At 43.7% G+C, this 67,411-nt stretch overlaps 1 protein-coding gene across 4 annotated transcripts; it reads right to left on the reverse strand.

Annotated features, from left to right (window-relative positions):
- Positions 1 to 9,753: 9,753 nt before the first annotated feature.
- SYPL1 (synaptophysin like 1) lies at positions 9,754 to 18,249 on the reverse strand. 4 transcript variants are annotated; one of them, XM_075072736.1, is made up of 5 exons: positions 18,193 to 18,249; positions 16,891 to 17,009; positions 15,142 to 15,346; positions 11,377 to 11,565; positions 9,754 to 9,885 (listed from the first exon to the last, which is right to left on the reverse strand). In XM_075072736.1, the coding sequence occupies exons 1-5, from the start codon at positions 18,247 to 18,249 to the stop codon at positions 9,754 to 9,756; spliced, it is 702 nt and encodes a 233-aa protein (XP_074928837.1). The 4 variants fall into 4 exon arrangements, with proteins under 4 accessions (XP_074928837.1, XP_032643206.1, XP_074928886.1 ...); XM_032787315.2 differs by having other exon boundaries at positions 18,181 to 18,249; XM_075072785.1 differs by lacking the exon at positions 11,377 to 11,565 and having other exon boundaries at positions 18,181 to 18,249.
- Between the last annotated feature and the right edge of the window lie 49,162 nt (positions 18,250 to 67,411).

The raw sequence follows: 67,411 nt of genomic DNA on the forward strand, positions 1-67,411 counted from the left end.
CGTCTGACGAAGTGGTATCACCCACGAAACTCATGCTCCAAACGTCTGTTATCTATAAGGTGCCACAGATTCTCTGCTGCTTTCAAAAACTGCAGCTCATGCGTGTCTGCTAGTTGGGTTTGAAATGGAATGCAACTAGCTAAATTTAGTGTACAACTCTTTGGTTCCATATCCTGTGGTTGAAATTAAGAACAAAGCCTTTTGTTGTCCCAGATGAGCACAAAGGTTTTAAAGCAGTGTTTCCTGGCTCTGGATGGGTTTCATAACGAAAACCTGTGACGTATAGCAAAAACTTCTGGGTAGATAGAGCCCTGATGAATTCTGGGCAACCCTCTGAACTGGCACCCATCCAACGAACTTGAATAGAAACTGCTACATGTCTACCCGATATAACAAAGAAAAACACACAACACCACACCTACAAAACCTCAAAAAAACACCAACGCCCAGCACAGTCCATAACATGAATCTCGAACACTAGAATCGCAAACAAAAAAAAACCTAAGCAATAACAACGAAAGTGTCTGGAAGAGGATCCGATGGAGGGATGCTGCGCCTCTTCGCTGGATCACATAAGCAGAAGTTATCAGTACACATATAACTGCAGAAAGAGAAATCTTCCTAACCCTTATAACACGGGCAAACAGATTTATACACTTGGACCTCTCAAAACTAAACACACAACCGAGTGACAAGCGTAACCCCCCAATCATATAAACCAAAAAACCGATGAGAGCTGTATTTCAGAATAGCAACCTTCAATGCTATCAGTCCGATCTCACTCGCAAGCCTTACCCTAATAACAATCCCGTAGAGACCACACTAACATTATCGCTGTGTATCACACCGCACAGACCCACCGCGACCTTGTGCGCCCTTCTACGCACACTCTCAACACCCCGCCCAACGATTTAGGCGCATGAGCTGATATCGTGGACGCTAGCACATCCCCTTCAGAACAGATCGCAGTAGTGGCAAGTCGGCGGCCAAGCGTCACCCTATCACTGCATTCGCAGCCACTAGATACATGAGCAGATATCGTCTCAGCCCATGCGAGGACGAGCATCAGACAACCCCTGTATCTAGCAGCTGAGATGTTTGAAAACCAAGAGACAGGAGAAACTGATTCCATATAAGATTCACAAAGCCCCATTTCCACGCTTTTCGTATCAAGGAGTCGCGAGCTCCGAACAAAGGTCAACAATTTCCGGCCCAGATGACGAAGCTCAGTGTATCTCTCATACATTTGAAAGTCTCCGATGGAAGTCTCTTTTGGAAGAACCTTCAAATGAAGAAACTGCTGAGCTTCAGTTTCATCTGCAAATTTGACACCATACAGCTCCGGATTTGAAACAAAAAGAAAACTACTAGTGAATGAGCCTAACTTGTCATACCTACCACGAACCAATTTCGTTCCTCCATGGTTTTCAACACCTCAGCTGCCTTAGAAAAACTACCAAGGAGACTCAATCATCAAAAACCTGCATTAGACCTAACCTCATTTATCTCTAGCTCGAAACTTCGCCTCCGAAACCTAATACTCAACGTTACCAAACTGCCCCTCGGTTCTCTCTACCTTCCTACATGCAGCTTCTGAACGAAGTGGAGTATTCACCACGCCGAGAACGTTCTCCAAACCCTGCTCACAAACAAACGTTTACATCGTGAGATCTTAATACACCAGCGATCCCTCGCAAACCAGACCGAACTACTCTGCTAGACACTTATCAGATCCAGACCTAACACTTGCGTACCCTCTGATAATTGACACGTGTGTTGTGTAAAACACTGCTGATAACAATATACAAATTATAAGCCAACTACATTGAAACATAATTGAATACCCAAGTAAATAACAAAAAAAGAACAGGTCGTCAAACTCATCATTATATACAGTGTTGGATATCGGAGAAAATTGAAAGAAGAAACCTAAGACACCACCGAACTCCAGCACAAACGCGAAAAACCGTAACTGTGAAGGACACACCAATAGCATACTGTGTAAAAACATTTACCCTGATATCATTGTCATTGATTTGTCATGTTCAAGTTAATTATTTACAATATTATTAGTAAGAGACTGTCCTTACATGTGAGCAATAAATCTAATACTCTGTTTTAGTTATACAGGGACCAAATGCTAAAACTGCTAAATGAACTCAGGCACATACACAAACCCAAATACCGTACACAAGAAAATGAAGTCATAAGTACGAGATAAAACTCAAAGATCGAGAATAAAGCGAACTGCCTAGACTAGACGGACAAAATAACCAGCTGTATGTGCTTAGACTCTACATTACAACTAGAAGATAAAAAGAAACGGACCAAGAACCCAAATAAAGTACGCAAGCTAGTGATAATTTCTCTTAAATAACCTCCCAAGGACCAACTAAAACCAAAGGAAATAATTCCAATCTTCCTTCAAGACTATTCTACTTCAGACAGATTCTGACAATGATGCAGTTCAGGCACACCATTACACACAATCACGCCACTACGAAGATCACCATAGGTGCACCCCTAAAAATCACCGCAGAAAAAGCGACTTAGATTGACAGCACACTAACTGTCAGTGCTGGTTCACACTGAACGAGAAAAGGACCTGATGAACGCAATCCTATAGCACACCAGGCCACCACGGATGAGAGAAGAAGGCCTAGACTAGAATCATAACACCCTCTCAGGAGCATCTATTCCACAACCCATGGCAATCTTAAGCATACACCCCTCATCCAAACATAGCCAAAGCCAAGACTGCGTAGCCATATGAGACAAATAGCTAAAACAGTGCTCCTCCACGCCTGTTATCTACACTGCCCAATTTTTCTTCAAGGAATCGTCAACTTCACCCACGAAATTGACTCCCAGTAGTACAGATTGGGGAAGTAGAGAGTGCAATGTTTGTAGTCCTATAAGCATCAACGCAGATGAATCAGAATTTACTACATATTATAATCTAAGGACCTACACCACTACAAAAAATACGGTCTAAAATAAAAATAACATTGCTATTAACACCAGCCTTTATGCTGCAGTGTTTGTCGTCCTGTCATATATATCTATAGAGCGACAAGGCGATCGAAACACTCAATATTGTGCGAGAGAGCCCAGTACACAAAGCTCCTATACCAATTACGGATTCCATTCAGGAACAATCTCCTTGACAATTAAGCATACTGGCATAACCTGACCTTGCCCACATCATCCCTGGCTTAAGCTGTTCGAAACAAACATAAGAAGTCGCAGCAATGTATTCACCCACGAAAGCTCATGCTCCAAAACGTCTGTTAGTCTATAAGGTGCCACAGGATTCTCTGCTGCTTTTACAGATCCAGACTAACACGGCTACCCCTCTGATACTTGACACGTGTGTGTGTGTATACATTACCAATGACATTGAAACATACTTGATACAGTAAAAAAGAAAGGTGTCACCTATTCTCTAGTGTTGGTTTTGAGACTTGAAGGAACCTGCACACCGCCTCCACAACGGAACACCTAACTGTGAGGACACAATGCTCCTGTGTAAACATTTTCCTGAATCATTGTCATGATTTGTCATGATTCAAGTTAATATTTAACAATGATTAATAGTAAGGACTGTCCTTACATGTGGCAATAACTAATCTGTTTTAGTTATACAGGGCCATGCAAAACTGCTAGAAATGAACTCAGACTAAATATTGACACAAGAAATGAAGTAGAGAATAAACTCAGTGGAATAGCAGAATGCCTAACTAGGAAATAACAGCTTTGCTTAGACTCACTCATTAGTGGGGGCAGCAGTGATTTCTCTTAATACCTCCCCAAGGGGTATATTCTCTTTTCAGTTTCTCAGGATTCTGCTGCTGCGTCAGGCACCAAATCCTAGGTCACTGTGCACCCACAGGAAGCGTAGTGCAGCACAGCAAGGCTGAGTTCCCTGACAGCAGAAGCCTGATTGAGTCTAGGGGCGGTGGGAAAGAGGTTGTACCCTCTCAGGCTTTCCCAACCAGGCAACTAGTCACAATCTCCAACATGAGCAAGGAATTGGGAGATGAGCATGTACAGTGCCTCCTCAGCTGTATCTACACTAGCCTTTCTTAGGAAATCTCTCACCACTGCAACTTCACTGGTAGTAGTAACAGTGGAAGTGCATGTGTAGTCCAAGCTCAGATGATTTTACCATTATATCAAGAAACACCACTCAGAATAGGTCTAAATAAATAACTGCTATTAACACAAGCCTTTTGCTGGGTGTTTTGGAGTTTCCTGCTATATATCTGGGACAAGGGGTCTGACTAATGCTGGGGGCCAGTACACAGTTATCCCATTGGATTCCATTCAGGAACTTCCTTGAAATAGCAACTGGCAACCTGACCTTGCCAAATCTCCCTGGCTAAGCTGTTGCAACACTGACTGCAGCATGGTGGCAAAAATCTTAGCCAGCAATTTACAGACATAGGATTTACTGGCCCCACAGGTGAAGCAGGCCCAGGGATCTTTTCTGGGAATCAAGTAGTGGCACAGGTGAATTTTTAATCATTTTGGGACAGACCCAGCTCTCAGATCAATAGTATGAACATTCTAAACAGGTGATACCATTCATAAGACTATCCATTGTTTCCCAGATCTTTAATGAATGACCACAGAGTTTCTTTTTTCCCTCTACAACTGTCATCCCAAAAGTGTTTTCATGCCTCAGATCTTCTGTTTCACTCTTTTAAAGGTACTTAATAAGCATTAGTTCCCTAATATGATGATTCACTACAGAAAGCTGGAACAAAGGTGATGAGCAAGAGGATTTTCACCCTCCTGACCAAAAAAAACCAAGGTAACTCCCTTCTCTTCATGTGTCATTATATAATGCCTGCATCTGCAATTTTAACTCCATGCATCTGGAAGAAGTGTTTTTTTACTCATGAAAGCTTATGCCCAAATAAATCTGTTAGTCTTTAAGGTGCCACCAGACTCCTTGTTGGGTTTTTTTTGTTTGTTTTTAAAGAAGCCTCCCTACCCTGACAGATGCTGGAGAAATTACTGCCAGCTGGAGATACCCTATGCTGAGAGAATCTCACCCAGAGAGATCTGGCAGCTTTCCAGCTCTTTTGTTCTGTCAGAATAATACAATCAGGCCCTCTATACATTTCCTATTAGTTCCAGTGCTTCTTGTGCAGTCAGAAAAAAAGCTAAAATATAAAATATAAATAAGGGTCCTTTTTACAAGTGCGTAAACAAGACATACAAACATTTCACAGCTGCCAGCACAAAGGTGATGTAACTTCAAAGGCAAAATGACAAGGACTGGCTTCCCACCACCTGTGAGCTTCCTGCGCCAATGAGGACAGTTCCTTTTCCATCCAGCAACCCTCCAGAGGCTCACTGCTACTGTGGCATGATGCTTTGAATTTTTCCTCCTCAATTTGCAGGACTCCACCAGAGAGGCCAGTGCAAGCAGTGTTGTGCATCAGCCACTCCCCTCTGCAAGGGGAACAGAAAGCCATGGAAAGCTAAGCAGCTAATGTTTATCCTAGGAAGGAGAGAGTGACTCAGATCCACTTACCCCTGTTATATAAAACCCTCTGTTAAAACTTATCTTATTTACCCTGGAATAAATGTCACACTGAGCACACTTCATTACAGCCGAGAGTCAAAGTCTGTGAGAGCTGTGACCTCTTGACATTTAGTTGTATAAAACTTCTTGTGTCCTGAAGTAATTAGTTTAAAAATGAACTGGTTTTCTTAAAAATAAAATAAGCAACTTAGGCAGTTGAATTACCTGATGCCTGGGATTCCTTGACAATGTGCATTTATATTTAGCAGTTAATGTCTGAGGCCAAAAGAACATTATTTCATTTTGTCATAACCCACTAATTAAGGCTAGGTTATGGGCACTTAGTGAAAATCTATTTATTTTACAAAAAAATAAATAATTTAAGCCTTTTCCTCTACCGTTTGCCTGTCCATTTTTCAGCATGCAAACTCTCTGGAACATGCCTTCTCTTATATTTGAAAAGTGCCCACCTAATGGTGGGTGCTACTGACAATAAACAACAGTAGTGACTCTTTAGGGAAGCATTTTAAAACAGAGTTACAGCAAGTTTCTTTCGTATATTTCCTTAGTGAAAGAATCAACACTGGACAACACTCAGCTTAATTCCACCTGCAGGTTATTTCCAAAATGCCAATGCTGCATGCACTAATTTAAGAAATCCTACTTCTTTGTGACCAGTCCTGTAATCGTGCTGATTAGCATTATCGTGAACATTGATTTCAACAGGACTATTCACTATAGTCAAGTTAATCACATGTGTAAGTGTTTGCAGGTTTGGGGCTTGCTGGGTAAATGTTAGAGATTAAATTTACAGGGACACAGTCAGGATAAAAACAATGAATTTAAAAATTTGACTTCACTTTTCATTGTTTATACTTTGTTTCCTTTGTGCATATCTACCAGTTTAAGCAAAAAATATGGAAGTAAATTCTCATTTACCAGCAGACTACTGCACTGCTTAAGGTGTAAAGATGTCAGCGGAATATTTGTTTTAAAAAAGCTCCCCTTGGAATCTTTTTAAGGTAAATTCATGACAACTTTTCCATTGGTGTTAGGCTTTGTTAAGAGAGATTTTAAAATATAAATATATAAAAATAGAGATCTTGGGTTAAAGTTGAAAAAGGATATTTAACCTGCAAACATTTAATGGGTGTATATATATAAAAAAGGTGGTGATAGAACTAAACTTTGGCAGTGAGCTTGAATGAATAACAATACCAACTGTTGAAAAGTCAAGCATCCGATGAAGTGGTATTCACCCACGAAAGCTCATGCTCTAATATGTCTGTTAGTCTATAAGGTGCCACAGGACTCTTTGCTTCTTTGGCTTAGATTACTTGACTGTAGGAGTGCTTGATTACTTCAAATGTGGCCCAGTTTGATTTAGAGAAGTGTCTGCCTAGGGTTTTCTGCAGCCAATAAATAGTTCTATTCAGGAAAATAACTATGGCCATTGAATAGCTTTCTTTTAGTGAATCAAAGAGCCACAACTGTGTTACTAAAGTGATTTCCTTTACACTCATTCATTCTCCTGTATATAAAATGGTTGAGATAGGACTATCATCTGTGAAATATCAAAGAGTGAATAATGAAGGGGAATGGAACCAGGCTTGGGGAGAATGGAGCTGGTGCTAGATTAAGTCTGGCAAATGGAAAATTAAGTTGTGGAAGGGGTGAGGTGAGGAAGGAGAAGCCCAACAGCACAGAAATCGTATCTCCAAGGAGCTCTTGGGGCCTGCTGAAGTTAGAGCACTGAAAATATTGTCCAATTATATTTATAATCAAAATATTTGGCTGTGAGCTTTTAATTCTAATAAAGATACTCGAAGCTGTACTTAACACCATATAAGCATCCAAGAGTATGCTGTAATATACACATTTTCACATAATTTGCCATGTATTTACATATCACCACACTGGCAATGGCCAGGCAACAGTGGTAGTGACCAAGGTGACCTTTTATTATCTATACCAAACAAGATGGATGTAACTTTTGGACCTGAACCTTAGCATAATGATCCATCACCTCTGCATGGGATTACTGCGCCATGCAGGACTGTTGTTCAAGCCCACTCAAACTCCAGCTGAAGCAGAAAGTAGCTTGTCCGCTTTATTCCCCACTATTTGTCCTGGCCTCCAGATGAAAGTTAAAGCATGGTTTTTAACCTGTGAAGTCTGAAATAGGTGGGTTCTGACTTCAAACTGTCTCTGTTTGTAATACTGCTGCACCTACAATCTGCTAGTGTGTGCAGCTAATGGACCTCTGCTCTCAGTGCTCACCAAGAAATAAATTCTACTCATGTAAACTTACCAGAGCCAGTAATAATAATAAGAGGAGATATATCTATTTCCCAGAACTGGAAGGGATCTTGAAAGGTCATTGAGTCCAGCCCCTTGCCTTCACTAGCAGGATCAAGTACTGATTTTTGCCCCAGATCCCCACTGCTCTGCAGGGCTCATGTAGGAGCCCAGGTTCCTCGGAGAGAGAGGATGAGGGCTGAATAGATTATACATGTGTGTGGGGGGCAGGGTATATAGGCTCATGAAGAGAGGGGAGGAGCATTTTAGGACACTTCCCCCCCCCCATACAATTTTCAGACTGCACAGGGTATTTTTATAGCATGAACTGAGTACTACTCATACTTTTAGTTTGACACTTGCTGACTTATGATTTAGGCAAGAAGCTTTCAATATATAAAATAGTATTAGCTTAAAAGAACATTAAGAATACAAAGTCTACCACTTAGCTCGCTCCATCCAACCACACTACCCTATCCTGCACTGGCCAACCTTCTGCTCTTACTGCTACATTCTTTCAGGCAGCTTCCTCCTTTACAGAGCCAGAGGTAGAATTGTGAGGGATGTCTGCTGACAGAAGCAAGTAAGAAAGAAAAATGAGTACACAGACTAAGAGTTACAGCAATCCATGTTTATTAGAGAGACCGTTCTTGCAACAGTAAACACTTTTTTGTTTTAAAGTCTTTATAGATGGCAAGAGACAATTAAGGCAAGACACTGAAAGATCAAGAGATGTACGTACTATTAAACCTGTCCTGGCTTTAAAAGGAAGAAAGCGTATAGAAATATTTGCTGTTTGGAGTGTATAGCCCCAGTAACTGTTTAAATATTTATTAAGTTTGCAAAAACCATGACAGATGTCTTTGTTGGACAATTCACATGGAGAAATAAATGAAGTAATAGTAAGTCAGATGTGTCTGAATACATACATCTCTTATGGGAAGATTGTCTATTTACCAGGATCAAGATTTGACTATTAAACAAGTGTTAACTAAGACCTGTACATATTAAGGCAGACATCTCCGGCTGTTGTGTCACTAGGTAGATAACAGTCCTATGGACCTCCCATTGTTCTGCTTGGACTCATTTCCATGAATCAAAAACAATACGTTTACTGATGGGGTCAGCTTTAGTGTCTATAGTATCTCAGAAACTTACAACAATGCTTTGTAGCTCAGATGCACTTAAACACCCCCACCCAATATCTTAACAATTCTCTTCTTAAATTATGCCACAGAAGTTTGACTTGCAGCTTTACTAAGTGTTTTTGGAGATTGTGCCAAATTATGAAGTAGTTACAGTGAATATGTAAACACCCAATGTGTCTCTAATGTTGTACTTGCAGATAGACTCTTAAGTGTCTATACTAGATTCCCCCTTCCCCAACAATATACAAGAAAATTAGAGAATGATGCCAGAATCATGCTACTAGATATGACTAAATTATTTTTAGAAAGCTTATCTGTGCAAAGTTATTAGTAGGTAACCTCTGAATGACAAATTTAATATTGGAATTCCAAAAATCCTAAGCTACGTAGTCTTTTCAGTTGAGAAATTAGTCAGTCACATTACAGAATTCAAATCAGTTTCTTCCCACAGATGTTAACTAGAACCACTTCCTGAAAAGGTGTGTATGTGTGAGGGAGTATTTGCCAAGATACTTAGGAGGGTCTGAACAATTTATTTTTAAATGAAGAAACTGCACTCATTTTAGAGTCATAATATATTTCAGTGTAAGACACTTGAAAATTTACATCCATATTTCTATGTGAGACATGCTTTAAGTACAAAGCAGAAGTTTACCCACTAATTTGTTTAAACTATTTGTTACTACTAAAATAAACTGCAGTGACTCCAAGTTGTTGGCAGCAGGATGCAAAATGGATGCTCTTTATGAAGTATCATCATCACCTTACTAATTATATTCCTGTTGGTGGTGGATAGATTCCTGAGCTTCGGGGAGTTGAGTTTGATGGGTTATGCAAGCTGGTCTCCTTGTATACAAACCAAACATTTCCTCCCCACAGAATCATGTTAAGTAATCCAAAAACCTAGCGGGAGGTTAAAAAAATTATATATAGTAATAGTATTAAACTCTTGTGGAGCACAAATTTGAAACTAGCAAGCCAAACTGTTTGCTTGCAACACTCCTTTAGAGATTTAAACCTGCAAATTGTTTTAAATATTAAGTTAATTGATCCTCTTTCTACAGGGATCTACTCATTGGTAGGCCAATTGCTCCATGAGTTAGCAGTGAGAGTTATGGCTAATGAGCAAGCATCCTCATTATAGAGATGTAGGACCACGTCACCAATATGCAAGGAATTATGCAGTTCCTCCATTTACTGAATGGAAACTGCATGTGCTTAATCCCTTAATGCATGCCAGATCTCTACTGGCCTAGTGAGCAAGTGCAAGATCACTTTTGAACCCAGATTCTTACTGTTTAATACAATGTACTCTTGGCCACACTCCTTATACTTTAATAAAGGGGGAGAAGCTTGTTCTCCATCACCACAAGAACACTGTGCAATTCCCAGGCCCTAAAGAGAGCTTTCCTTAAGTCTTTGTTCTGGAGTATGTGGAGAAGTTTAACAGTTTCTACAAAGGCAAGGTTCTACACCTAGATATAGAAGTCAGGCAATATCTAGTTTACTCCTATTGGAGACACCACACATGAACTTAAAAAAATAAATCCACTTGGGGGCTTCTTTGCACTCACTGAGAGGGGCTATGGAGAGAAGTGATGTGGAAGCTTAAGAGAAAGGTACCTGGAAGAGAGATTCCCAAATGACTTTTAAAGCCATCTTTCTGCAAGTTAAATTACACAGCTTTGCCAAGAACAGTTTAAGAGGAAACAAATGTTACTTTGGTTAGTGCTTTCAGCAGCAGATTAGTAACTGCGCCTCTGCCGCCTCTGCCCAGGAGCCTCCGCCGCCTGGGGGACACCAAAGCCCTGGGCAGGTGGGGGAAATCCCCACATTCCCAACCCTGCTCCCCCAACCCCATTCCCTGGTGGCCAGGCCAGGTGTGGGGCAGGGGAAGCGCCTAGTGCCCCCTATCCCCAGCAGATGCCGGGGGGGGGGAGGGGAGCAAGGGAAGCCCCAGAACAGTGACCCCAGCTGCAGCTCCAGGACTGGAAGAGCTCTCACTACCTGCTGTAGCCTGGGGCCACAGCGGGGTTGACAGAGCTTCTCTGGTCTTGGGACCGCAGTTTGGGGGTGGAATGGACACAAAGAGGTGGGGCCATGGGCAAGGTCATATGTGGAGGGGGTGGAATGAGTGCTGACTAGGGGCGGGACCACAGGTGGAAGGGGTGGGGTGGCCCCCCTTTCCCACTTGCTCTGGCCCAGGGCCCTAGGAAACCTTAATCTGCCTTGGAGTGCTTTGCCTTAGGATGAATAGCATACATGACTGGTAACCCATGATGGAATTTCAGTAAAACTAAAAACAGGCACTACAGAGAAGACCATCAAGTGTGTATTGCAAGTTCAAGTGCAATACAAGCAAGGTTAGGATGCTATAAGTCTTGACATACGTACCACAGACATATTCAGAGTTCCCATGCCGGTAACAGAAGCAAACAAACAAGTTGATCCTGGTAATTTGCAAGATGCAATTTCCTGAACAATGCTGGGACCGGTGGATATTTTTATATCAGTAAGTGCCTTCGCCCAGGCTGAAGTGCTAACCAGCCACAGAAAAGCAACCATGACAGTAATAACCAAGTCCTGTAACAAAAGACAACTGTCAGTCAATTACCACTTCCACAACAGAATTAAACACTTTCCAGTTAAGGGGAAAAAAAAAAAAGTGAAAAAATTTATCAGACTTACAGTCAAGATACAACATAGCTACATATGCAATTAGACAGTGAGTGAGGAAATATCTTTAGTGGACCAGCTTTGCTGGTGAAAGACACTTTTGAGCTCAACAACAGCTCTTCTTCAGGTCTGTACCTACTGACTTACCTGTGCAAACATATTAAGCCAGTTTAGTTAGGCAGTCTCAGATACTAGTTTTCTTTGTGAACATAATACAAGTTACAGAACCAGTACTGTAACTGACTACAGATCTGTCTACACCCCTCAATACTAAAAAGGTTATACGCCTCTAACTTAGCGGCTATTGACTAAAATATGCTGGCTAGCATATAAAGATATTATAATACAGTGTGTATTATCCACCCCATGAGTGTGCTTAATGCATAAATACTGGAACAGTAATATAGCCTAAACTTCCTATACCATAATCCTGTTCACTTATGCCAAGTCTCCAATAACACCTTGCATTTGTTGAAGCAAGCATTTGGAATAAGCAGACAGGAAACTTGTCAAAAAAATCAAGTTAGAGATGGAAATACCTTCACAGATCAGTGCCTGAAATGCTAGTATCCAAAAGAAAAATAAGGAACAAAAGTTAGGGAACTGGAACAAACTGATGGGTTGGATTTTAGTGATATGTAAATAAGTATGTAAGTCAAATACCACCAGCTGAAATGTGCAACTTGGGAAGCACACCTTTTACGTAAGGGGAACATAACATCGCCGCATGGGACTGTTTTGGGGAGATTGGTGTTGTATACAACATTTTTCCTGTACCTACTACATTAATAAACCTGATTGATACTGGTTATTTGGTCTCTTAAGTATATTTCATAATGAACTAACTAAATGTAGTCAGGCAATTAACTATACAATTTGTCAACAGTTCAGATAGGATGAATCCACTTCTCTCTGATTTGGAGGCCCGCACTCCAAAAAAGTTATTTAAAACATGGCAGAATGTTTGGTCCAGTTTGGTGTGATAAGTTATCCTCAACATTCACCCCTACTCAGAACTGGCACAGAGGCTCAGGAGAATCAATTTGTGCTTGAGAACGCAGTACTGATCTCTTTAATATTAGATCTCTTGGTACACAGAGCTGGAAAATGTCATTCTGCTGTTTGAAGTGCTGCAGTTTTTAAGTTGTCCAATATGTAGACTCTGAATTATTCAGAGAATTGTCTAGACATTAGTGATTATCTTCACAAAATCCCCATGAGGCAGGAAGTGTGTTACTAAGTGTCTTGCCTAAGGTCACACAAAGTCTACAGAAAAGCTGATATCTGGGTTCCAAGCCAAGTCCCAGGCCTGACCCACTAGAAGATTTAGAATAGCATGTCAATTAGGAGTATAATAATTTAAAAACAAAACAAACACACGGTAATGCAGTTATACTGGTTTAAGCGCTAGCACAATGTTAACACAATGTGCCTTATACTGATATAGCTTATTCTATTTTGGGAAGTGAAAAAAGCTATACCTATAGAAGTGTTTTTATACTGTTAAAATTGCATTCACATATGGAGTAGGCGGGGAGGTTTGCCATTTAACTATACTAATATAGCTCTTTCTAGTTTAGCCCTTAGCCACAAGGCCTTCCTTTACAGATAGTGAAAGTCCCCCAGGCCACCAAGCCCTGTCTCTCACAGTTTCCAATTTGTCCAAATGGCACCTTAAGTTTGGGTAGTAAAACTTAAATTAAAGTTAGAAGTAGTTTTAACATCCATGCTTTAGGTGGTATATCTGACCCCTAAATCTTTCTGCCTTTAACAAGACAAAAAGCAAAAAAAGCATGTCTCTCATTGCAGTGTGAAAAAGCCTGCACAAAGGAAACTGCAGAATTGACAATATCCAGACAGCAGTCAAGTTGCCCAAAATATTTTTCTGTAGTGTTGAGTTTTAAAAACAACACTAATAGGGGAAATATTTTCATATTTAAATTAGATTTAAATTGACTGCGACCCTTTAAACTAAGTATTAATTTACTAGTTTTGTTATTTTAAGCAGCAAGATCCAAAACCCAAAAGTCTGATTATAGCCACGCTGCAAAGATCAAAGATAAGATGACCTTCACAGGCACACTTAAAACGTAAGCATCAAACTTATTGCATGCATTTCACACTGCAGACTTAGGCCTTCATTCTGCAATCAGATTGTACATGTGAACTTTGGAAACCACAAAGTCCCATTGTCTCCAGCCAGTCACTATTGTAGACCCAAATGCAGAAATTAAGGTTCTATATTTCTAGTCATTTAATCTGCAGCAATAAAGACGAAAGCCTGTTTTCTGTGATCCATTCTTGTAGTAAGATTCCCAGTCTGGTAAAGTATTTGAAGTCAATTCCTGATTACAGCTGACTGTCAGAAGATTTCAGTTAAAGGAGGATAATAATTTAAAACTAAAATTGGCTTAAGTTTTTATTTACATATTAGTTCTTTAGCAATTTAAAGGCTGTAAAATGGAAAAGAGAAGAAGGAAGAGTGGAAGTTCTTTACACATCTCCCAGTTGTTAGAATTTCAAATTAGAAGTTCTCTTAATGAGAAGCGTTTACCTGTACTGAAATAAAACAAGTCCAGGGCCACACTGATGTCCTTACTGTGATAAGCACAGACAAGATTGATAAGCGATAAAGTTGGTCTGCAGCCAACAACTCCTTTCAATACACTGAACTTCAAATCAAGAAATCTCAAATGCTTTGACCAGGCTATGCTCCTTTGTCCAGATTTGCAGTCTGAAGTCAGTGCAACCTGTGTTATTAGGTGTGTTAAAACAAGACATCCAAGTAACTTATCACTAGCCCTGCCCACCCTGAAAAAAAAACCCCACCTCAAACCAAACATCCTCCCCCAACACAAATCTTTACAAACCAAACATTAGTCTTTGTGTTTGCCTGTTTCTGTACCAAATTCATAGTAGTGTCATTGATTTAGTGGCAGCACTAAAAAGTTATAAAAGTCTATTTTGTTTTGAAGTAATATTTTCTGCCACTATGAGGCTAAATCGAACACTTATGCACGTACTTAGCCTTTAGCATGAGCAGTCCCATTGAAGTCAGAGGAATTCATGGGAGTAAATTACACACCAGTTAGAGAGTTTGCAGGATCTGTGCCTTAATCTTCGGTTTTCCTTTTCATTTACATTTTGTGAAGTTTAATAAAGAACCTCTTCCAGTAAATGGTATAGCATTTTAAATGCCATACCATTTATAAATTTAGTTTATATTTTAATCTAAAGTTGTAGTGGCAACAGTTTTCAACTTAATTTTACAAAGAAGTAACTAACTTGTTTCTTTTTAAAAATCAGTGATGTTTAATAAACCCAAGTGATTTAAAACCATTCCACACTATACACCACTTGACAATTTAAGTTTAAATTGATTATTTAAACATGCCTGTGCTGGGCAGAAATCATTTTTCCTTTCAGTGGTTTTAAAAATAATAATAAAAAAAAGACTAAAATAGTTTAGTGTTAGTTACTTACAATCAATGGGATTTTGCCAGTGTTTCGATACAGGTGCATGTACCCAACATATAGTACAAGGGCAGCAATACAGTAAAGGAATACCAAGACTGCAAAAAAAACAAAGAACTGTGCAGAAGAGGAGAAGTTGCCCACAAGGTGAAAGTCAGTCCAAGTGCCACTGCATCGTGTTGGATCTGGTACGCTAAACACAGCTGTATTCAACCTGTGGGGGGGAAAAAACAGTGCATTTTCCATAGCAAGACTTTGTCACACAAGTGGAAACCTCAGTATCTTAGCGTTTTATGAGAATAATGCTATCAACACTCCCACTGCATAAGGGATTCTTTAGATGAATAAATTGACCAGCAAATCAAATTGCTTAATACTCTCTCTATACACACCTCCTCCCCACCTTAAAGACTTAGAGATTTTTTCCACAAGACACGCCACACTGTTTAATACAAGTTACAACTGAAGACTAACTCAGAACCTGAAAGTTGAAGTTTAAGCCACTCGGATTTGGAAATAAGCCTAATTTAACTGTACTTAATTTAAGTAGCCTAAACTAAAACAGTTAGAGGAGAGCTTGCCAGCCAGGAAGCTACATCATGGGAGGGATAGCTCAGTGGTTTGAGCATTGGCCTGCTAAACCCAGGGTTGTGAGTTCAATCCTAGAAGGGACCATTTAGGGATCAGCCCTCCTTTGAGCAGAAGGTTGGACTTGGAGGTCCCTTCCAACCCTATGATTAGCTGTAGGGTAAATGCAAGCGTTTAGGCTCCTCCAACAGTTCTGCTGAGAGATTCAACTCAACCCTCCTGGGTTACTGAATGGACAGCAGAACAGATGTGCCCCCTCAAAGGGATACCCCCTCTGGATGTTGATTTGGGGCAAGGAGTCTTGCATCTTTTATACTAGCCATCAGCATCTGCTAAAGCACCAGTCCCACAGCCTGCTCTGCACAGCTACAGTCCTCAATACCTGTTGAGCATATTTACAGGATTGAGGCCTATGTTTATGAGGACTCCTTCTGGATGCTGGGAAAGAGGAGGAAACTTCACTCTTCTTCCTTCTCTATTTTTCTCCTAACCTTGCTGTTTATATTTGGCTGGGATTCCAATCATGTTTTTTGGTCTCCCTCTTCTATTCCCACACAAATATTGTTCCATCTTTGCTGCAATTTGTTATGGGCAACTACAAGCTTAAATTGACCATATTCATATATAAATCAGGTGCCTTAGCACAAAATGCCAGGTGAGCTTTCCTATTCAATACTTAAGCAAAATGCTATACCTAAAGGAAAAAAGTCTAAATTGGATCCCTCAATGGAAGTAGAATTATTCAATAGAAAGCATCTGTTAAAGACTTTAGAATTCCCTTAGAATTCTGTTTAAAGAATCAGCAATACTGTAATATTGAGATAACATGAAGGGTTTTAAAAAGTCTATAGATAGTTCTAACGATTCATGCACTGCTAAAGTACATGCTTTCAGCTCATGACAGTCATCAGGAAGGCATATATATCAATTTGGCAATACAATCTTTTGTCCCATCCACATAGCCTGCAGAGAGATGGAGACAAACATGCTTTCAGTATACTTCCCTGATTTCACAAAAATAGACCATACATTGCAGGATGTTTGAATTAGAATAAGATATGCACTTTTAAAAAAAGTAGTTAACCACTATAATATGGAGGAAACAAGTGAACCCAATAAAATTAGTGGGCAGTAGCAATGACAAAAAGGAAGTAAAAAAAATAGGCTCACCTGAATGGATAAGCAAAAACAGCTGTAACTGTTTTGTTCACAACACCTTTACAAGAAACTAAAATTGTAGTTGTACCTTTATAAACTCCACAGGTGGCAAAAACAAAGATGGAAAAAATCTATAGAAATTGAAACAATATATTAGTGCTCTCAGACTGTATGAAATCTAGTACAGTCCAAAATGGGAAGACAACATTAAATGATTTCAACATTCCCAAATAAGAGAGTTAGTGCATAGTGCTCCAGTAGCTATGTTCTGATTCAAATGAGTATGGTCATTGCCACAATATTTTTCTACAAGTAGTGCAGTCATTCATTTAATCAGAATTGCTCTCTTTTCACTTCAAAGAGATGTGGTTTGGATTTAAGCACTCCCCTAGAATCTAAAGAAAAATGTGAAACTAACTCCAAAGTGAAAACTAATAGTCCTTATTTTTCTTCACCCTTTTTATTTTCTTTAAAGTTGGTGAGTGCAAAAAAGTAAAACAAGTTTTTAGTTTTAGTTTCACTAATCCAAGGCATTTGTCACACCTAGAGAGGCCTGCTTTTAAAATTGAGAATTATTTTTATCTTTCACTGCCTTTGTTAATGTGCATCAGTGAAATAGCAAGACACATGGCAATTACCCAGAGAAACAGAGCCTGCTTCAGAAATACCAGTCCCCCCCCCACCCCCCAACTCCAATTTCAAGTCAGTGGAAAACCACCTATGCTTAGAACATTATTTATTAACATTCCCTTCCCAACCTCCACTGCCCAAACAAACAACAAAAACACAGGCCCAAGGCTTCCACTGACAGGAAGCAGTTTCTACATGGATCTTGGTCAATAGTTCTTGTTTCCCCTTCTCCACCCCAACAAAATGAAGACCCACCACACAGACACCCCAGCAGCACAAATATGCTGCAGTTATACCAGCTTAAACAAGTGAGGCAGGCACAGTCTGTCCCAAATACCAGATAAGAAGTTATTTTGTGGTGAAAATACTTTTAGTGGATAAAAAGAGATTTGGCTAATTCTTAGAGGCACTACCAACTTGGAGAGCCAGGAGACCCTTCACCAACCAAGCCATGCCCAAGCCCACATCTGCAAGCACTTGGCCTCATCAACATTCCTACCCCACAAAAGAGGCTGCTGTTACCCTACAAGCCCAGCCCTGCCCAGCAGGGGAGTTTGAAACCAACAAGAGGAATGGAGAGCCCTGAGGTGAAGGCTCTTGGCCTTTCACTCCCTTATGGCTCAGCTGCTCTATGAAAAACCAACCCCCCAGCTCTCCCTACCCCAGACTCACCCACTCAAGGACCTTAATGAAGCCAAGCGGCTCCAGCAGTGGGCTGAGATTGACTTGAAGGCCAAACATTTTCTGAGGAGAAAGATCAGCAAAGAGAGAGACAGACAATGAGGCCTGCAAGCAACCCACACATAAACCACCCACTGCTGGCAGCCAGAGAGGGGCCCTCTGCTGGTCCCTATAGGGCTTGCCTGACCAGGCCCCGCCCAGCCACAACCTGGAGCCAGTCCTGCCTCACCTCAACTGTCACCTCACAATGGGGCTGGGTGAGTGGCAGCTGCAGCTGGCCCCGCCCAGTGCTAGAGTTGCCTCCCTATTCCAAGGCTTCTACTTACCTGGCTGGGAGCTGCCTTCGGGGCACACTCGGGTGGGGAAAGCCTCACTGTTGCTTAAAGGCTTAGGGCATCAGGGTGTGTGCAAGGATCCCACTGTCAGTTAGGGCCCTTCTGTGGGCATGAGGGCTCTGCTGTCACTTGAGGCAGCACTGACATATCCAAAGGATGGTAAAGTTAGGGTCACAGCCATTGTGAGAGTTGTCAGACAAAATGTGGGGGAGGTTGGAGCTTGTCAGATGTGGCCCTAAGTGAATGGGGATGAGAGAGGCTGCTGGCCTGAGGTGGGTGGCTTGTGGAGTGAAGGAGACATTGGTATTCCTGGGGTGGGGAGGTTTCTTCCTCCCCTCCCCTCCCCTCCCCTCCCCTTCCCTTTCTCCCTGCACAGTATTCAGCTCCAGGGGTTGAAAAGTGCCACTACTACAAGGGATGACAAAGACAGCTCCATTACAGCTCCATCTGAGACCTGTCTCAGGGCCAAACCTTGTGGGCAAAGTGAACAGTATATCAGGGGGAGGGATAGCTCAGTGGTTTGCACATTGGCCTGCTAAGTCCAGGATTGTGAGTTCAATCCTTAAGGGGGCCATTTGGGGAACTAGGGTAAAAATCTGAGGATTGGTCCTGCTTTGAGCAGGGGATTGGACTAGATGACCTACTGAGGTCCCTTCCAACCCTAGTATTCTATAACAGCCTTCTCAGATTGGATGAAGGGTGGCAGGAGTGAAATAAAGGCAATGGTCACTGTAGCCACAGATGTGGAAGGCAGTTGCAGGCAACAAGCTACTTCTTCTTTCCCTTACCTGGGCTCCAGCTGGAGCCTAGTGACTGTGTGAGAACTGCAGGTTTAGGGGGCTCCGTATGAGTGTGAAGGCTGGTGGTTCAGAAGCTTTATTCAGTCATAAAATAGCTGAAAAAAATCATCCCATGACCCACCATAATCAAAAGATTTGGATTTTGTTGGTTATGGATCAAAAAGCGGGGCAGTGGGGAGAGGCAGTCATGCTGGGACAGTCCACTGGGTAAATGTTCCAGTGCCCTGTCCCTTGCCTTCTCCAGCTTAAGGAGGACACATGCAAGAAGCTAACTACCTGATTGCTGACTGGAAATAGAGAGGTTGCAATCCTGTGCTTCTGGGGAGATAAGGTTTGTATTATTGTTATGGAGGCACACGCTGCAGCTCCATATGTAAGGCTGAATTGAGTTTTCCACTTGTGGTGTCAGGAGATGGAGAACTCTGTGAGGCACTGGTGAATGGAGGTGGTAACCATCTTAACTGAGAACAGCCTGTGGCTTCAATCCCTTTGAGAACAATGGAAGACGACAGCCATTTTTAAAAAGGGCAATTCTTTATGAGAAGATTTTATAACTGCAGCTTCTGCTGAAGAATAAATGTACAGTTATGAAGAATAAGGGCAAAAATTATGATAATCTTTAACATAATCCCCCTCAAATGTAGCCTATGCAATGCTCAACACTTTCTTGAGTTTGAAATCCCATGCTTCTGGTTTTCCCAGAATTGTCCCTTTTCTGAGGTAGCTGTTCTGGGAAAAATGTAAGTGTGCTTGGTACCAACTGCCAGCTGTCCATTTTTATAGGCTCAGAATAACACTGGAAGTCCTAGTTTTTTGTGCCTCAGAAGTGGCCACCCTACCTGCTTCGGGGGGTATGACTGGTGTGTTTCTATCATGCAAAGGCACAAAGATCCAGCCAGGGAGGGAAGGAGAAGGGGAGGCTGCCAGGCCAGGAGGCAGGGAGGAAGAACCAGTCATTACACAGGCATAGGCTTGGACTGCTGCAGGAGCTGGCACCAGGGACACCTGAGTTTCTTCTCATATGCAAGGAAAGGATGCAGAGCTTGTGCGGTCTGAGTGCCGCTACAGGGTCCTGGAAATAGTCCAAGCCTGAAGCCATGAAGATGTTTTTTTCTCTGCCCGATTTACAAAAATAGCTGCCTCCTCACTTTTTTCCTCGTCTGGCACCTTCTCATTCACTCTCACTTATGCCAATGAGCATAATGACTCTCTCTCACACACAACATAGTATATGAAGTCACATAATTTATCCCTGTGTCATCACTTGATGTACTTATCCTTGAGAGATACGTGCCTACACTACAGCTCATAAAATGAATGGAGTAGGATCATTTGACATGAAATGCAAGAAAGGCTTGATATTGTAGATGTATTATTCTTCTGTTAGTATCTATAAAGTTCTATTGGAGCTGGTTTAATTCCTGGCATGTCAGTGTTGTTATTAAAGCAATGCGGTAGATATTCCCACCCTTGGGAAATTTTAAGAAAAATGCTATTGTAGACAAAGCCCCCAGGTGAAGAATGGCTCCTTTGCATTTGGCCTCAGCTCTGCTTACAAAAACCCATAATGAACTTTGGTTGTACACCTCTCTGCCTGGTGCCTCCAGCAGAAAAGAATGTGCTAACTAATATGTCCTGACGATCCACATGGGATACTTCCCTGTGACTTTTAAAAAAGATCTTTCCTCTGCTAATCCTACATTCTACCCCTGGAGATATTTTGGCAACATATACTCTATGTCTTCAGCATAAGCAACAGGATTTTATACAGAAACCTAAATTAGGAAACCTAATTGGTGACGTAGATACTGTTAACAGAACTGCATTTGTTGAAAAGCCTAGACAAAGAGATTCATCTTACAGAGTGCTGTTAAGTTTGCTGGGTTCAGACTCACATATTTATTGGAAGTCAGTTCCCAAAGCAAGGATCTGCTGCTGAGAAAGCCCTGTCCCTCACCCTTATGAGGCAGATTGCCGAAATGTTCCCTCAAAAAACATCTCAACCTCTGAGATAACAAGGACCCAAACACCTAAAATCTTTTTAGTTTGCGACCAGGCCCTTGAATTACAGCTAGCAGCCAGTATAGAGCACTGGTGTAACATGTTCTTCTCAGTCTGTCCTGCTCATTTTGAACTAGCTGAAGCATTTGAGTAAGCCCAAGTAAGCTTAAAGGTAAGCCCCAGGAACAGTGTTAATAGATGTGCCTCGGTGCTTAATTTGTAGTGCAAGAGGTGCTGGGGCTCAAGCAAGTTTTTTACTTTCATAACTGAGGCGCCACGCCCAGAGATGCTGGGGCTATGAACTGCCAAGCCTAGAAGTGCCTGGGCTCAGCCCTGGCAAACTCTGGCACAAATTAAGCACTCACGTACCTAAATTATTAAACCAGCCTCTGGAAATTGGCCGTATCAGTCGCTGTTAATTTAAAGGATGGAATACATCAAATATGGGTATTTTCATGCATTATGGTAATGCAGTGAAGCAATGCAATAGGGCAACTTACTCCAGCCATTGTCTAATTGAATACTGCATGCAGATGTGGTCGCCCCATCTCAAAAAAGATATATTGGAATTGGAAAAGGATCAGAAAAGGGCAACAAAAATGATTAGGGGTAAGGAACTGCTTCCATATGAGAAGAGATTAATAAGACTGGGACTTTTCAGTTTGGAAAAGAGACAGCTAAGGGGGGATATGATAGAGGTCTGTAAAATCATGACTGATGTGGAGAAAGTAAAAAAGGAGGTGTTATTTACTCCTTGTAACAGAAGAACTATGGGTCACCAAATGAAATTAATAAGCAACAGGTTTAAAACAAACAAAAGGACGTATTTCTTCACACAACACACAGTCAATCCTGTGGAACTCTGCCAGAGGATGTTGTGAAAGCCAAGAATATAATAGGGTTCAAAAGAGAGCTGGATAAATTCACAGAGGATAGGTCCATCAATGGTTATTAGCCAGGATAGGAAGGGATGATGTCCCTACCCTCTGTTTGCCAGAAGCTGGGAATGAGCGACAGGGAATGGATCACTTGATGATTACCTGTTCTGTTCATTCCCTCTGGGGCACCTGATTAGTCACTGTTGGAAGACAGGATACTGAGCTAGGTGGACCTTCGGTCTGACCCAGCATGGCCGTTCTTATATTCTAATTAGCACAGCACAGGAATGAATATGTATAGAGCAGGCTTAATTTGTTGTTTGGTAATATTGGCAGAAATGTCAAAATTTTAGTGTATTGTACTGTCATCTCTATTACATTCCATTTTGATTCTTTTACTGCCCTCATTATAGTAGTATCTGACTGCCTTCAGTTTTGTATTAAACAATATTAGAGAAACAAGGTGAGTGAGGTAATGTCTATTATTGGACTAACTTCTGTTGGTGAGAGAGAGAGAGAGAGACAAGCTTTTGAGCTATACAGAGTTCTTCTTCGAGTCTCAGATTTCTGTAGCTCAAAAGCTTGTCTCTTTCTCTCACCAACAGAAGTTGGTCCAAAAAATGATATTACTTCACCCACCTTGTCTCTCTACTATCCTGGGACTGACATGACTACAACACCATTGCATATTAAGCAATATGACTAACTTTGGTCACAAATGGTTTGTTCTTCCTCTCACACTTCTGCCCTGGGGAGAAGATATGTGCTACGTAGGATTTTATTCTGGTAGAATTTTTGTTTGTTTTGTTTTAGGCACATGATGTTCTGGGTTTTTGTTAGAGCAGGCAAGTTTCGAGAAGTGCACATTGCACTTGGAGCAGATGGTGCTGAGGGTTGTGATGTTCCTTAGTTCCACAGGGAGCCCTTTCTACAGTCCCAGACTGGCGCCTGAGGAAGCTCAAGTTTCCTACATAAACAAGCTATACCCTTATGGCAGAAAGTTCCATTAGGGCTGAGGATCAGAGCTGTCAACCATGGTCTTCAGCCCAGTGCTTCAGCTGATTTTTTAGATATGCTGGAGCGAGGCCATTGAGCACCTTGAAATTAAGGACGGAGACCTTGACTCTCATTCTGGGGAAAGGCAGTGTAGAGCATGGAGGACAGTCTTTGTATATAATTACCCTCATAACAAAATCAATTGAGTTAAAACACGGATAAATTTAGCCCTATAAGAACAAACCCACAACAGAAACCTGAAAGTCTCTTTGGAGCCATCCACACAGCAGATCAACACAATAATGCCATAATTGTGTAACAATAACTCCATTTGGTCTTGCCTGTTTAGATGGGACCAAATTATATTCATTACCACGTTATAGAATTATGTTGCAGCCTGTACATTCTGTAAAGACAACCTGTAGGCAGACATGCCAAACCTGTGGGGGAGGGGGAACACAACAGAAACTGGGCTTGTTTTTGGCTTAATTGGCTTGTGAGTTGCTTGTTGGCTAATTTTTAGCTTGTTGCTTGTTTGGCTTGTAGCTTATTTTTTTAAATTGGCTCCCAGCAAGCAGGGGTCACAGGAGGCAAGCAGGGGCAAGAGGGGGAGAGATTCTGGGGTGCGCAGTAGGCCCACCACAGTTCCAGACTGCATGCAGGGGGCAGGAATCTAGTCACACAGGGTATTGGGGTTCTTAGGGATTGGCTTATTTTGGCCTTGTTTTGACATGGGACTGGTTGATTTTTGGCTTACTATGAAAGTCGGGCATGTGAAAGTTGACAACTGTGCCTGGAGGGAAGAAGCAGATTTTGCCTCTTTACAAGCAACTTCCTCCCCTCCCCTGCAAGAAAACAGAAAAAGTACTAATCACCTGATGTAGAATCTGAATGTCCATTCACATCTTCTAAGAATTTATCACATTCTAACCTATAGCTTCTGACCCCTTCATAAACCTTCAGTTAGCTAAACAGTAGCTGAGACTGACAGACCTTTCCTATGGAAGAGTATTTATGCCCTCTTGTGGTTACATCACACATTAAGCCTATAAACAAAAACTACTGGAGATGCACTGCTGAGAACTCAGACCCTCTGGAACAGGGGTGGGCAATCTTTCAGAAGTGCTGTGCCAAGTCTTCATTTATTCACTGTAATTTAAGGCTTCACGTTCCAGTAATACATTTTAATGTTTTTAGAAGGTCTCTTTCTGTAAGTCTATAATACATAACTAAACTATTGTTGTATGTAAAGTAAATAAGGTTTTTAAAATGTTTTAGAAGCTTCATTTAAAACTAAATTAAAATGCAGAGCCCCCTGGACTGGTGGCCAGGACCCAGACTGTGTGAATGCCACTGAAAATCAGCTCGGGTGTGCAGAGGAGGACGATAAAAAAGAAACCGATGTTAGGAATCATTAAAAAGGGGATAGAGAATAAGACTGAGAATATATTAATGGCCTCTTATATAAATTCCATGGTAACGTCCCACAATCCTCTTGAACTATGTGTACAGATGTTGGTCTCTCTCTCCCAAAGATATTCTAGCACTAAAAATGGTGTAGAAAAGGCTACTAAATGATTAATGGTTGGAGAGGGTCCATATGAGGAAGATTAAAGAGGCTAGGTATCTTCAGCTTGGAAGGGGAAGACTATGGAAGGGAGATAATGATAGAGGTACTTAGTAAAAATCATGAGTGATGTGGGAGTGAAAGTAAAGAAAGCTTCAGTCGTGTGGATTGTTTTACTTATCAATCTACAAGGAACTAGGGATACACCAAATGAATTAATAAGGCAAACAGGTTTTGGTAAAAACAATAACCAGGACGTTTTCCTTCACGCGACAGCATACAGTTAACTGTTGGAACTCCTTACTGAGAGGATGTTGCAAGGCTAGGCACTAAAACAGTGTCCAGGTTGCTAGCCGTTTAAATATGAGAAGAGGAGTAAAATAGAAGTCTGATCTGGGAAGTATCTTACAATGATTCCACTAGGCTCTTATGTAATGTGCGGTTTGACGCTAGGTACTTAGTTCTAGCTGGGTCGCGCGCTTTCCTCTCTTCTGGGATGGTTCAGGGCGCATTGCTTGCCTCTAGAATGCCAGTTCGTATTCACTCCTAGTGTCCTTGGAGGAGGGGAGTGGGAGAGGGAGGACCTGGGCCCGCCCTCTATCTCAAGTTGTCCCAACTGCCAGGGGCCCTGGGGTCTGGATTGGGTGAAGCCATATAATGACATAGCCGGTCGTGTCCCTGGTTCTCTGTCATCTATCAGGGATCGGATGGCTTGTGAGGGCTACTTCGCGATGCTCACGTCCTATAGAGAGTCATTGATCATTGCTGTTTTAGCCTTCCTCACACTGGGGTGCGCACTTTGAGCATTCGTAAGGTGTTTGGGTTAGGCAGGACTCCAACTTCCGCGGCGACTCCTCCAAACTACTAGATTGTGATCTTTCTGTGGAAGAACAGCATGCCATTTCAAGTCTCTAGTGCTTGCCTTGCGCTTCTTACTATGCTACAACTGTGTCATACAGCGATGCACGCTCTCCGATTTCATGACTCTGAGACTATGCAACATACGTGACAACTTCAGCCTCTTTAAGGTTCTGTGAGCATCATTTTCAGCCAGTAGCACACACTAGCGTCTAGCACCTGCGTGGGAATCTCCCTGCTGGGTACACTGTCATTGCACTCTTCTTCTAGCACTCTGCACTCTGCACTCGCACTGTCTGCACAATCAACTCTGCCTTCAACTGACCCCACCGTTGACTGAAGCAGGGGTTTATATCCATGACTGGAGTCAGGTTGCTTAACTGAATCAGGTGCTCTAATTGGAGTCGAGGTTTGCTCTAACTGGCAGTCAGTCTCTACTGGAGTCCAGGTGCTCTAATTGGCCACAGCTTTCTAGTTAATCTAAAGCAACCTTCCTCCCTTGGCAGGAATAAGGCCCCCTGCTAACAACTCTTATGCTGCCTCTGGCCATGCTGTATCACAGTAAGAATAGTGTTCTTCGCCCTGAAGTGCAGACCAAATGCCAACCTGCCATCCTGAGTTTCCCCCTGTGCTTGAGAAAGATACCGGATTCCCTTCACTCCCCCGGATATGAGTCACACATGCCCTGGTTGCCAAAGAGGCTAATGGAATTTTGGGCTGTAAAAGTAGGGGGCATGCAGACAGATTTGAGGGACATGATAATTCCGCCTTATAGACATTGATAAGCCTCATCTGGAGTATATTATCCAGTTTTGGGTCGCCCACTACAAGAAGTTTGGAGAAATTGGAAAGAGTCCAGTGAGGGCACAAAATGATAGGCTGAAGCACATGGATCATGAGGAGAGGCTGAGGATGGATTTTTAGTCTGCAGAAGAGAAGAATGAGGGGATTTGAATAGCTGCTTCAACTACCTGAAAGGGGGCTCCAGAGAGGATGGATCTAGACTGTTTTGAAGTGGTACCGATGAACAGACCAAGGAGTAATGGTCTCAAGTTGCAGTGGGGGAGGTTGGTTGGATTTAGGAAAACTTTTTCACTAGGGAGGGGTGGGGAAGCCTGGAATGGGTTATCTAGGGCGGTGAGGAATCTCCTTCCTTAGAGTTTTTAAGGTCAGCTTGAAAGCCTGGCTGGGATGATTTAGTTGGAGATTGGTCCTGCTTTGAGCAGGGGTTGGATAGATGACCTCCTGAGATACCTTTCACCCTGATATTTTATGATTCATGATTCACTTTGTGCCCTAATATTCTTGTTTAATGTTGTTCTGCAAAACAGGCATTTTTCTCCCTCATGCAGGAGGGAGAATGCTGGATCAGGCAACATTCTGATTTGGTTTGGTTTGGGTTTTTTGGTTTGTGTCTGTTCTCTGCTTCAGCTGGGCTGAGGAGACAGAAGCAAAGTTGGCCATGAAAAAGGGAACGGTGGCAGAAACAAAGAATAAAGGCTGAAGATATAATTGGTCAAACTGGTTGTTAAGTGTAGGGAAAATTTTCTAAGTGGGCAAATAGTGAGGAAAAGGAGGCAGGACTTATGGAGAATTTATAACAAGGAAGTGGAAGTTTAAGGTCTGTACCTGTAGTCTCTTAGAGTATGGCGTAAACTTACATTTTACAGCGCTGGAGTTTAGCAGCTGTCTCTAAGCGTGTAGGGAAAGCGCTGCAGTGTGGGCACACGGACAGCTACAGCGCTGCAATGTGGCCACTTTGCAGCATTGCAGTGCTGTTGGGAAGTGATGCATTGTGGGCAGCTATCTCAGCGTTCAAGGGGCTGCAACGTGCTTTTCAAAACAGGAGTGGGGGGCAGTGTGACAGGGAGCGTGGGGAGAAGAGAGAGTGGATTTTGGAGCTGACACGTCTTAGCCCCTGCTTGGCAAGTTCTAAATACTGGAAGATACACAGCACCTACCCTTCAATCATTTTAAAAAGTTTGACCTTCCCCCACCCTCTCTATCCACGAAATAAATTATGCACTCCAAATAAGCCTTTCAGACCACAATAACAGCTGCTCAACATGGACTCCCCCCTCCCTCTCTCCTCAAGCAACAGCTGTAACATTCAAAACATTCCCTGCTCGCTCTCCTCGCTGGAGCAAAAAGAGGCAGCTGTGTTTGTTTTTTAGAATAAGTAGCTGCGAGGAGCTCGTCGTTCAGGCCATTCTTACTGGTTTGTTGTTGGAAGGAATCCTGGGATACCTCTTACCCTGGAGACCATAAGCACTTTTGTGGCCACTTACGAGCATCCTGCATCACAGCGTGCAATGTTACACCCAAGCAGACAAGGTGTAATGCCACGCTGCAGCCGAGTTGCAGCGCGTGGGCTGTGCTTGCAAATGTGGACAAGATAAGTTGCAGCGGCTGTAACCCCATCACCAGTGCTGCAACTCTCCATATAGGCCATACCTCACTCTCACAGCTCTGACTCTTCTCTGTACTTTAGTGGCAGAAGATCTCAGATCAGTTCTGGACAAGCAAACATGTATTAGGAGATGTTGCCATGTACATCCTCCACATGCAGATAACAGATTACTTTCAAAATTAGAAGTGTGATTATTTTTCAGAGATTATTGCCAGACACATAGGAAAAACTTGAAGGGAGGAGTTAACAAAACGTCATAATTCATTTTACAAAAGGCAAATAGGAATCCTACTTCTCAGTGGTGGCGTTAGTCACCTGCAAGCTATGCAACTGCAGGGAGCCCAAAGCCGCGAAAGGGCCCCTGAAGCCAGCTAGGTGTCACTGCTTCGCATGCCTGGTTAGTGCTAACCCAGGGCTCAAAATGTCATCGTCTCACAGTATGACCTGCAATACATTGTATATGCACAAGCAGGACTGGACGCTAGAGTTTGAGCAGCCCTAGGCGGAATACAGCAAATTTCGCTGCCCGCACGCTGGTCCTGCGGCTCAGGTGGAGCTGCCGCAGTGGCTGCCTGTGGAGGGTCAGTGCTCCGCGCCCTACGTGGAGTGCCGCAGCGTGCCTGCAAGGAGGTCCACCAGGCCGCGCGAGCAGCCGACCATACGCAGGCCGACTGCAGCAGCTCCACCCGACCGCGACCAGGGACACACCAGCAGGCACCACTGCGGCACTCACGGGAGCTGCCTGCCGCCCCCTCCCGGCGGCAACCAGCTGAACCCAGGGGACCCCTGGGCTGCTGGCTGGCCGCGGCGGCGCCCTGCCAGGGGACCCCTGGTTGCCGGCCTGCACACGCGGCACCTGACCCAGGGGGCCCCTTGGCTGCCGGCTCCCGCGGCGGCGCCCTGACCCAGGGGGCACCCTGGGCTGCGGCTGCCGCGGCAGCTCCCTGACCCAGGGGGCATCCTGGGCTGCCAGCTGCCGGGAACGTCAGACTCCCCTCTGTCCCAGAGCAGCGGCCTGCTCAACCATTTAAAAAAAAATTGGGGGGCGCTTTTTGGCACCTCCCAAGTCTCGGCGCCCAGGCAAACCGCCTAAGTCTGCCCAAATGGTTGCACCGGCCCGGTACTGCCAGTTCTCTAGTAAGGGCCGAGAATTGAGCTCTGGCAAGGGGGCCCAGACAAACCTGCACGCGTTGCCTAAATAAGATATTCTTTACTAAGATAACAAATTATTTACACATGCAGGAGGAGCAGGCAATTGGTGCAAGCCCGGGATGCAGCACTGCATGTCAGTCGTGGCCTTTCTGAGGGAACCTCTGGCAGCAGTACTCCCGTCAGGAAAACAGACTAATGGGGCTCTTATCTGATCTGCAGCTTGCCTGCTTTGCAGAAACTCTGGACATTGCTGTTGTTCTATAAAATCCCTTGCGACAGAGAAAGAAAGCTAAAAAAAGATGCCTGTGTAGCGGGAAACCCTGGATCGTACAGTAATTCTAAAATATGGTCAGCAAAAAAAACATTAATGATGGTGCATTTTCCATCTGCACATGGAAGCAAGACAGATCATGGATTAGGGAAGTGTCGTTTTTTCTTCTATTATTGAATTTATGAGTCTGCCCTAAGAATCAACTTCATGCATCTGGGTATCTCAAATACCAGATCTCAACCACTATTGGCACAGGACTTCAGGGTAAGAACAACAAAAGAATGAAGGGCTGAAAATGTTGATTTTAAAGAATCTTAAACTATCTGAATTATGCCCTTGTAGCTAAGTGGACAGTTAGTATGTATGGTATAAGTGTATAGGATAAGGGAGAGGAATTTGTTTAAGTGGGTCACCTTGAAGTTTTTGGCGATGAAATGAAGTGAAGGAAAATTTCCTGCAGAGAGGTCTATTAGAATATGGGACTAGGCTTTCAAAGCAAGTGATAGAAGCCCCTTGCTCGAGTCATTTAACTAGACTAAGACTTTATATTCCAGCCCATACATTTCAGGACAACGACACCTGCACTTGGCAGTGGCGGGCAGAATGGCAGATGCAAAGGGCCAAATGAGATCTTCCAATCTTATTTTTATACATTCTGCTTAAACTCATTAAACATAGTTGGCCATTTAGGCTTTTAAATATTCCAAGGCAAGGGTAGGCAACCTACTGGCAAAGCATCCGAAAGCGGACAAGACCCAGCAGAACAGTACCGGCAATTTGCCACATTACATAAAGAGCCTGGGATCATTAAGAACTACAACAGTCAGACTCTATTTTACCTCTCATATAAAAGGCAGCACCTGGAGATCACAACATTCCCCCAGAGATTACATTGAGGATCAGTATTGAGTCAGAAAGAAGAGTACCACCTCCGTAAATACCAGTAGCACCCTTGGGTTTTCCCATCAAAGTATTGATCAAGTCTAACTCTGCTTAGTTTGTAAGATCACAGGCAGAGGTGGTCTGGCTGGCGATTGCAGTTTAATAGAAGCTTGTTTAAAATATGCTTGTTTTTTAGAATTGATCTCTATTTAGCTCTTGAAATCAGTACTTCAACTACTCTATTGTTTGGTCCTAAGAAACTTTAGATGTGTCCCTCTGTTTCTAAAATGCACTATGGGTAGCATATGCTGTATCTGTTCATTTGGTCCTGCATAATACCTTTTCGTTTGCAACTTCATACAAAGTAGATATTAATTATTTGTATTACAGTAGTTCATAAAAGCACCATCCAAGCCTGTTATTCCCTAGAATGAAGTGCTCTGCACACACAATAAGACAGCTTGAGGAGCTTAAAGGCTTATATAACTTTTATTTGACTCACAGATACAGCTTTCAGGCCTCAAATATACTCTCATAATGTACTAGCTTTTTGGGCTAGGAAAGCCTGAAAGTAGCTGCATTTTAATGTATTTAGAATCATAGTGTTTAAGACCAGAAGCAGCCACCAGGTTATGTAGTCTGACCTCCTGCATATCCCAAGCCACCAAGATCTCCAAGCACCTTTATACTATCCAGGTGGTTGGAAAAAAAATTTAGCATCCACTTTATGCATTGGGCGGATATTGCTATGAACATTCCCTGCGTTTCAATCAAATCTGTTGGCAGTTTATTTATAATTTCATTATACAGCTGAGTTGAATTCATTAGTTTGTCTTTTCTGAGATCATAGATATCCCCACAATTGACTAAGGATGGATTAGTGGCATCAATATGAAGTCATGTTGTTTATGGTTTTGTTCTGCTATGAGTAATATTATTGACTTTGGCATAGTAGTCTCTGTTTTGCATGATTTCAAAACAGTATGTGACACAGAGGTATAAAATAAACCAAGATATCCCAGAGCAAACAGGACTATTACTACCATATGAAAAAATTCTTAACACATTATTGGACTTAAAAAAGAAGAACATTTTAGGGCTCAAGACCAATTATCTTGAAACAATATCTAAATACTGAATGTTATGTCAACAACAACAAAAAACCAACCCCATCAACCTGAGGGTATAAATAGCATGTGTATTTCAGACAGTCTTGAAATGGTGTTGGCAACAGAGGCCGGAATATGCTAAACCTAATATTTTAAAACACACAATGATATTTTTAAAACACTTCAATTTGTGACAGAAGTGTAGAAAAGTATCCTGAATCTGAAATGACATATACCTGATTTAAAAAGCTGGAAGGTTTTTGAGGACGATCAAGTTGTATGTAACTCTGCCAGGTGGAGCCAGTGGCAAGCAGGACCGGGTTCAATAGCCAGGGGTTCTTTTTCAATTATATAAAGCAGAAGTGGCTCAAGCCCCCACCAGTAACCTGGGAAAATTACTCACCACCCCAAGGTGCCTCTGAGAGGCAATACTTCTACTCTTGCAAGCACAGAGTCTGAGTATAGAAAAGAAACTTTTAATGTGAAAGGAGGGAAGTCAGTTAATTAGGGAAAATGCCGCAAGCAGAATTCATAAACCTAAAACTGTGAGCAGAACGCCCACCCCAAGAGTACATAGGGCAGTCTTCTGCCTCATGTTCTTGAGTTCTACAGCCAAAAGCTACTGTACTGTTCCCCTCTCTGCTCCCTCACCATACCCCACTCACAGTGGTTGTCCTTGGTCAGTGATGACTCAGAGGTGCATCTGTGTGAGTTCACCTCTCACACGAGGAAGAAGGCATCTAGCTTGCTTTGCCATCTGAGCACTTGCTCTGGGTAGCCACCTTGCCAGCCAACTGCTTGCCACTTTGGCTGGCTGCCCATCAGTTACCTTCTGTTGCCACCTTTGTTAGGACATACATATTCAGGCCTGTCTGCAAAGGCCTATACTTTAAGAATTTAGGTGTATTCTTATCACTTAGTTAGTTATAGAGGTATAAAAGAAAGAATCAAAGATCACTGTCTGTGGAATGGCCTTCTCTTACTGTCAAGCATCAGAGGGGTAGCCGTGTTAGTCTGGATCTGTAGAAGCAGCAGAGAATCCTGTGGCACCTTATAGACTAAAAGACGTTTTGGAGCATGAGCTTTCGTGGGTGAATACCCACTTTGTCAGATGCATCTGACGCAGTGGTATTCCACCCACGAAAGCTCATGGCTCTGTTATGTCTTAAGTGCCACAGGATTCTCTTGCTGCCTTCTACTTCTCTTACTGCTGACAGCTAAGGCCTTCAGCTAACATGTAGTTAGGCAGCCATTAAACTGCGGAAGTGTATGGCTCACATCCTCACATTCCAACTATCACATTGAAATAAAGTGCTATTGGGCTATTGGAATCCATTCCTGTCTGATATTTCACTATCACCCGAGAAAAGGAAGAGCCTAGAAGATGTAAAGAGGAAACTTTATGGACGCCATCCTGTCTGGCAAGAACCCACTTATCAATAGAACACAGCTGAGAACCTTATGTCATGTATAGATGTAGTTGTGAAATCCGTTCCACTGTCTGTATTTGTTTTGTTGTTTAGTTCGCACTGGGTCTCTGTCTGGTTCTGTAATGGTTTCTCGTCTGCTGTTTAATTAATTGTCTGGGGTGGAAACCAATTAGTGTGGGGTATAATTTTCCGGTTCATAACCATGTTACATGTTAAGGATTGCGTTAGTTAAATTTCAGATAACGATGAATTGGTTAAGGAATAGCTAGCAAAACTCAGGTTTTCTATATAGTCTGCAGTCAATCAGAAAGCTGGGGTGGGAAATGGGAACAGGGACTGGGGTGGGGAATTAAAATCATGTCTTGCTAAGCGGGAAAATGGGAACAGGGAACAAGACAACAGGCAAGGCTGTTCTATTGGGTCAGAGTGGAAGGGGAACTAAAGTTCACCCCAATAACATCGAATTTGTTTGTGCCTTTGACTTGGGTATGGTTGCTCTCTGCTTAGTGTGAGAAGGACCAGGGAAGTGAGAGGTAAGGAATAAGCCCCCTAACAACCTGCTCTAGTTAGGTCAGCATCTTAATGATTTTCAGCTGGGCAGCAACACTGCCTCACCACAAGTGATTTCAGCTCTTACTGAGTACCTGACATAACAAAAGGCTCATACTGAAGCCTATTTAGCTCTACCTTTGAACAGTAGGGAGGAACTGGTTAAACCAGACTGTGTCCACACCACTTGACTGGGACACCTATCCCCACCCCTCTTACTTTCTCAGGGCTCTGACATTCATGCCCCTGGCTTAACGAGTACCTTTCATCTGAGGGTGACCCCTTCATTTGGGACAGGTTAAGTGCAGTTCTGCTCCTCTTTATTCATACAATAAAGACAACTCCCCTTTATTCATACAATAAAGACAACTTCATTGATGACAGAATTTCACTACCCCTGTGTTCAGTACTAAAGTGATTTGTAACTCAACACCAGCTAAAGTTGATCACTTTGAGCAACACAGCTCTATCTGCTGGATATCTTGGCAGAGTAGATGTGTTCATGTAAATACAGTTTGCTCCTCAAGTCTCTCCCCCTCCCAGCTAGCTGTCAGGGGAGAACTCATTCAGACCTTGCTTTTATATACATACATACATACATACAGATAAACATACACGCACACGATAGTGGATGTTGGCTGTATATTGGACTTTAGTAACTAATATTCACAATGAATAATATGACCAGCTCTACGACTAAATTTATCCGTGTAACAATAACCACTGGAAACAGTGGATACTGACTTCTGCCATGTAACAGTTATAACCTCTTAGAATTCTAACCAATGTGATGAGGCCAAATCAAGAAACAAAGACCAATCTCTGAAACAGCACAAATATCTTACTGAAGAGTTTAAAATACTGGGAAATTAGGTTTCACGTACTTGGGTTGAAGAGCTGTCTAGAAATGCAGATGATCAATGAATGTATAGTTTGTCTACAGAACAGGATGCACCAAGTATTCTTAAAGAATCTGATGAAGTGTTTAAAAGAATGGGATGCACTGAAGATAGTATAACATATAGATCCAGTGTGCAAAAATTAAAGTCCCAATAGTACTAACAAATAAATCAAAAGCTGAACTAGAAAGAACAAATTAGGTGTTTTTTGTGGAGGAGGGATAGCTCAGTGGTTTGAGCATTGGCCTGCTAAACCCAGGGCTGTGAGTTCAATCCTTAGAGGCAGGGGAGGGAAATCTGTCAGGGACAGTACTTGATACCTACTAGTGAGGGCAGGGGATTGGACTCAATGACCTTCCAAGGTCCCTTCCAGCTCTGTGAGATAGGAATATCTCCATATGTTATTTGTTCTTTTTATTATTGAGAAAATTCAGATATCCAAGTGGGTTCAAGATATAATCTCCAGGGGAAAAAAACAACCAAGAATAAAAAACTCCCTCTAAATTGTGTAGACCTAAGAGATTTGAATACAGCTATAAAGCACAAGTTCTACCACATGACAACAGTTCAGGAGATCCTGTCTAGACTTCAAAATGAAAGAGTATTTTCAGTTTTGGATACAAACCAAGGGTTTTGAGAAGTGCAACTTGATACAGAAAACACAAACTGTACTTTTGGCAGATATAGGCTAATGACTTCCCTTCAGGATTGCTTCAGCCCCTGATGTGTGTAACAGTAGACAGGGAAGTAAATGGATATTGACCCTTGCCATGTGACTGGGTAAAACCTTTTTAAATGTGACCCACATCATGTGATCAGCACCAGGAAATAGAAATCAGTTATTTACCAGCACTCCTGTGGGTCACACTCCTTTTCCATGTTGTGGGAAGAAAATGAAACCTTTGACAAAATGGAGCAAACAAAGCTACTTAAACTCGTTAGTTTAGGAAAGGAACCTGGCAGGAAACTGAAGCAAGCAAGCAATATTGCAGAGAGAAAAATCTTCCACCCTGCTGTCTGCCAGGCAGGCCCAGAGCCTCTAATTCTTGGGTAAAATAATAAGTACAATGTTCCTGGAAGTTTTTTTGTGCAGAAATGACTCCAGCATAACAAATCTTTGTGTATGAGAATCTTCTTAATTTCTAAATTTTTTGAAAATGTTTGCACTCCCTCAGGCCCCAGCAGGTAGCTTGAGCCACAACAGGACAAAGCAGGCCTGGATAAAATGGGCTTTTCACTCTACAAGGCCTTCCAGATAGGGGCATCTCCTTGATGCAGCAAGGAGAGAAGGGAAAGGGTCAGTGTTGCACAGGACCTTCTTATGCTCTCTCTCAGTTATTCTTACTGGGCTCTTCAGCCACTCAGGGAGCCTAATTAGGCCTGTCAATCCTGATAGGTCTGAGTTTCCCTCTCCAGTCAACCCTTTTTTCTCCACTTCCTCCTTTCTTCTCATGGCCCAACTCTGCCCTTCAGATTCACTTCTCCAACCTTTATACTCTCATCCCTCTCCCCCGCCCCTTCTTCCCAGGGAATTCCCTGCTGAGACGTTCCTATCTGGTGTTGTCTGGACCAGTGATCTGCTAGGTCACGCCAATACTTGACTCTAGGAGCCAGCCTTACCCTGCTTTGCTGTGAGAACCCCCACTCCTGGACTGTTCACGCACAGCCTCTGGCATGTAAGCTGTTCCCAACTACTTGCAAGCAAATGACANAGAGAAGGGAAAGGGTCAGTGTTGCACAGGACCTTCTTATGCTCTCTCTCAGTTATTCTTACTGGGCTCTTCAGCCACTCAGGGAGCCTAATTAGGCCTGTCAATCCTGATAGGTCTGAGTTTCCCTCTCCAGTCAACCCTTTTTTCTCCACTTCCTCCTTTCTTCTCATGGCCCAACTCTGCCCTTCAGATTCACTTCTCCAACCTTTATACTCTCATCCCTCTCCCCCGCCCCTTCTTCCCAGGGAATTCCCTGCTGAGACGTTCCTATCTGGTGTTGTCTGGACCAGTGATCTGCTAGGTCACGCCAATACTTGACTCTAGGAGCCAGCCTTACCCTGCTTTGCTGTGAGAACCCCCACTCCTGGACTGTTCACGCACAGCCTCTGGCATGTAAGCTGTTCCCAACTACTTGCAAGCAAATGACACTAGCCAATATCTCTGGTCCCAGACACAACCCTGGGAACCTCTGTCCTGCAGTGTCCAGTTATGCCCGCTGGACATTTCAAACTTATATAAGTTCATCAATTTAACTAAGAAATTGATATGCAACAGGCTTGTTATCCCAAGGGGAGTCTCTGACACACTTCAAACCAAACACACTGCTTCAGGTAGAACAAACAAATATATTTATTAACTATAAAGATAGATTTTAAGTGATTATAAGTCAAAGCATAACAAGTCAAATTTGGTCAAATGAAATTAAAGCAAAATGTATTCTAAGCTGATCTTAACACTTTCAATGTCCTTGCAACTTAGATGCTTCTCACCACAGGCTGGCTGGTTACTTTTCAGCCAGGCTCTCCCCTTTGATCAGTGCTTCAGTCGCGTGGTGGTAGTGGGTGTCTCTAGATGTAGGTGGAAGAGAGAGTGCATGGTGAAATGTCTCTCCCTTTTAACATGTCCTTTCTTTCCTCTTGGCTTTGCCCTTCAGAATCAGATGAGCATTACCTCATCACAGTCCCAAACTGCCCAAAGGAAGGGGGTGACTCCCTTGAGTGTCTAACAGATTCTTTGTTGCTGCCTAGGCCAGTGTCCATTGTTCCTGTGAGGCTGGGCTGGGTTTGTCCCATCCAGGCCCTGATGAGGTGTGAACTGCCTCTCTGTTCTTGAAGAGTTTTTGCATAGGTTTGCTTTAAGCCATGAGGATACATTTTCAGCCTCATAACTATATACATGAAATTATAACCTATAACATCACTATAACATTATTGTAAGTTACTATAACATCACTATAACAACCATTCTCAGTGCATTATGAGCCTTCCGAAGACACCCAACATGACAAACTTTGCATTAGATGCTACACAATCATTTTATAAAGATGAACATGGGGATGTAAAGTGTTCCTCTGAGATAGAGCCCCCCCCCACCCCATTCTGTGACACTGGAGAACGTTGGAGTCCTCCAGAAAGAGCTAATAGTAGCAAACAGGCAGGACACTTCCCAGGCTAAAGAAGCAAAGAATCCTGTGGCATCTTATAGACTAACAGACGTTTTGGAGCATGAGCTTTCATGGGTGAATATCCACTTCGTGGGATGCATCTGATGAAGTGGGTATTCACCCACGAAAGCTCATGCTCCAAAACGTCCATTAGACTATAAGATGCCACAGTATTCTTTGCTGCTTTTACAGATCCAGACTAACACGGCTACTCCTCTGATACTTGACACCATCCCAGGCTAATGAAGCTGTCTTGTCTGCCTGATCCCTTCCTATTCCATGACTGCAGTCCATAAAGATGAAAATTCTGAAATAATTCTAGCCATGAAAATCTCCAATGAGTTAAAACTGCTCCAGTCATGAGGCTCAAACTGCCTCTGAGTGGGATGGTTGGGGTTCCAAAAACTCCTCACCAGTGAGAACCTGGAGGCCACATAGCATAAGCCAGGGTTTCTCAAAATAGGGGTTTGTTTACCTGCTCCGTCCGCAGGTTCGGCTGATCGCAGCTCCCAGTGGCCATGGATCACTGCTCTGGGCCAATGGGGGCTGTTGGAAGCAGCAGCCAGTATGTCCCTCGGCCTGTGCCGCTTCCAGCAGCTCTCATTGGCCTGGAGCAGCAATCCATGGCCACTGGGAGCCGCGATCAGCTGGACCTTGGACGGGGCAGGTAAACAAACTGGCTCGGCCTGCCAGGCGCTTTCCCAACACAAGCGGTGACCCCAGTTTGAGAAACCCAGTTTGAGTAAGCTATGAGGTAGAGATTTGGTACATGTGATTTTTAGAGTAAGTAGCAAATAAACATCTTTAATGCAATGCTGTCCAACTTCTCAGAATAAAACTTCCTGTAAGCATCCCAGCGTGCAAACCATTTCATTAGCTATTTATCATACTTCACAAACAAAGCATTTGTTCCAGTAAAAAGATAGTAGGGAATAGAAAACAGGGCTTGGAAGGGAAGTCTTGCTACTGGTTCCTCTGTAGTTACTGGTTCTGCCATTGACTTCCAGTGCAATTGAGAGCAAATGTCTGCAACTTAGTTTCCTCTCTGTACAATGGGGATAGTGATACTTTCTGTAAAGTGCTTTGAGATCCCTGGATGAAGAAGTGCTGTGATAAGCATTAGCTCTCATGTGCCCATTACCACAGAATCTAGGTGCCACACATAATTAAAACACAATTGGCCAGATTGTCAGCCCTTCTATAGCACTCCAGCAGTGCCGAGGGGCCATGGAACCAGTTTTGATTGACCTCCAAAGGATTTCCCCAGGTGACACAGAGCTGGAATAGCAATTATTCATCACCATCTTCTGGCCCCAGCAGCATTCCTGGGGAACAGTGGCTATAGCTAAAACATATCCATGCTCTGGCCATCCTTCTGCTACTGGAACAGCCCCTTGGGGTCACAAGCAGCCAGGCGTAATATAGAGGAGCCCTAAGACTGCTCTGGCTTGACTAGCTCTGCAAAACTGGCATAAAGCCACCTTTGTCCTCTCTCCTCAGTCCTGCACTGAACACAGGTCAGCTGGATCTCAGAATCTGGGCCATAATTTCTGTATGAAAATGCCATACTTTCCACATTCTCCTTTGTTACTTTTAAGATTCTCATTTAAATGTGAGGCTCAGACACTTGTGATGGAGATTTCTGCAGGCAAAGATTGCTCCTCTCAGTCAATGCCTCTAGGACGAAAATGTAATAATCTCTATGTCACATGCATGGGTCTGCCCAAAGTTCTTTCCTACTGGCACTGAAAGTGCCGTATTCTTTCACGCTTACAGAACCCTGACATTCCTCTCTCAGAGGAACTTTGCATACTTGGCACACATTCAGTGGCTGTCAGCTTTGGCAGATGCAAGGAAAACATTTTGTAACACTGGAAAAATCTCCAGGATTCCAACCACATATGACCGGTCAACAACATGCTCCTCCAGTAGCATCTATAAATTGATAGACATACAGATGAGTAAACAAAATCCCAGAGAATTAGAGGAAAAAGGAAGGGGAGGAGGCAAGGAAGAAGGAAAGAGCAAGGGCCAAGAGTACCACCTTCTCTCACTGTTCGTTCATCCCATTGCAGAAGTGCTAAGCCCAGACATTCACAGAAGTCAAGAGCCAACCTTTTCCCCCTCAAACCCCCATCATGAGATTTTAAAAATAAAAGTTTCAGGTTCCTTTTATTTGCTTTCTGGTTGTTGAGCCTTTGGGGTTCACATTTTAAAGCTTTTCTTTGCAGCCACAAGGACTAGAAAACAAAAAATGCACTTTTCTCTTTTAATGAAAGTGGATACCTTCACATAATCCCATGACACCAGGAGCTGGGGCTTTGAGAAGACCACCACATATCATGAAAGATATGATCAAGAGTTGGCAACACTGCAGTGATTGCCTATGGAAGCTCAACCCTGCAATGACTGATCCCCCAGAGATAATGGAAAAGATCCCAGATGAGGTGGAGGAGCACGCAGAGGGTGGCATGCACCCTTGTGCAGAGCGCCAGCACAACACCTACACCAGTGATGTGTAGTATTACTTGAGACTTAGGCCTGGTCTACACTTGAAATTCAGGTCGACATAACTATGGTGTTTAGGGTGTGAAAAATCCACAGCCCTGAGCTCTGTAGCTATGCTGACCTAGCTCCTGATGTAGGTGCAGCCAGGTCGAAGAAGAATGATTCAGTCAGCCTAGCTACCGTTGCTCAGGGAGGTGGTGTTTCTACAGTGGCAGAAAACTCCTTCTGGTCACTATAGGCTGCATCTTCTCTACAGGTTTACATTTGTGTAACTACGGCACCAGAGCTATGCTGCTGTAGTGCAGATATAGCCTTATACGCAATGCTAAAGGTCTTGTGCAGACACTTTGCACAGGTATGAAATCCATTCAAGGTGAATTCAGAACAGCCAACCACTGCAGCGAGGCTGGGAAAGTAGAACCAAACACAGGCACTGGCCTCAGGCTGGCAGTACAAAGGATTTTCCAGGGAACTCTGCAGAGCAAGGGTTCAGATAGACAGTGGTCTCCACAACTGCCCTGTGGCACTGCAAAGTCATTAGTGACTTGTTTCTGCAAGAGTTGTTTCATTGTACAGAAGGTCAAATTCTATCCTGTTGGAACTGGTGCAAGGGCACATTGATTTTTACTTTCAGTTCTTCCAAAAGGTGGCTGTTGATGGCTGCGAGCTTTGCACGCAATGGGCAGTGGCGTGTTTTTTACATTCTGGTGTTTATTTAAAAAGTGATGAATGCATATGTTTAAGGCAGCATACAAGACATGGCCTGCAAGCAAATTCCACTTCTTCTGGGACATGACACAGCCTGTTTGCCTTATAAGACTTCGGAAAGGGAGTGCAAAGGGTAAGCAACTCAGCGAGCCTGCCCTAATGCTAGTAAATAAATAAGCAAGCAGCCAGGGCAGTTGTTTTTCATTATCAGAGGACACGGAGCAATCCCTGGGTGAAGACTGGGCAGAAAATTATATTGCTGGCCTCTGTTTAGAGTGTAAGCTTTTTTAGGGTAGGGGTCTTGTCTTCATACTTGCCTGTAAGACACCTTGATGTTGGTGATGCTTTATTCTAATACAAAAGAATGAAGGGACCTGGTGGGCAAGGGTATCTGAGAACAGAGATGGGTCAAAACTGGGAGATATTTAAGTCTCATCCAAAAAATTTAAAGAATGAACTGAACAGCAGCAAACCCAATTTCTGTAGCCACCATGAGTGGCTGGGTGACTTCAATCAAGGTGCTTGGGGACCCCACCCCCCAATAGATTCAAATACTAATGGGTAAAGCTGTGAGTCTGTCACAGAGGTCATGGATTCTGTGACTTTCCGTGACCTCCATGACTTCTGCAGCGGCTGGGGCAGGCAACCCCGGAGCCAACAGCAGCAGTTTGGGTGTGCGGGAGAGGGCTCAGGACGAGGGGCAGAGAACTGGGGAGCATGGAGGGCACTTACCTCAAGGTGGGGGGCTCCATAGCTCCCACTGGCGTGGCCCCCCTGCAGCTCCCATTGGCCACCTAGGAGCTACAGCAGCCAGTCCTTGTGGTGGGAGCAGCAGAGCCCCTGACTGTCTCCGCTGCCTAGGAGCTGCAAGGATGTGGAGCCGGGTAGGAAGCCCTGCCAACACCTCCCCCAGCACCAGCAGGGGTCCTGGGCTGCATGGCCTGGCCTCTTCCTGTACCAGCAGGGGTCCCGGGCCACCTCCCCCAGCACCCGCAATGCCCCTGGACCACCACCTGCCAGAGCACCCAAGGCCCCTGCCCAAGTTTTAGACAGGGTGGATATTTTTAGTAAAAGGCATGGACAAGTCACAGGCCTGAGAATTTTTGTTTGCAGCCTGTGACCTATCCATGACTTTTTTACTAAAAATACCAATGACTAAAATGTAGACTTGCTAAAGGGGTTATTTACAGCTCATGTTAGTTGCTTTGTGATAACTAACACTCTCAGCAGATATTAACTCATGCACCTTGGAGAAATCAGAGTAACATGCTCTGCTGCACCCCATTTCTACTTTATTTGCTTGAACTAGCCCTCCCATGGGAGCTTGCTTGACTCATCCTTCAGGGGGAGCTCGTTGTAATACAGGACTCTGAACCAGTTATCAATGCAGTTTTGTCTATACTTAACAAATGGTATGCTCTAGACTTGCAGGCACAGAAAATCATGGTAGATCACTCATACTCCTCCGATGTGTGCACAAGCTTGAAAAATCACCTTCTCAGTACTGTTTGCCAGCCTTGGATCTCATGAGGACCTTCTGCAGGTTCAGGGCACCAGAATAAACCCCGACCCTCTGGGGAATAATTTAGAGGGAAGTGAGAATTCCAGGAGAGCATTTTGTGGAATTTTCCTCCTCCTCTGCTTCTGCCCTCTCTTGACCATTGGTTTTCCTGTGGCCTGGTATGATTGGGAAAAGAGTTACCGCTCAGGGTGGAGCTTAGTGAGTAGTTACAGTATAGCACAAAGTGCAGAGCAATGGAAACACATTCTAACAGGAAATCACTTATTTCCTTATACTTTTGAAACAACAATGTTGATGTTGGAGCCTCATCTGGTTGTCAGAAAAAATGTGAACTCACTGAAAATAGCTTCATCCTTTATTTCACTCTGAAGGGTAACATTTTACAATCACTTTGCACAAGTGTAAATAGCTACACAAGGTGCCAGGCTCTGGAGAATCAAGCCCTAAAAATGTCTAGCTTCTTAAACAAAATGCAGAGTTTGAATAAAAAAATTAGTTTCGATTCAGCTAAGAAAGAAACTAGTAGGGATTTTCCATCAATACTTAGTTTTGTTTCTAGTGCTCTTAAGACAGAGATTCATAGTTCGGTTACTTGAGAGCAATTGCTTGGATTCTGAAATCCTGTGGTGCCTTCCAGAAAGTGAGTCCACTGATGGACAAAACTACTTTTGGCAGGAAATTTTGGAAAACCTGATGTTTTCTGGTACTGGAGTTGGCTCATTTTTAGTTTCTCTTCATGACCTTCCTGTGTACTCAGTGGAAGATATAGCCTCATACGGGACACACTAAAATTATCCTCTGGGCAAGGGTGGAGCACTTGTTTGTTTTGGTGTACTCTCATTGGGTTTTAGAAAAAAGCCTAATGTTTAGTCAAACCTTTCACCAATAAGCTAAGCAACTTTTAACTTTTGAACAAAATCAGAAGCAGGAAAAGTTTGCTTAGTGTCTTGTAGCATTTGACTGCAGAGGCATATCGATGTTCCCCACCAAAACAACTCAATAGCCTTGTTTACACCAAGCAGTGGTTTTGTTTCCAGATTCTGTTTTGCCATAGTAATATTTCCAGTTACTGCTAATGTCAATTTTGTTATTTCTGCAAACATTTCAGCTTGTTTTGCTATAGACACAAATTACTAGAGCTGTTGCGTGATTAAAAAAATACAGAATACAAAGTATATAGTGCTCACTTTCTGTTTTTAATTACAAGTATTTGCAATGTAAAAAACAAAAGATAGGCGAATTGAAAAATACTAATACAAGTACTGTAGTGTAATCTCTTTATAATGAAAGTTGAACTTACAAATGTAGAATTATGTACCAAAAAATAACTGAATTCAGAAATAAAAATGTAAAACCAAGTCCACTCAGTCCTACCTCAGCCAATTGCTCAGACAAACAAGTTTGGTTACAATTTGCAGGAGATAATGCTGTCCACTTTTTGTTTACAATGTCACCTGAAAGTGAGAACAGGTGTTTGCATGGTACTGTTGTAGCCAGCATTGCAAGATATTTATGTGCCAGATGCACTAAAGATTCATATGTCCCTTTATGCCTCAACCACCATTCCAGGGGACACTATGCTGATGATGGGTTCTGCTCATAACATTGAAAGCAGAGCAGACCATGCATGTTCATTTTCATCTCTGAGTCAGATGACCACCAGCAGAAGGTTGATTTTTTTTTTTTTTGGGTGATTGTTTGGGCTCTCTAGTTTCCCCATAGGAGTGTTGCCATATAAGACCTTCTGAAAGCATGTTCCAGCACACCTTGTCCCTCTCAGATGTTAGAAGGGTACTTCAAATTCTTAAACCTTAGGTCAGTGCTGTAGCTATTCTTAAAATTCGTCAACATTGGTACTTTGGTGTTTATCAATCGTCTGTGAAAGTGTTCTTAAAATGAACATGTGCTGGGTCATCATCCAGACTGCTATAACATGAAATATATGCAGAATGCAGGTAAAAACAGAATAAGAGACATACAGTTCTCCCTGTGACTGGGCTCCTAGTAGGGAGCCAGCTGTGGTCCTCAATTAGGGTGAACTGCAAAGAATGGGGAGGCAACAGTCCCATAAAGCTGGTGGATATTGCAATACTTAGATATACAAGCCAGCATAACACAGCTTCTTTATTACCTCACTGGTTATTTCAGAGTCCAAACACAGTTCCCTTAAAGTGATCCAGCCATCAGGTCTCCATTCAGGTACCCATATCAAATATGATGAAATTTATATGAGGAAATAGATTAAACAGAAAGAAAAGTTCTACCAATCCACAAAAGGATCAGACAAATATTACCTCCCAGGTTAATGAATGTTTAGATCTTACCCAAATATATGCTACTGCCAATTATTAACTAAACTAAATTATTATTTTAAAAAAAAAAAGACACGCATTATGGTTAAGAAAGATTAATTATACATACAGACACGAGCTCAATTCATTGAGGTTCAGATCACGGCAAAATGATGAGCTTTGTGTTGCAAAGATTTCCTTTAGAATCAGTTCATAGGACATAGACTAATGACCAATCTCAATTCAGGGCATTCAGACTAACCGGGACCTCAGTCTTGCAACGCAGACAACCCTTGATGAAATCTAGATGACAGAATCAGGACCCAAAGACTTTTATTACAATTTATGTCTTTTGAAAAGTTTGGAATTCCTCAGGGACAAAAAGTAGTAAGATAACTTGTAAGGAGGGCCATCACTGGTACTGTAACTATAATGAATTAACATAAATGCCATTTGCTTGTTCTGCACACCATTCAGTAGTACGTTTTCAAAGAAAGATGGAAATAAAAGAGCTTTTGCCCATGTTTACAATTCATTTACATGATAGAATGGCGTTCTTTTGACATCTTGAATTATCAGCAAAAGTACCACAGACAGGGAGGCTGTTGATTACATCGGTCACCCTACTCATACTAATTGTAATGACACAAACATTATCTCCCAGGTCCTCTAGGCTTTTCATTTTGAAGGATATTTAATCCTTTCTAGCCATGTCGCCACAGTCCCCCAAGAGTTCAGTACAAAGTTTTAAGGTGACACATTTTTTAAAACAAGCATCATTCAGCATGGAAGCATGCCTCTCTGGAATGGGTGCCGAAGCATCAAGGGGCCATATGAATGTTTAGCATATCTGGACATAACACTTGCAACGCAGCTTACATAACAGTGCCACAATGAAATACCTAGTTTTGCCACTTTCAGGTGACATTGTAAATAAGCGTGGGGCAGCATTCTTCTCCCATAACCCGTAAGACAAATTTGATTTATGTCTAGTGATTGATGCTGAACAAGAAGTAGGACTTGACGTCGGGACATTGTAGGCTTCTAAAGTTTTTACATTGCAACCGCAAACAAAACACTGGCAGTTATGTAACAAAAATATTTACATTTGTAAGTTACACTTTCACATAAAGAGATTGCAACCACTGTCTTGTATGAGGTGGAAATTGAAATTTTATTAAAAAAATCTTTATTGAAGTGCAAATATTTAATAAAAATACTATGTCAGGTGACGCTCTGTACACTTGGTGATTCGTGTGTTGTAATAGCAGCAGACGAATCGCCTGTTGGTCAACCGGTATCAAGACTACAAGACATTTTGGCGGAGCATGGAGCTTCCCGTAGGGTGAATGGAGATTCAACCCAGAAATAGCTCATGCTCACCAAAATTGTCTGTATTAGTCTATAAGGTAGCCACACGGATTTCTGCATGGTATTACAAGGTCCAGAGCTAACACGGTTACCCTCTCGATACGTTGTGTTGTAATAGAATCAATATATATTTTGAAACATTAGAAAAACATTTCCCAAAAATATTTAATATAATTCAGTTGGCATTCTACTGTTTAATAGTGCAATTATTTTGAGTTAATTGCATGAATTCAAGCTGTGATCAATCAACAGCCCTGAGTTTCCACACTAGTTTAAAACAGTAAAAGAAGGGAATTGCTATGGGCCATTAAACAGGGCCGGTGCAACCATTTAGCACTTATGGCGGCCGCCTAGGGCCCTAGTGGTCCTGGGGCACTAAAAGCTGCTCCCTCATGGGCGAGGAGATAGGGGTGGCATGGTGAGCTGGGTGGAGGCATGTGGGGGGGGCCGATGGGGAAGGCTGCCACGCAGTAACGGGGGGCGGCGTGGTGCACAGAGGAAACAGCTCACCTGCCCCGCTTACCTTCCACTGCTGCCTCTCGGCTGACGCACAACAGCCCAGCTTCTAAGTCTCGCCTCCAATCAGTGCTGGGCAAGCCTGGTGGGAGGGAATTTAGAAGAGCGACCGTGGTGCTCAGATGGAGGAGACGGAGCTGAGGTGAGCTGGGCAAGAAGCGACCCAGGCAGGGTTACGCCCTTTGCCACATGGGCGGTGGGGGTTGGGAGGGACGAGGGGGGAAAGTCTCCGCCAGAGCCAGAGTTAGCTGCCGTGGCAAAATGGGGGGATGAGGAAGCCTCTCCTGGTTTGGAGTTAGTTACAGTCCGTGGGGGCGCCGGGGGGGGAAAGGGGGTTTAGCTGTCGTCACGGTGGGGGAGTAGCTGCTGCAGGGGGCGGGGCTCCCCAGGTCAGGGTCTGAGTTAGCTGCTGTGGAGGGGGTGGGGTTAGCTGGGTGGGGGGGTGCAAGGTGGAAGTTTCGCCTAGGGTGCGAAACTTCCTTGCACCGGCCCTGGGCATAAACAGTTCATTATTGATTATGAGCTGTTGACAGAGACAAAGTGACACAAGGGGCCTGATTCCCTTCTCACTTACAGTAGTGCCACTCCATTTGCTTCAGTAATGTTACTCATGATTTACACCAGTCTAAATGAGAGAATAATTCTTTGTTATTTATAGAATGTTCACCATAATGAGCAATATTGTCAACCCAAAATATTCAAAAATCAGATTTAACCATGAAAGTTTTACAAATTAAAATTGGGAGTTCTGTTTATTTGCTATTCATTTTTGAGCCTCCAGGGTGCACTTGGGTCAGATTCTCCAGAAGGGTTAGGAACAATTTTTAGAGTCTTTTTTTTTAAAATGATAGCTGAGAGTCTCACATAATCAAAAGATTCCAGAAGCTGGAGGTGCTTCTTTGAGCAGGTGTTAGTGTGGATCCTACTCTAGACATACATATGCCTTGTGCATGAGCTCAGTATGTTTTGAATAGCCCTGTGAACTGGGGCTGCACCAGCACAGAACCTGTCTTTGTGCTTCCATTATGAGGGCATAAGCAAGACAGCAGCAACTTTCCGTCAGTTCCCTTTTACTGCCCATGGCAGCAAGCTGCAACAGCAGTGCCTGACCTGCTAGTCCTTAGCATTTCCTATTGTTAATTAGAAATTGTTTACCTACATTTAGAGAATTCTATTCAAACCTGTTGATCAATTTGGATCATTAAAAGACAAACCATCAATCCTGGTACAACACTGTTAGGTGCTCTGGGCCACTATCATCCCTCATGGAAGACTAATTGCTCCAGCTTCAGACCCTGTCCATGCTGCAGCAGCCTTATTCTACTCACTGATGGCCACAGTCAATGCTTTGTTTGTCTCAGAGACACACATATTGATTGGTACTCTATCTGCTGCTTGTTCTTCTCCCAGACTCATGAATTGAGAAGTTCTTATCTCAAACTCCATTTCTTAGATTAATTGATTACAGTCACTTCCCACCGTAAGGGGGAATGTGCCCAAGAAGTCATCTTCAGTGAGATTCCCCCTACTGCTGTGTTGAGATCTGGCACAGAGAAAAACAAAACAAACAGACAAAAGAAGGACTTGAAACTGAAGGCTCTGCCATTGACAACCCTGGTCCTGAGAGTCAGGGACATTTGGAACACAGGTAGTGGTGTCTGGAGCCATGTTTTTAAGTGTTTCTCCTAAGGAGAGTTCAAGACACCTCTCTTCTAGAGACAAACCCACTACCATATCAAGGGCTGCTGGTACAGGCTCAGCGGCAAGGTTGGTGCTGGAAAAGCACTCACTCTGATGCTAGCAATACAAATCCTGATGTGTATACTGATCAGAGTTCATCAGGGTATATACTGGCAGAGGAGTCTGCACCTCCACCAGACTCTCTCAGCACCAAGATCTTTGTCGGCCTAGTGCACACCATCATCCCAGTACCAACATCATGTTACACCCCAGCACGACCCCTCAGGGAGATATACTTTTACTCATCGTCACTGTGGTACATCTTCTCACCAGCACTGAGTATGGAAACAGCTTCCTTAAGATCAGGAAGGGACCCTATGTAAAACACCAGAGGCTCCTCATTTAGAGCCCCATCACAAGCCTGACACATGGCCGTGGGCTAGTCACCCACAACCAGGACAGCACTACCAGTAAACATGCTCCCCTGGCCCTATTGGGCTTTTTGGGTATCACCTCCCATGCCTCCAGCAGTCTATCCCCTTTATACCTGTCAAGGAAGCAGAAGAGATCCCGCTCCCCATCAGCATCTCTAGCCAGACCACCCACACTAGTGTGAGTTGAGCACAGGACAGAGCAGCACATGGAGGAGATAAAGAAGAGGAGGCTGCTAAGAAACCATCATCCCAAGAGGAGGCTGTGTCCCCAGCTCTGGAACCAGCACTGGATGATTTCAAAACATTCCAGGAGCTACTGGCTAGAATTGCAAAGAACCTGAATACTGAGACTTCAGTAATTCCAGAAAAATTTCAAAAAACTTTGACATTCTGAGTTCCTCAGCTTCAGCCTGGATAATCCTCCCTATAAATGATAGAAATCTTCACCCTGCAAAAGTGCTATGGCAAACACCTGTCACTATTCTTCCTACAGCCAAGAGTGTCAAGAAGTATCCAGTCCCACAGAAGGGATTTGAGCACTTTTATGATCATCCCAATCCAGCACCCCTGGTTGCACCTGTGGTACAGGAAAATTCTAAGTCAGTAGAGAGTGTCCCAAAAAAGAGAGGGGGCCCACAAAATTAGACCTCTTTGGAAGAAAAGCATATTCTTCTGCCTTCTGGCATTGCAAACTAATAAGCCCTCTTTCTTAAGTATAGTTTCCTCACATGGGACAAAGTGTCACCGTTGCTGGATGCAGTCCTGCAAGACCAGGTGGCCATTTGGTGTCTGAAACATTCCTGCAGATGGCCATGGGTTCCTTTGTCACAGCTGATAGTTCCATCGCCATGACTGTTACCCACCTCGTGGCTGCAAGTTTTGGGCAACCCTAAAGAAATGCAATGCATTACAGAAGAACTGCCATTTAATGAGATGGAGCTGTTCAGTGAATGAATGGATGATCTTCAAATATGTTAAGGACTGCTATAAAGAGACAGTGATCAATTGTTCTTCATATCCATGGAAGGTAGGACAAGAGGTAGTCAGCTGAATCTGCAGCAAAGGAGATTTAGGTTAGTGTATCAGTGCGGCACCCACCTTTCACGAGCACCCCATTTTGGTTGAGTGTGTCTGCAGTCTTTAAACTGTCCCAGCCCTGGTATCAGGCCAGACCCCCAGGGATTTCTGCTTGGAGGCAATGGTTTTACCCTCTCTGGGCCCTTCTGGCCCCAGCTCTCCAAATGGGCCACTATGTAGTTCAGAGCCCTTCTGGGGTTTAATAGCTGCCCTACAATTAGACACTTCCCCAGTGGCCTATTGGGGGGAGGAGACAGGAGGGAAGAAACTTGGGCCCATCCACTATTCTGGGTCCCAGCCCAGGGATCCTAAGAATGATTGCCAAGTACCACCACGTCCCTTTAATGAAACTGCTTCCAGTTCCCAGGGCCACTTCCCCCTGGCCCCAGCCTTCACCTGTGCTTCACCCTTACCTCAGGACTCTTGTGTTCAGGCCCAGCAGCCAGACAGGAGCTCTCTCTCATTCCCCCCCATCCTTAACAGCACTGAGCTGTCTATGTGCTGCAGTTCCCTTTGGACAGCCAGGAGCACTCCTTAGGCTCCTGCAAGAAGCTACCTATCTCTAGCACTGCAGCTCCTTTTTATATGGCCCTCCTGAGCCCTGATTGGCTGCTTTTCCTGCAGCCATTCTAGGCTGCTTGGAGGACTTAACTCCACTGCTCCTTTCCTGGGAAGGGTGTGGCAGGACCCTGAAGCCTAAAGTTTTCTAAATTATATAGTTAAATACTTCAATAGGGCTTCGAAGGGAGGTTGTGGAATCCCTGTTATAGATGTTTGTCTAGCCTGTTCTTAGAAGCCTCCTATCAGGGATGGTCTAGGTTTACTACCTCAATGTGGGGAAAAGGCCTAGATGACTTCTCAAAGTCTCTTCCAGCCCTATGTTTTTATGATTAATTGCATACCTTCAAGAACTCTAGCACCACATAACATTTTCTGGGAATATATATATGAAAAAAAATTCCCCTCTCACCCCTATGGGTGGTATGTGTCTTCCTCAAACTCGGGTCCTCTACCTGAGGCTGGGAGTTTGAGGGCTCACTGCGCAGTATCTTAGCTTTCCTAGCACTGCACTCTTACTGGACAGAGAGCTCTGATGTTGTTCCTGGGATCTGTTCGAGCCACTCACCCAGCTTAGGAGTCACAGCCCTGAGTGCTCCCACCACCACTGGGACCACTTTGGCCTTCACTTTCCACATCCTCTCTAGTTCCTCTTTCAGGCCCTGGTACTTCTCCCAGCTTCTCATATTCCTTCTTCCTGATGTTGCTGTCACTTGGCACTGCTATATCTATCACCACCGCTGTCTTCTGGTCCTTGTCTATTACCACGATGTCTGGTTGATTGGCCAGTACCTGCCTGTCCGTCTGGATCTGGAAGTCCCACAGAATCTTAGCCTGCTATTCTCCACAACCTTCTGTGGAATCTCCCATCTGGTCTTGGGAGGTCTAGCCCATACGCTGTGCAGAAGTTCCTGTACACAATGCCAGCCACTTGGTTGTGCCGTTCAGTGTATGCTGTTCCTGCCTGCATCTTACATCCTGCCACTATGTGTTGGACTGTCTCTGAGGCCTCTCTGCACAGTCTGCACCTTGGGTCCTCTCTAGTGTGATAGACCCTGCGTCAATGGATCTGGTGCTCAGTGCCTGTTCCTGTGCTGCTATGATCAGTGCCTCAGTGCTGTCTTTTAGTCCAGCCTTTCCAGCCACTGGTAGGATTTCCAATGTCAGCCACCTCAGCTATCTGTCGATGGTACATCCCATGCAGGGTCTTTGTCTTGCCATGGGCACTTCTTCTGCTTGGTCTTCCTCCATGTCTGCTGCTGCCTCAGGCATTCTCTCAGCAGCTCATCTTTGGGGCCATCTTACTGATGTACTCCTGGATGTTCCGGGTTTCGTCCAGGACAGTGCTTTGACGCTCACCAAGCCCCGCCCGCCTTCTTTCCGGCTGGTATACAGTCTCTGGGTGTTGGACTTGGGGTGGAAACCTCCGTGCATTTGTGAGGAGCTTACGGGTCTTTCACATCAGCAGCCTCCATGTCCTCCTTTGGCCAGCTCACTATCACTCTGATGACCGGCAGGGCATATCTGTTGATGGCGTGGATCTTGTTCTTCCCACTGAGCTGGCTCTTCAGGACCTGTCTTATCCTTTGGTGATACTTGGATGTTGCTGTCTTCCTTGCTCCTCATCATGGTTTCCATGTGACTGTGGGACGCCAAGGTACTTGTAGCTGGTCTGTATGTCTGCTATGTGGCCCGCTGGTAGTTCCACCCCATCAGTCTTGACTACCTTCCCTCTCTTCACTACCATCCGGCCACACTTCTCCAGTCCGAATGACATCCTGATATCCTCACTGTAGATCCGCGTCAGGTGGATTAGCGAGTCGATGTCTCGTTCATTCTTAGCATACAGCTTGATGTCATCCATGTAGAGGAGGTGGCTGATGGTAGTTCCACTCCTGAACCTGTACCCGTATCCAGTCCTTGTGATTATCTGGCTGAGGGGTTTAAGCCTATGCAGAACAGCAGCGGGGACAGTGCATCACCCTTTGGTATATGCCACACTTGATGGCCACTTGTGCAAGCTGCCTTGAGTTGACTTCTAGTGTTGTCTTCCATAGTCCCATTGAGTTCTTGAGGAAGGTCCTTAGTGTCCTGTTGACTTTGTATAGCGCCAGACATTCACAGATCCACAGTGTGCGGCATTGAGTCATAGGCTTTCCTGTAGTCAATCCAGGCTGTGCTCAGATTGGTCTGTCTAGAGCTTGAGTCTTGGGGCGACTGCTCTATCTATGAGCAACTGGTGTTTTGAGCCTCTGGTGTTGTTCCCAATGCCCTTCTGAGCTGTGCTCATGTACTGGCGCATATGGTCCTGTAGCTTGGCAGCTATGAGCCTGATAGGACTTTCCATGTTGTGGGGAGGCAGGTTATTGGCTGCGTAGTTGGACGGTTCTGTCCCCTTGCAGGGTCTTTCATGATCAGCACTGTCCTTCCTTGTGTTAGCCAGTTTGGGTGGGAGCCTGCTGCTAGCAGCTGGTTCATCTGTGCTGCTAGGCGTTCATGCACTTGCTGTTAGTTTCTTTAGCCAGTAGGTGTGGATCATGTCTGGTCCAGGTGCTGTCCAGCTCTTCATGTTCTTGACCCGTTGCTGGATGTCTTCTACTGTGATGGTGACTGGATTCTGTTCTGGGAGATTGCTGTGATCTGTTCTCAGGTCCTTGCAGCCACTTTGCACTGGTGTTATGAGTCTTCTCTTTCTCTCATATGTTCTTCCAGTACTGTTCAGTTTCTGCTGCTGGTGGCTCTGCTGTTATTGTGTTGTTGCACTGCAGTTGGGAGTACACCTTGGATGGTTCTTTGGAGAACAGGGCATTTACTTTTGGCCTCTGCTTCTCTAGTGTATTCTCCTTAGCCTGGTAGCCAATGCTGGTGAGCCTTTGTTTAGCAGTCTCTAGGGCTTCAGATGGAGTCAGGCCCTTGTATTTTTTCAGTAGCCGAAGTCTTATCCTTAATCTCTACACCCTTCTGTAGTTCCACCAGCTGAATAACTTCTTTCTCTCCGAGTCTCGCCTTGATCTTATCCTCCAACCTCATTTTCCAGGGTGGGTACATACTGTTGTTCTTCTTGATCGTGTAGCCAAGCATCTCCAGGATTACAGAGGCTGTCGCGTATACCAGTTTATTGGTTTGAGTTATGGTGGTAGTAGGGATTGTCATGAGGGCTCTATTGGCTCTCTCCACACACACACACACACACACACACACACACACACACACACACACACACACACACTAGATACCCTGACTACCCTTTTAGGAAAAGTCTAGGTACTCTATTAGGGACCTATCATCAGCCTCATCGGTAACCCATTCTGCACCTGATCTGAGACAGCAGGTTTGATGGGACTGTTGGGAGCAATAGCAGAGCCTTTCCAGAACCAAACACCTCCTTCAGAAGCTGCCTTGCCCCTTTCCACCAGAGTTGGTCTGCCATCACATTTGACAGATGGGTGTTAGACGTAGTCACCCATGGCTACCCTATCCAATTCCTATCATTACCCCCTACCTATGCCTTTCCTCATCCCTCTTCAGGGACCGTTCTCACAGGAGCCACCTGAAAAAATAAGTGGCCTCTTTATTTCATTTAGGAATCATAGAGAAACTGCCTCAGAGTTCAAGGCAAGAGGTTTCTATTCCCAGTATTTCCTTTTCCCCAAGAAGAGAGGGGTCTTTGTCCTATTCTAGATCTGAGGACACTGAACAAATTCATATACCTCCTCAGATTCCAGATGGCAACACTTGCCTCCATCATCCTGTCTTTTCAGGCTCAAGATTAGTTTGTGGCTGTTCACATGCAGGATGTGTACTCTCACACAGCTAGCCACCTGGCCCACTGAAGTACTGCCAGTTTATGGTGGGGGCCTAATAATTACCAACACAAGATACTACTGTTCAGTCTCTCCACTACATCAAGGGTCTCGATAAAATGCCTAGCTATGGTGGTAGCTCATCTGAGGAGACAGAGCATTCATGTCTATCCATGTCAGACAACTGACTGATCAAGAGCAGATCCCAACAGATAGTCACTGCAGCTTGAGACTACATCCTCCAGCTGTTCAACCAGGGAGATATCCTGGTAAACAATGAAAAACCATCTGTCATCCCATCACAGACAAGAGAATTTATGAGCTTTGATCAGTTCCAAGTCAGTGAAAGCACATATTCCGGAAGACAGGCTCTGGTCACTACAATATGTACTGACTATTAAATTGAACCCAACCATGGCTGTTTGAAATTGCCTAGCATTTCTAGACCACATATCAGCCTGTATCTACATGACACTGTTAGACTTAATCTGCGATCCCTACAAGCCTGCCTAAGGTCAGTATATTCTCCTACTAAACATCATATGAGCAAGACAGTAGTGGTCCCACAGTACCTCCTATCAGCACAAGAAGATTCAATGAGGGGTGCTCGTCTCTACCCTCATTCCAACAAAAGCTGGCATCATGGATGCATCAGGCACAGGTCAGGGAGCCCCCACTAAGGATACTTACAACTACAAGGAATCTGGTCCCAGAAAGACATGACCCTTCATATAAACGTGTTGGAGGTAGGAGTGATCATACTATCTTATAAGGTTAGTATATGGCTTCTGTACTGTTCTACAAAATTTCACCATGCACATTCTGATGGACAACACATCTGCAATGCCTCATAAACAGGAGGCACTTTCTCATCACTCCTATGTCAAGGGTATCTTAAAGTATGGACATGGTGTCATCATTATGAGATAATCCCAACATCTTTCCACCTTCCAGGAGTCAGCAACAATTCAACACACTTTTTAAGCAGACAATACATCAGCCACAAATGGTCACTGTGGAGGTCCATCACAGATCTGATATTCCAATGAAGAGCACTTGTTTTCCCCAAAGGACACTGAGAAACATCCAGCATTTTGTTTCAGGGAAGCATGAGCCTAGTCTCACTACAAAATGCTTTCTTCATAATGTGGATCCCCACACTCATGCACACATGCCAGGGCCGGCGCTTCCATTTAGGCAGCCTAGGCAATCGCCTAGGGCACCAGGATTATTGGTGGGTGGCATTTTGCTGGAGGGGGCGGCAGGCGGCTCCAGTGGAGCTACTGCAGTCGTGCCTGTGGACGGTCAGCTGCTTCCGTGTCTCCGGTGGACCTCCCGCAGGCACCACTGCGGCAGCTCCACCGGAGCCATGGACCAGTGGACCCTCTGCAGGCACAACTGTGGCAGCTCCACCGGAGCCATGGGAGCAGAGTGTGGGGTGGCAAAATTGCCATGCGCCTAGGACGCTAAAACCCCTAGAGCCGGTCCTGACCCTTGCACTGATTCCCCTGTTTCCCAGAATAACATGCAAGTCTAGGCAGGACAAAGCCAAGATAATTTTTATGGCTAGAACAGGTTGGAATATTTTCATTGAAATATTTAGCAGAGATGTATTGGTTTTCACAAAACTTTCATTTGGGAGGTTTTTGGGTATTGGGGGGGAAGAAAGACATGCTATAGTTGTGGGGTAAGGATACTGGTGTGGGCTGTTGGAGACCCAGGTTAAAGACCCAGATTCAAATCTCTGTTCTGCTTGAGCTAGAGTGATCTGGGATGAAAAACTCTGCTCTGAATCAGGCAGAGCTGTCACTTCAGCCTTGGGCTCCAAGTACCCCAAACCAATACTTTTGTTTTTGTTCCAGTGTGGAATGAAAATAAATTTAGAAACCTGAAAAATTCTGTGAAACAGAATTGTTATCCTCTGGTCAATTCTGTTAACAGCTCTGTATTATCAGAGACAATTTTGACCTTCTCCAGATGTCCATATAGCTTCTCATTTCACTTCCAGACTGCCCAGATGTAAAATCAAAGAACTGAGATCAGATACTTCATTCAGACCTAAGTAACTGCATCTGAAAGCCTGAATGTTAGCTATTTGAGTGGTACCAACAAAGACAGCTCAAGTCAGGTGTGAGAACTTCTCCTATAACACGGATGTTTTCCAAGAGGAAGATTTATTGCTCCAAGTGCAAAAAGATTTTCAATATGGGTAAATCCAATGCAGTGACCCAGTGGAGGCTCCCATACTACAGATCCTGAAATAACCCCTAGATTTAATAGTCTGGACTGTCATTCAACTCCATCAAATTTCATCTAGCATTTATTTCATCAGCATGTCTCTCTCTCTCCCCCTCCTTCACACACACACACACACTCCTGCTCAATTTTTTCACATCCTAGGCTATCTTGATTTCTGAAGAGTCTGTTTCATGCTTACCTACCAATTAAGGAACCCTGTGTGGGTCCTAAACATTGTCCTGGTGAACCTCATGGAGTTCTGATTCAACCCTCTGGCAGAGTTCTGCTTACATCACCTTACTTTTAATACAGTCTTCGTAGCTGCCATTGCATCAGCCAGGAGGCTTAGTGAGCTTCAAGCTCGTATGGCTGATCCCTGTTACACAATGTTTCACAGGGGGCTTGTCTACACTTACAGTTTTGCAGCGCTGGCCGTTACAGCTGTGGTCGTACAGCTGTGTACGGCCAGCGCTGCAAACAGGGAGTTGCAGCGCTGGCTGAGCTTTTAAGTGTAGACACCTGCTAAGTTGCAGCGCTGTAACCCCCTCACCAGTGCTGCAACTTGCAAGTGTAGACAAGGCCAGGGAGAAGAGTTTACTCCTAAGAAGGTTTTGGATCCCTCCCACCAAAAAACAAAAACACCCAACTCTCATTCTACACATGGAGAGGCTTGTGTCAAACCTCCTAGAGAATATCTGAACAGATCACACAGCACATTTGACTTTCTTACCAGATGGCTGATGCACCACTTCCCCCAAATGGGGAAGCTCACTTCAGAAAAGTGCAAGCTGTGTCAGTTTCAATAACGTTTCTATTTTGACAAATATGCCAGGCAGTTATACTGGAGAATACGAGTGACTTTTGTTAACAATGCTTGTAATCTAGCTGCAAGGTCAGATGCTAGCTTCAGGACAGTAGTATTGCAATCACTGTTCTCTGGAAGGTGGGACTGAGCAGTCCTAGTTGTCTTAATTGAACATGGATTGTCTGTCACCTGAAGTGTGGATCCCACAACCTGCCCTCCATTCTCACTTCCCAGAGTTCAGCATTAGTGAGGGAACTGGAGGGCAGTTGTGTCTGTCCTACCTTTACATCCTCAGAGTGGAGGCACAAGGACATGCTCTGCTTTGGTGTGTCCCCAAAACAACATTGCTAGTCACAACATTCTGAGCTTCTGCATGAGGCACATGCACACCTAGAGCGGGGTCCACACGGATGACGTCTCAAAGAACCACAGTGACTAGAAGGTATGTAACAGTTCTTTTCAGAAAAAACACCAAATACTGCAAGATTCACAATAAAAGTCATAAAAGTTAGCAACACTGAATAAGGGACATACCTGAACAAATATGCAGAAACAGCCAGGATCTATGGATAAAAAACACTAAGCAAGTGTTAAGTATTATTTATTCAACACATTAAGTGCTTCATGACATGCTCAGACACTACACTGATGAGGGCAATACAGAACCTATGTAGAATAGCATAAGAATGTATATGTGTAGAGTAAGTACCTTCTGACAAATAATAAAACAAAAGAACAGACATGCAGGCAAAGGAAAGCAGGAAGCAATACCACATAGTTTGACTTGTTTAGCTTGGCACATTTCTTGTTGGTTCTATGGTTTGTTTTTTTATTAATTTTTGTAAAATATAGTGGTAAAGTTGTGGCCCTTTAGATATTTAAAATAAACACAAGAGCCAGCTCAAATCTCCCACTGGGCTTGAGGACGGCCTTGATGTTATTTTACAGTGTAAAATAGTTGCCATTTTCAGCTCCCTGTATTCCATTTGTGATTTTGACATTCCAATTATGTGTTTGAGATGCAGGAAAGCCTGCAGACCTTTCCTACACACTAGCTTTATTAGATGTTTTTAAAAATAACGTGACAGCAGCTGAGCCTCTCGACCATTATGTCAGCTGAGGGGCTGGCCCAACATTCTTTGATACTTTGTGCCAGGTTAGAAGGGTGAAAAACCCCCAAAACAGTTCTTTTCTAAAGAAAAGCCATAAATTCCAGTCAAAGGCCCAAACATAATTCTGTCTGCAGGAGCAGTCTAGAACTGATCAAATAGAAGAGAGGGAAATGTGTGCGTTTTCTGGTTTCAAGTAAATAAGTCTCTTGATCCATCTAGAGAACCAATCCAGGGCAGGGTTGCATTGATTATGCACTGGCTGGCTAGTTTTAAAATATGCAGTGTTGTAGTAAACATGTTTCCCAGACCTGAAGAACAGTTCTGTGTAAGCTTGAAAGCTTGTCTCTCTCATCAACAGAAATTGTTAGTCTCTAAGGTGCCACAAGTACTTCTGTTCTTTTTGCGGATACAGACTAACATGGCTGCTACTCTGAAACCAATAGAAACTGGTTCGGTAGAAGATATTACCTCACCCACCTCGTCTCTCTAGTTTTAAAATGTTTTTTGGTCTCTTCTGGCTGAAACAACATCATCATCAGCTCTCAATAACAAAAAGAAGTCTTATGCACTGGAGGGGGGAGGGAGGGAGTTGGACCATTTAGTGTTTTCTCCAACAGCCAAAACCCCAGCGCATTAGTTTGTTACTTACGAATTGAATTTGAATATAAGGGCCTACCTGCATATAATCTGCTCTAACTTCTGATAGGGGATGAAAGGTGAATGTGAGTCATTGTCATTGTCTTTGTGGCCATAAGATACAAGAAAGGGTGCTTTAATGAGCCATTGATTCATATCTTAAGTATGCTGTGAAGTGCAAGACCAAAGGCAAGTGAGATCAACCAGCTGATACATATATTAGTGGCTTAACTTTGCCAGCTCTGGAGAGCCTTATTACAAGAGGAGTCCTTTGGTATTTTAGGAAAACAAAAAAAACCCCACATTTTTCAATATTAGTTCAGTGTAAGCATTGGTGCATAACTCAGTTCATAGTAAAGGGCAGGAAAATGGAGTAAAAAAAGGTGGTGGCTAAACCTTTCCTCTCCTATTTTTATTGCCTTCTCTTCCCTTCATTTTAAAGTTTAATTGTATCAGGCTGTTCTGGCTCTTCAGTGTAACAGTGGCTAGACCAAGGCATATTCTTTAATTATTCAATCCAGAACACCCCCTGCTTAGGCTGATTTCAGTAGCAGGAATGGCCTACTTTAGGGTATGGCTACACTCGAAACTTCAAAGCGCTGCAGCGGCAGCGCTTTGAAGTGTGAGTGTGGTCGCAGCGTCAGCGCTGGGAGAGAGCTCTCCCAGCGCTGCAGGTACTCCACCTCCTCATGGGTTTTCGCTTGCAGTGGCTCCCAGCGCTGTGGCACTGTTTACACTGGCGCTTTACCTTGCAGCGCTTGGGGGAGGGAGGTGGTTTCCACACCCCTGAGCGAGAAAGTTGCAGCGCTGTAAAGCGCCAGTGTAGCCATGGCCTTAGTAGCTTTTATTCACCCAATGAATTGGGCTTTTTAGATTGTCCACTGTTTTCTGGAAGCAGCAGAGTTTTTAATAGTGATTCATGGGTCACTTTGAATTCTTGCTTTTTATTAGGAAACACATTTAAATGGAAACGTCAAACAGCTGCTGATTTAGGTGATTTAATTTTAATTAAAAAGTGAATTCAGAAGCACTGAAGTGAGAAAAAATTGGAGAAGTTTCCAGAGCAATATAAGAAGAGTTAGAAAATCGGAAAACAAATGAAAAAGCCCTGTTGGATTTAGGCTCCAAGAAGTACAAGAACATCTGTGCTACACATTAAAATGTTTGAACAAAAAAACCCAGCCACCACACACCCCAAACTGAGATTTTCCACTCATAATTTTATTTCACTATTTCTAGTTGTGGTAGACAACTAGTCACATCTATGTCATTTATTTCACTATTTCTAGTTATATATGAACACTTATGTCTATCACATTGTGACAGGGTGGAACTCACCACTCTGGCACCTCCTGCCAGTTGTCATAGGAATTAGCTCTTCTTACCAGTGCAACCTCTTCCAGTGGTTCACTTCTGCTGTGGGATCCACATCACTCCCAGGACCACGGTGTCCATTTCAGTGACACAGCCCCTGGGCTGTGCCACACTCTGTGCTCCTCCCTTCTGGATGGGGGGAAGAAATGTCTCAGTTCCTTAGTTCAACCACTTCCTCAGTGGCAAGAGGGGGGAGGGGTGGAAGACCCAGGCCCACCTACTACTGAGGGTCCCGTCCTAGGGACCCTGTAAGATGGCCACTGCTTGCAGCACCCCCTCTGACTCCTCAGTAGATTTCCCTGGACCACTTTTCTGGGGCCCCAGAAACTTCTTTGCCCTTGCCTCAGCCCACAGATCCCTGTAGCCTGCAAGGAGCTACCTTTAGCTCCCTGGGTCCCTGCCTGCAGCATTGCTCTGTCCAGCATGCTCACGGCCTTCAACCTGCTAGGAAGCCAGTCTACCTCCCTCCTCAAGCTCCAGGGAGCAACTAAAGCAGTATGGCTCTGCAGCCCTTCTTATATCGGCCAGCCCAGCCGTGACTGGCTGCTCCTTGCAGCCACTCTCTGATTGGCTGCCTCCTGCACAGCCTTCCAAAGTCTCTATTAACCACTTAGAGCCCAGTGTGGGGCAGGCAGCCAATCACACACATGTCTTATGGGGAAGCTATTATGCAGACATTACTTCCCTCAAAAGACAGTGAAGATTCATGCCTTTCCACAATGACTGATCATAATCATAAATTGTTTAAACCAAGCAAGAATCAGATAATTAGGTCTATTTTGCTGAAGACATCTGCAGGAATAAATAACTATTAAGGCATAATTCGCCACTATGTTCTGGAACATGTAGATGAAGATGTACCATCTACTAAATACTGGCCCTGTTACAACCTCACTGCTAGAGCTGGATGGGAAACAGTTTTCCCATCCCAGGAGTGTTTGAGATTTTGAAACTTTTTCTTGTCCCAAATTGGGCCCAAAAGACAAACTTTCAAAAAATTTCACCAATACTTCAAAGCAAACAAAAAAAATTTAGATTAGATCAATTAAAACATTTTATTTTGATAATTTCAAGATGTTTCATTTTGATTTCAACCATTTTTTCTATTTAACCTTTTAAAATGTAAATGAACTAAAATTTCTAAATATATAGTTGTTTAAAAGCAAAAAATTAACTTTTCATTTAAAAATGTCAAAATGGAATATTTTAGCAATTTTGAAACATTTTCTTCAAAAACATTTTTTTTTAAGAATTGAGAGATTTGTCAAAACTGACCCTTTCCCCCAAAGAGTTTTGTTTTTGATAAATCATGATTTTATTTTTGGTAAAAAATAGGTTAGTTAGAAAATTCCGAACCAGTGCTATTCACTGCCTAAATTATTTCATAGCAACTTCTATAGCACCCAAAAATTCAGTTTAGTTTCCCTGGAGAGAAAACAGTTTAGTCCTTCCCTACCACTACAAAATTAAAACAAAACAAAACAAAACAAAAATTCACCTTTTTTATCTAGTAAAAATACTGAGTGCTTTTGTAAAACTTTATGCCTTCAAAGCACTGTACGAACAGTACCTAATCAATTAAAAAATATCATAACTGGAAGGCTCACAGTGCATTGTGCTGGTCAAACCAATGCTCTGAAAAGTATAAATCTCTGAATGGTGAGAAAAGCAGATCCATTTGATTTTTAAAATTGTACTTCAGCTCAAGATTCTTATGAGGCTTTATACTCTACTGCTTATAAAGGGTTACTGGCGTGTTATAGTTTATCTAACAATCTGTCAAATAAAGTTGCTCTCTCTGGAAATAAGAGGTTAGACTCTATATCAAACATACCACGGGGTATGAGTTCATTTTAATGAATTGAAGCTTACTTTAACTCAGTTATTGGAGTGTTAAATTATTGGTGTGTCTCTTCTCTTCTCCCTCCCCCCATTTTATAGTTAATTTTCAGGCTAAGAAGTAAATTTTCAAAGTAGAACTGTATTCTGGAAAACAGTGTCCTGGAAAGGACTTAAGGGTCATGGGAGTTAACCAACTAAACATATACTCCCAATGTGGTAGTTTGGGGAAGGGCGCTAGCAGAATCATTGGATATATAAACAGGGGAATACTGAATAGAAGTACAGAAGTATACATGACACTGGAGAACCACTGTTAAATGCTATGTTCAGTTCAGATGGCCACATATTTAAAAGGATGTTGAAAAACAAAAGATGGTTCTGTGAAGCATTACAAGAATAATTCAAGCTCTGAAAAACTCCTTACAATGAGAGATTGAAGGAGCTCAATTGGGTTATGAAACAACTCGATCATGGTTCAGAAGTAATACACAGAGGGTACGTCTACAGTACGAAATTAATTCAAACTTATTTTATTCGAATTTTCGGAAGTGATTTTATACATTCGGTGTTGTGTGTCCCCACAAAAGTGCATAAATTCAGCGGAGTATGTCCACAGTACTGAGGCTAGCATCGAATGTCGGAGTGGTGCACTGTGGTAGCTATCCCACAGTTCCCGCAGTCTCTGCCGTCCATTTGAATTGTGGGTTAAGCTCCCAGTCCATGATTGGGCAAAAACATTCTCACAGGTGTTTCTAGGTGTGTGCCGTCACTCACTCCCCCCGCTGTGAAAGCTACTGCAGACGCCATTCTGCCAGCAGTCGATGTACTTCATTTATAAGCTGAGCAAGTGCAGAATGGTGTTAGAATGTGCTTTTGGACGTTTGAAAGCACGCTGGCGCAGTTTACTGATTTGGTTAGATCTAAGCACAACGAATATTCCAATTGTAATTGCTGCTTGTTATGTGCTCCACAATCTCTGTGAGGGTAAGGGGGAGACATTTGTGGCGGGGTGGGAGGTTGAGGCAACTTGCCTGGCGGCCAATTTCGCACAGCCAGACAGCAGGGCAATTAGAAGAGCGCAACAGGGCATGCTGCGCATCAGAGAAACTTTGAAAGCCAGTTTCATGACTGGCCAGGGTATGATGTGACAGTTGTGTTTGTTTCTCTTGAAGTTACCCCCCCCCCCATATATATGAAAGGAAATAAAGTCTAAATTGTTTTAAAACTGTTCTTTATTATTTGTTGCACACCACATTGAGAGAAATCAGAAGGCAGGCTGGGGATAGGGGGTTGGGTTAGGGGGGTGAAGGAGAAGGGAAGGACAAGTCGAGAAACCAAATAAAAAGTTCACATAGGCCAGCTTTCTGCTGCTTGGGTGATCCTCTAGGGTTGAGTGTATGGGTCCCTGTAGCCTACCCCCTCGTGTTCTTGGGCGTCTAGGTGAGGAGGCTATGGAACTTGGGGAGGACAGTGGGCGGTTGGTTATACAGAGGCTGCAGCAGCAGTCTGTGGTCTTGCTGCCTTTCCCGCACTAGATCCACCATACAGTGGAGCATGTCAATTTGCTCCCACATGAGTTTGACCATAGCATCCTGCCTGCTCTCATTGCACGCGTCCCTCCTCTGTTCATAGTCCTGTAATGCTTTACTGGACTCTGCAATTGTTTGCCTCCATGCATTCAGCTGGGCCCTATCAGTGCGGGAGGACTGCATGAGCTCGGTGAACATGTCTTCCTGAGTTTGTTTTTTCAGCCTTCTAATCTGGACCAGCCTCTGGGACAGAGTAGATAGGGGCCATGTTGAAACATTTGCACCTGTGGGAGGAGAAAAAGGGAGGGTAGTATTTTAAAATATACATTTCAGAGAACAAAGGGGACACTTTGGTAAGAGCAAGCCATTACACACAGCAGGGCAACAGAATTCAGCGTGCAGGCAGCCCTTAGGGGTACGCGAGGTTCTGCTTCTTCTACATTCATTTCAATGTTTTCAAACTGCTGGGACCCCTTTCCCATAGCAAGCAATGCCTGCTGGGTTTGCCATAAAGGAGGGCCTGCGGGCTCTCTGGGATGATCACTTCACACAACACCCAACACCCTCCCCCACCCACTGCATGGCTCTGATGAGGCTCTGAGCAGAGATGAGCCCTTTAAACTATACGTGAACAGCCCAGCGCGGCTGGGTCCCCCCACCACTGCGTGGCTCCGATCCAGCTCTCACTCACCAGAAGTACCTTCTCCAGGGTCATGATCTGGGAGGCTGCACTGGGAGTAGCGGGAGGCTATTGGCTTCAGTGTTAAGTATAGTTCCTGGCTGGGGGGAAAACAGATTCCCCGCTTGCTGCATGTGCACTGTCCTCCTCCTCCTCCTCTTCGTTCTCCAATGACTCTTCCTCCTCACTCCTTCCAACTCCCCCCTTGCAGGTGTCCATGGACAGTGGTGGGGTAGTGGTGGCGTAACCCCCATAATTGCATGGAGCTCACGGTAGACACGGAATGCATGGGGCTGTGACCCAGAGTGCCCATTTGCCTCTCTGGCTTTTTGGTACACTTGCCTGAGCTCCTTGATTTTTGTACGACACTGCTCTGTGTCCCTGGAGTAGCCTCTTTCCGTCATGGCCCTGGAGACTTTAGCGTACATATTTGTGTTCATTTTTTTGGAATATAGTTCTGCCATAACAGACTCGTCTCCCCAACATGTGATGAGATCCAGTACCTCCTGTTCGGACCATGCTGGAGCTCATCTGCGAATCTGGGACTGTGTGATCTCTTGTGATGGTGGACTCTGCATGGTCACCTGTGATGGTGGACTGTGCTGACGGTCACCTGTGCTGATGGTGACTAAACAGGAAATTAAATTCAAAAGTTCACGGGGCTTTTCCTGCCCACCTGGCTAGTGCATCGGAGTTGAGAGTGTTGTCCAGAGCGGTCACAAGGGAGAATTCTGGGATAGCTCCCGGAGGCCAATAAAGTTGAATTGTGGCCACAATACCTTTAACTTGGGATTGTGATCTCGATTTAAGTGCTACTCCACTTGCTGAGGTGGAGTACAGAAATCGATTTAAAGAGCCCTTTAAATTGAAAAAGCCAATTTGATCATGTGGACAGAATCTTTTTTTTTCAAATTAACTTGGCTAATTCCGAAATAACAGACTAGTGTAGACCAGGCCAGAGAGAAGATATCTGATACTAGAGAGAAGTCCTTAACCTAGCAGACAAAGGCTTAACAAGATCCCATGGCTGGAAGATGATGCTAGAAAAATTCAAACTTAAACTAACGGACACGTTTTTAGCTTTGAGGGTTAGTTACTATTGTATGCCACGTGCCATCAGTTAAAATCCTAGTGTAGACAAGGCAAATTGTGGTTTTAACACGTGTTAAACTGGCTGAGGAAAGCCCTAGGCTTTTATAGATAGATACAGCCTCTGCTGAACTGCTATCCAATTAATTATTATTGTTCTTTGTTTATATTACAGGAGTGCCCAGAGGTATCAGCCAGGATCAAGGCCCCATTGTTCTGTACAAACAGAAAGTAAAATTCCCAGACAAGCAGAGTAAACAGATTGTAATTTAGCACCATGGGATCACAGCCAAAGGAAAGTAGTCAGAGACTGAGAAGCTTCTCACATCATTGAATGAATTATTTATACTGGTATTTCATCATGCTAGTCATGCAAGTCTAAAAGGCCAGACAGAATTGTGATCCAAGAATGCCTTAATGTCAACTGGCACAGGGGTTAACCAAAGAAAGTCATGTGACGTCTTAAACGAAAGCTAAAGGTCACACAGGTCATTAATAGCATTGTAACATATATGTACAGATGCTATGTAAGGAGTTATGTATATATACTGAAAATACATGTTAAAGTCTGTGTCCAGGCAGAGTGAAAAACAAGTTTTCCTCTGGACAAGAGGCAAGAAATGTAGCTCTCATTGTAAGGATGTAACACAATGGAGTCACATTGACGTACAAAGTCAGAAACTAGCAAGGAGATATGAAGTCAACAGGGAAACAGCACACAGGAACAACAAGTCATGGGTGATTGTCTTGGCTGTGTGCAAAGACAGTCAACTTCTGGACTATATCTGGGAGGGCAAAAATGACACTCCATCATCCTGGCTCTAGAAAGTAAATGGGCAATGTATTTACATTCATGAAAATGGGATCTCAGCCAACCTTGGTTGAAGACACTGCAGAACATTTTGGGTGAGATAAGTTTATTTAGACAAGAGAGGAACTTGTTTGTTAAGTTTAATCTCTAGAAAGAATATGCTGATTTTTGTTTTAGATGTAATTGTTTGTTTCCATTATCCTTACTCACTATTTCTTTAGTCTTTGATAATAAACTTTTATTTTTGTTCTCATTGTAAATATATCTAAGCATTGTGACATTCAGCAAAGTGCTGACCTTGAGTTGGATCATACAGGTTGGTGTGTATAATGTAGCCTTGGGAACAGCAGATCTGATAATTCTGCAAGAAGCCAGTGACAAGGGCTGGATACCACAAGGGAAGGCTTCAATGGGACTCAAGTGCACCTGCTGTTAACCTGGAAGACAAAGTAAGGGCTGGCATTGCCCAGAGGACAACATTTGAGCAGCCAACAGGCTGGTGTCAGGGATCTGACACCCAGCCAAGCCCAAGCAAGACTCCTTCACAGTGGAGGCGGGGTAACACGGTGACTCTCGGTCCTTGGTACTCCTGGAACCATCACACAAGTATCGTTGAGTTGTTTCAAGTTTTCATTCTTTTGCAATGCTGTTTGTTCTAGTATAGCAACTATTCAGGTCACGCAAACCACTATGCCAGCAGTTCTCAAACTATGGGTCAGGAACCCAAAGTGGGGCGCAACCCCCTTTGAATGGGGTTACCAGGGCTGGCTTAGACTTGCTGGGGCCTGCGGTGGAAGCCCAAGCCCGACTGCCCAGGGCCAAAGCCAAAGCTCAAGCTTTGGTTCCCCCTCTGGGGGGGTGGGTCATGAAGTAATTTTTGTTGTCAGAAGGGGGTCAAGGTGCAAAGAAGTTTGCAAACCCCTGCACTGTGCCATTTTAGAATGCTGATATTCCCCTATCTCTGCTCATCTGGAGTAGGAACGTTTTGTTCACCAGTCTGACTGTCACTAAACATTTCCCTGTGTGATACAGCTGTACACACTAACAATTCTAAATCTCCTAAAATGAATATAAAAGTGCAGGGCTCTTTAGGTTTGTTACCCACCCTACAAAACTCAGCCACACTGTTATCCCACTAAGGGTATGGCTACACTTACAGCTGTGCAGCACTGGGAGTTACAGCTGTCTTCGTATAGCTGTGTAGGGAAAGTGCTGTAGTGTGGCCACACGGACAGCTACCAGCGCTGCAGTGTGGCCACATTTGCAGTATTTGCAGCGCTGTTGGAAGTGGTGCAATGTGGGCAGCTATCTCAGCGTTCAAGTGGCTGCAACGTGCTTTAAAAAAC

The sequence above is a fragment of the Chelonoidis abingdonii genome, chromosome 1 (genome assembly GCF_003597395.2).
Source record: "Chelonoidis abingdonii isolate Lonesome George chromosome 1, CheloAbing_2.0, whole genome shotgun sequence".
NCBI classification, from domain to species: Eukaryota; Metazoa; Chordata; order Testudines; family Testudinidae; genus Chelonoidis; species Chelonoidis abingdonii.

Excerpts from the sequence above, each read along its gene's own strand:
- SYPL1 (XM_032787315.2), bottom strand. The coding sequence starts at position 18,249 with ATGTTTGGCCTTCAAGTCAATCTCAGCCCACTGCTGGAGCCGCTTGGC. Across the intron at positions 17,010-18,180 it reads TCATTAAGGTCCTTGAGTGG|ATTTTTTCCATCTTTGTTTT; the intron begins GTGAGTCTGGGG and ends CAATTTCTATAG. Across the intron at positions 9,886-11,376 it reads GAACTCTGAATATGTCTGTG|GTTTTTGGATTACTTAACAT; the intron begins GTACGTATGTCA and ends ACCTCCCGCTAG.